The sequence below is a fragment of the Cibotium barometz genome, chromosome 1 (genome assembly GCF_041138505.1).
Source record: "Cibotium barometz isolate CiBa-2024 chromosome 1, ASM4113850v1, whole genome shotgun sequence".
Lineage (NCBI taxonomy): Eukaryota > Viridiplantae > Streptophyta > Polypodiopsida > Cyatheales > Cibotiaceae > Cibotium > Cibotium barometz.
This window is the reverse complement of record NC_141046.1, coordinates 52,602,555-52,674,643: the sequence shown is the minus strand read 5'-3', so window position 1 is coordinate 52,674,643 and position 72,089 is coordinate 52,602,555. Positions and strand designations below refer to the sequence as shown.

The 72,089-nt window shown below is 41.2% G+C and overlaps 1 protein-coding gene across 5 annotated transcripts; it reads left to right on the top strand.

Moving 5' to 3' along the window:
- The first annotated feature begins 22,746 nt into the window (after positions 1–22,746).
- LOC147642164 (uncharacterized) lies at positions 22,747–63,475 on the top strand. 5 transcript variants are annotated; one of them, XR_015266724.1, is made up of 8 exons: positions 22,829–23,386; positions 55,799–56,037; positions 56,154–56,291; positions 56,410–58,062; positions 58,268–58,357; positions 58,436–58,562; positions 59,182–59,383; positions 59,477–59,622. XR_015266724.1 is itself a non-coding variant. In XM_086803343.1 (7 exons), the coding sequence occupies exons 1-7, from the start codon at positions 23,065–23,067 to the stop codon at positions 63,458–63,460; spliced, it is 2,604 nt and encodes an 867-aa protein (XP_086659469.1). In that variant the 5' UTR covers positions 22,829–23,064; the 3' UTR covers positions 63,461–63,475. The 5 variants fall into 5 exon arrangements, 4 of the variants coding, with proteins under 4 accessions (XP_086659471.1, XP_086659469.1, XP_086659465.1 ...); XM_086803343.1 differs by lacking the exons at positions 59,182–59,383; positions 59,477–59,622 and adding an exon at positions 63,426–63,475; XM_086803339.1 differs by having other exon boundaries at positions 59,182–59,621.
- The last annotated feature ends 8,614 nt before the right edge of the window (positions 63,476–72,089 follow it).

The following is a 72,089-nucleotide window of genomic DNA, read 5'->3' as shown; positions in this document are numbered from 1 at the left end:
TATGTAATGTAGACGGAGTGTCTCTAGCACTCCTACGGATAGCCGCTAACTCACGGTCTATCTCCGCGATGAGGTCCGCAATAGATGAGCGGCCCTCCTCGTGGCCCTCCATGCTAAAACCTAAGCCCAATGTGAAGGGTCCAATGTGAAGGGTCTAATGTGAAAGGTCTAATGCTTAGTGCTAAGTAGCACTAATGAAGCTAAAAACAAAGCTAATGGGCTCACTAACACTAATCCAAATCAAGAGAGAGCAAGGGAGTGAAAACGACTTGTGAAAATGAGGCAAAAAAAAAGGTTTTCCGGTTTTATAACCTCGATCGAGGTTCGGAAACATCATGCAATTTAGGGTTTGCAAGATTAACGCTCTGGATATTAGGGTTAGTGCAACATACGGCCAAGATACACACCTAATTCTAGGGTTGGGGAAGGATCGACGGCTGAGATTTGATATTAATATCTCGATCGAGGTAAATGGACGGCCACGATTTAAAGGCATTACCACGACAAGGTATCTCGACGGTCAAGATTCATTATATACCTCGATCGAGATATTTAAACGGCCGAGATCGCATCTTCCAGCGTACGTGAATGGACGGTTTAGATTGCTTTTCCATATCTCGATCGAGATAATTGGACGATGGATATTGCATCTACGTATCTCGATCGAGATATTCGGACGGTGCAGATTGAATCTCTGTATCACGATCGAGATATTTGGACGGCTGAGATTTGAGCTCAGTATCTCGATCGAGATATGGGGACGGTGGAGATTGTATCCGATTACCTCGAACAATGAATGGTCGCGATTGGATGTATATTTCTCGTTCGAGATACGTGGACGATGGAGATGTGCTAGTCAAATATGCCTACGGGGATACAGCGTGGCCCTGATGTGGATCCGAGTGGCATAGATATCTCGATCGAGATATTGTGGTGGCGGTGACATGTATTGGTGACATGGATGACGCCTGGAAAGCCGGACCTGCTAGCGTGGCATTAGTTGGCATCTCGATCGAGATATGTCGATTTAGGCTCGGGAGGCACGTGTCGTCTTTTGATTCGCGGTACTATCACGATCGAGGTACTCCGCCCGAGATGGATGGATGTCCCAATTTTGGAGAGAGTGAACAAAAGTGAGTACCCTCATCTTGCAACCACCCAGTGTTGACGCAGGTCTGCTAGGCTCTAATCCTTGCTTGCTGCCACTCGCTCAATCCATCCATTTTGCATCATCACAGCTACCTCAATAGGTATAATTTCTTCTTCTGAGGCTTGAAGTGGGATCCATGTCCCGTGCTTTTGCATCCATCTTTGGTAGTGCAGACGCATGTACAAAATAAAGTGTGCCTGAAAGACACTGTAGAATCTACTACATTGCACTTGTACACATCACCTTGATGTGACCCTTCATTAACCTCCCAACCCTCTCCTAGTAATTTTTGAATGAGGTCAGACCGTACCTCCTTACAAATATACATTGTTTTTGTTTGGTGCATTGGCATGGAATTAAACATGTGCACGAAAACATGTAAAGGACAAAACCAATTTAGCCCTACTGACCTAGATGCCTTTGAAAACTTGAGTGATGTCTTGATATCACTTACTATCTTAAACTTTAAGCATAAGATGGTCCAAGCATCAGGTTTGTGCCATTCGGGATTGTTAAGAGGGGGGTTGGGGATCTCTTCTAGCTTGCCAAATAAACCTGGTTTTTTATCTACAAAATATGAGTGAGAAAAGAAAAAGATATTGTTCTGTACAAGATCACTTGGGCTTTGAGATACAAACATTGCCTCTCCAATGGATGCATGCATAGCATAGAAAACTCCAGTGAGGCTTTGGAGTGGTTGTTCCTCAACATAATTAGAGGGGGAAATCTCTGCAGAGATATAAGAAAATGGAAAATCATAAGAAAATTTAAAACAAAAAAATCCAATATTAACATGTTGTTAAAGCTGTGTTTATGTTACACTGACAATTTGAAGGAAACCTTGGTCATTGGCCTTGAATGTACAGGTCTCCAAGGGTATACACATGCTGCACTATGGCAACCAGTCCTTCCTTCTTAGTATTCTTGAAGCCTTGTAGCCACCCCTTCCAATATTGTAGCATATTCCCCAGTTGACGCACTTGATGTGGTCCCTTAGAGCTTGGCTGCATGTAGACCCAAGCCCCAACCCTGAATCTTGTTAGAGCCCAAACTCCATTCTCATCTCTTGTGTTATGCAGCACAAGCTCTTCCACCTTCTCCCTAGGTCTTCTCACATTACTGGAAGAGGCCATGGTGGTAAGAAAAGAGAAGAAGGGAAAAGAAAAGCTTGTTTTACAACAGAAGAGTGGAGAGGAGAGAAAGTTCAGGGTTTTCAATGCAGCAAATGGAAAGCTTAAAAGAGGGTTAGAGTTTGAGAATAGGCTTCCTGAACCTAGAGTAGACTAACGAGGGATAGAGTTTCTCAGCAATGGAGAGGGAGGGAGCTTGAAAGAGAGAGAGAGAGAGAGAGAGAGAGAGAGAGAGAGAGAGAGGGAGAGAGAGAGAGAGAGAGAGAGAGAGAGAGGGAGAGAGAGGGAGGGAGATTGAGAGGGAGGGAGATTGAGAAGGAGGGAGAGCTTGAGAGGTATGGAGTTTCTGCAGCAATGGAGAGCTTAGAAAATGAAGAAAGAGGGAGAGCTTGAGAGGTATGGAGTTTTTGTAGCAATGGAGAGCTTAGAAGAGGAAGAAAGAGGTTCAAAATGAGCTTTCCAAACCTAGAGTATGTTGGTGGGGGGAAGTTTGAGAGAGGGAAAACACACTTTTGGGAAAAAATTAAAAATTTTTAATTTTTAGGGTTTTTAATCTGCGTGATTCTAGGTGGGGGGACCTCTAAGTTTGGGCCCAAGAGGTAGGGGGACAAGAGTATTAATTAGGCCCCAACCATTAGCAAACCAAAGCCTAGGCCCCCTAGGGTCAAAGAACTCAAAAATGTACACCCAGCCCTCTTCCTATTGGTCCATTCCTAATCAAAAGTTAATCCAAGAGGCCCTCTTTGGGTCCAAAAAATTCCTAATGTCATCGTACCAATTGCGTTTGTCTTTGTCTATGTGAAAGAGCTATGCATCCAGGAAATCATCTTCCACCCCCTTTAGTTCTTCTCCTAACTCTAGTCTTGTTGACAGGAAGTCTACATGCTTGTTTTTGGGGGTGTGCCTTATGCTGAACTCAAACTCTTGTAACAAAAGCATCCATCTAGCCAATTTTCCTGCCAAGTCTAGTTTATTTATTAATTACAAGAGTGATTTGTTATCTACATGAAATTCAAACATTTTTTCCAGCAAATAATGGAGTAGATCATTCTTCCTAGTGACTCCTTTTCTGTAGTGGAGTAGTTCTTCTCCGGTCTGGACAGCCTCCTACTTGCATAGTAAACGGGTCTATACTAGCCTTCTTGGGCTTCTTGCATCAGAGCACTACCAATGGCAAATCCAGAGGCATCAACAAATACATGAAATACCAAATCATAGTTTGGCTACTGGAGAATGGGTGTTGCTGACAGTATTTGCTTAAGATTCTGGAATGTCTCCTAACAGGATTCAGACTAGACATATTTTGCATCTTTCACCTTCAGATTGTACAAGGGCACTACCACAAGATTACCACATTCAGCAGAAACTTCATGAATCTACTATACCACTTAATTAGCCCCTGGAATCTTGCAATTTCCTTGGCATTCTTAGGCGGCTACAACTTTACAATGATTGCGACCTTGGCCAGATCCACAACTAGCCTTGCAGATACTATGTGCCCTAAGAGGTATCTAATTGTTACAGCAAAGGTGCACTTGGTTGGATGATTCAAGCTCAATATGGCCTTCCTCCTGCACTTCTCCAGGCGCATTATGAGGTGTGTTATGTGGTCTTCTTTCTTTCCGAACACACTAAAATCATCCATAAACACCCTCATGAAGGTGGTGAGATATTCAGAACCATCCTTTGGAATGTAGCAAGAATATTTTTCAGCCCGAATGTCATTACATTGGAGGAAAAATCCCCCCTTCTGTCATCACAAAGGCTATTTTTTCTTTATCTTCCGAGGCCATCCGTACCTGCTTGTACCCGCTGAACCCATCCAGCAAGGAGTATGTCTCGTGCCCAGCTACCACATGCAGCAAGGAATTTATGAACGGTAGCGAGAATGAATCCAATATGGTGGATGCGTTCAGCTTTTCATAGTCAATGTAGACCCGCAACTTCCCATTCTTCATCGAGACGATGAATATTGGTGAAAGCCATTCCACCTTGTCCCCACTAGATAAATGAATCCAACTCTTAGCAGCTTGTCAATCTCCTCCTTTGCTTGTTTGGTGTAATTAGTGTTCAATCTATATCTTCTCTGTCGAATAGGAGTTGCATCCTCTTTTAAGTTGACCTTGTGTTGGTAGAAGCTAGGATCAATTCCCTTCATGTCTGAGTAATTCTAGGCAAACACATCTTTGTAGGAATTGAACAAATCTAGTAGCCTTCCTCTGAATTCCTGCTTCAACTGGGCACTAATTCTCACTGTTTTTTGCTCTTGGTTGTTCCCCTGGTTCACTTCTTCCACTTTGTCTTCCTGGACTCTAAAGTTCTGCTTCCTAAGTTGGGCTTCCTCTTGCTTAAGAGCCATCATGGCTTTTTCCTACTCAGCCTATAGTTCTGCCACAGTGTCCTAAGTGTCCTCCTCCTCTTCCTTTACACTTTCTTCATTTAGTAGCACTTTAGGGTGAGCCACCAAGACTTCTAGATTGTATCTTTGTACAATCCTTTCTATCTCTACCTCAATTAGTGACAGCGGATTTGTATTTTCCTTCGTAATATGCTCCTTTTCGTCATCTTCTACCCCTTCAAGGTAGTTTAGGCCCTCTGCATACATCAGTCAGTTGCCCAAATATAGACCTTCTTTTTCCCTCTCCTGTGTTATGCAGCTTCAGCCTGTATGTGACGGTGTCGCATTGCTTTGTTTAAGCTACCTTCATTCTCCATGCATAATCCATTGTCCTCTTATGACTCTCTCTTGGAAATTCCTAACACCAGTGTGTGCGCACTTTCTTTCCTGATTTATTTCAACTAGCTTCACTCTCCTGACTAACAGTGTAAGCAGAGGCAAGGATAGGACTAACCTCTATCTTCTTACTCCCCTACCTAGTGTACTAGTTCCCCAATAGGATCACCCCAAAAGACAGTGTCTGGTTAGGCTCCGGCACTTATATGGTTCTAGACCACCTAGTTGGCTTTGGAGGAGTAGTGTAGTAGTTCCCCAATAGGATCGCCCCAAAAGTGTCAGTGTCTGGTTAGGCTCCGGCACTTATATGGTTCTAGACCACCTAGTTGGCTTTGGAGGAGTAGTGACTAATGCAGTTTTGCCCAATACAATAAGCCATCACTAGGACGTGCGCTATCGTCTGCCTAAGTGTGGAGAGATTGAGCATGAATGCAAGTGGGTTAGTTCCTATGGCTATCTATATTCGAGATAGTCTTCCACATCCATATAGGAATGACTTAACACAAGATTAAACCCTAAATAGATAGAGATGAATAGATAGAAAGCAACAATAAGACAAGGTCCAATCCATTCTTGAGTATTACAGTACAATGCCTTAGAAGAACTCTACTCATGAATTGATCACTCAACTCTCATGTGTCCCTATTTGATACTGTTCTCCTCCTCAGGGCTTAAGTAAACCTGACATGAATCTCTCTATCCAGGCAGTAATGCCCGTACTCCTATAATCTCAGCCAGTAGACTCAATCCACTCTAACTCTTCTATCCCTTTATCTGACTAATTCCCATTTTCCATTACAATCACGGGTACTATCTATTCATCAAGAAGATGTTACAAGTTTGTTACAAAACAAGAAGGCCCGATTTGTTGCACAATGGTCAATCTAGCAACAATCTAGGCGGTGGCCAAACGGGCTAGTTGGCCGCCAACACCAGCCCAAAATTGGTCGCTTTTTTAATGAACAAGTTATAAAAATTCAATGGCCTTATGGTCATCACATCTGCATGCCAAAGGGAGCATCGAGTATTGGTTTATTTAGAGTTGATTAAGGTTCCGAGAGTGCTAGTAGGAAAATTTGATTAGTTTTCTGAGTTTTTTTATTAAATAGGTTACAAAAATCCAATGGCCTTACAATCTGATACACTGCATCTGCATGCCACCAATATTGGTTTATTTAGAGTTGATTAAGGTGCCAAGAGTGCTAGTAGGAAAATTTGATTAGTTTTTTGAGCTTTTTATTGAATAGGTTACAAAATCCCAATGGCCTTACAATTTGATACACTGCATCTACATGCCACCAGTATTGGTTTATTTAGAGTTGATTAAGGTGACCAATAAAATTTGATTAATTTTTAGAGATTTTACTAGAATTAACCTTCTATTCATCCGAGTAGGGCCGAGATTGGATACAAGATAAGAAAAGGTGTCCTTGCTCATCGGTACAAGACATCTGAATCTAATGTGGTTCAAGCCTTTGAATTTCTAGTCCTAGAAATCCGATGATTTGAGTCCAAATTTTGAGTATCCACATTGGGCCTTATTAGTGAGATCCCTACCCTTAGAATGCTTGATTGATGTGAAACTTGGTAGTAAGGGGCAAGTGTAGGTAGTTATTAGTGTAGCCATGTTAAAATTGAGCCCCTATAGTAGGGCCCTCTTTTAGCCACATGGACAACTGTAAAGAGTTGGTGCCCCTATAGTAGGGCCCTCTTTTAGCCACATGGACAACTGTAAAGAGTTGGTGCCACTCTATGAGATCTTTGCCGAGTGTCCTCTTAAACAACCTGGGAAACATAGTAGGTGTGATTCATGGGATTTCTATGTATATCTAATATGAATATGAATTTAAAGAACATTAGTAATAAAACAATAAGTTCGATCTATGCAAAGTGGTGGGGATTAATGTGTAATGATTTGAATATATGTGTGTATGTGTGCATCCAAAAAATGTTAAGGATAATCAAGGATTAATGTGTATCACCCCTACTATGCATGTGTATGTGTGTATGCATGTATGTATAACATGTTAAGGAGACTAATAGGCATGTGTATATGTGTGTGTATCAGGCCTAATATGCATGTGTAAGTGTGTATGTGTGTATGCATGTACGTATAACATGTTAAGGAGACTAATAATCATAAGACATGTGTATAAGTATCCACTAGGGCTCTAGTCCGAGTAGTAGCGTGTCAAAATGATCTAGGATTTGACTGATAGATAGACTAGGAAATTTCTACACACAAGTTTGGCTAAGAAGTTAATTAAGGCCAGTTTTCCTTGCATTTAACTAAGCATGAAAAACAAAAGCATTAGGCTAGCATCTGAATGTGTCCGGAGAGTGCTCAAAGACCCCGTTTGACCTTCCTATCCTGATGACTAAAATCAATTGAAACTTGATAGGAGGGAATAATGGAGCTTGACGAAGACATGTGTATGTGCATGGGACCAATTGACTTCCATAAGACCCTTTTTCTTCTAGGTGTGGGAAATTGTAGAGATTTAGGCCCAAAATTTGAATTGACCATGCCCACCCTATTAGGTGACTATATGCTCCAAGTGTTAAGGGTGAAATTTGGCATGCCTGTGACCCATAGGGAGATAAAACATTGTGCAAAGTCCAATCTACAATTATACACCATAGAGACACCATAAGACCCCTTTTTACCAAGCATGTAAAGCTAAGCCCCCTTGAACATAGTGAGTACTAGCCAAAAACACAATGAATACTACTAGAACCAAAAACATAGTGAATACTACTAGCCAAAAAACTTCCCCCTTGAACATAGTGAATTCTACCCAAAACCTTCTCTATTTTATTAGGGCCATATCTTGAAATTGGTAGGCTCCAATTGGCATGATCAAGTAGTCTAAATTGATCTTTTTTTATATAAAAAAACTTTCCATATTTGCATTTACTTTACAAAACTAGAAGCTAGTTGTTATCCCAAAAGACCTTGTTGTAGGGTTCAATGGTGTGGGTAGTAGTTTGGGGTTTTTCTTGAACAATGAGGTGTTTTTCATGGAAATTTTATGCTTAAATCATTGAAATCATACCTAGGTTTTTTTATTTTTTCATATTAATTAGCTACCCAAAATTTGAGGGTAGTAATTCTCATATGAGGTCATCCATGACTTTCATTTATTCCTATGATAACATTTGTGCCATGAAGCTTGACTGAACATTTGTTTCCTCCTTACCATTTGGGGAGAGCCAAGTATTTTTATAATGGTTTACCTATGGGAGTTTATTTTTGAGCTTTTAGTTCCTAGTTGTAGTAGCTTCTGGCTACTAGCATTGGCTTTTTCTTGCTATCCCAGTTCTCTATTATTATACTAAATTGAAGAACTTTCTAGGCTATGGTTTTGGCAGTGCAAAATGTCCTCCACCCATGCCACAATATGGGCCTCTTCAAGCACTATCATGTTCTCGTATTCAAGGACACATTTGTGAAGAACATTATCCTTTCCCATGTTGTATAGTTGTCCTAAGCTGGAAATGTGATTCATGCTTAGTATTCCATTATGCTCTCTCTAAAGTCATTTCTTGATCAAGGGGAAACCCATTTTTCAAAAAATTGACAGTGACAAGGCTCCATTCTGAAATAATGTCCAATTGAAAGCACCTAGAAAATCATTCTTTTCCCACTCGGAGGCTCATTGTTTGGAATTCTCGACAAATGGTTCACATGCACATGGGGAGATCCTTTCTCACTATAATTCTAAAATAAAACTCCATTAGAATTAAGTGCCACTAAGTGATGTGACATATTGTAAAAGATTTATTTACCAAGTAAAGAAGAGTTTGATGGTGGTTGACAAAGAACACAGTTTATTGTCCAACAAATAGTGTCCAAGCCTTTTCACATCATAAACCATAGCAAGGCCTTCCCTCTCAATCGTGGTATGTTTCTACTCAACATCATTGAGTTATCTTCTAGAAAAGTTGATTAGAAAATCCATGTGTTCACCATGTTATGTCCATCATTGAGTTGTCTACTAGAAAAGCTCATCAAAAAATCCATGTTGAGTTTTCAATGCCAAAGCATCAAAATGGAAATTAAATATGGAATTCTAATTAACTCTTAGTATCGGTGTGGATGCTAAGGATATCTTCGTTGACACTCCTCCGTGCACACAAATGCAATTAGTAATTTCTATAGGGATGGGTGAATTTTGCATACAAGGAGATAAATCTTCTATAATAGCTGATATGGTCCATAAACCTCTCAGACCCTTAGAATTAGTCAAAGGTGGAAATTACAATATATAACATTGACCTTTGTTGTCATTTATGGATATGCCATTTCTCAAGACCATGTGACTTACCCCATGTTTAATCATAAATTGGCACTTTTATATTTTTAAAAAAAATCGATAAAGCCGACATCTTAAAAAGACCTTCTCAAACAACTCAAATGCTCCTTCCAAAGAGAGGTAACAATCAATTCATCCTTGACAATTTCTAAGAATTCCCTTAGTTAGTCCTTTGAAATCTCCTTGAAAGTTGTCCACGTCAACCTTTGAAAGGTAGCTAGAGCATTGGTTACCAAAGGCATAACCATGAAGGCATACATACCCCACTAGGTAATAAAGGTTTGTCTTGTGCTATTATGATCTATTTGGACTTGATTTACCTAGAAAACCCATCGAAGAAGCTATAAGCTTCTTTACCTACCACTCTTTCCAAGCCTTGCTTTGTGAATTGCAAAGGCTAATAATGTTTCACATTTGTAGCATTACCTGCCTGGCATTGATATACACACTCTAAGTTTATCGTTCTTCTTTGGAACAACAACAATAGGTGAAACTTATTCTATGTGTTCAATTTTGTAAATAAACTTGGCATTAGACAACTTATCAATTTCATCTCGCACAAGTTTTGCATAATTAGGGTTCATGGGTTGTGATTACACTCTTATTGGTCTAGCCTCAGTCCATGATGGGAAATGTGTATCTATGGAGGCACTCCCTTTATATCCATGTATTTCCAAGAAAACGTGTCCTTGAACTCCTTTAAGAGATCAATGAGATCATTCTCTTCTTGCTTAGTTAAGTCTATCTGCTCTAGTGCATACTAGCTACTCATCTCATCAAAGATAACATCTTTGCTTACTCACATCTCATAAAGTAGTAGGATTATAATATCTGTGGCCTTTTTTCTCCAAATCATAACCAATGAAGAGTTGATTTTGCAGCAATGTGATGAGCTATGGTGGATCAAATGCAAAGATCAACATGATTAGCAAGTAATTAGAAGGTGAAATTAGATGAGATTAATGCCACAATTAATCTAATAGCTTAATGTAGGCATGGATACTCAAAAACCAGCAATTTCTTATTAGGCCAATGCCTCAATTTATAGATTTTACATCCACAAGATGCCAAGCATCTAATCCCACTGATTTCTCCTAGATTTGTGCCACCTCCCCTACATCTGGGAGCACCTTTTCCTAGAATCTTTCCATACCCCTATATTCACTCATGCTACCCTTGATTCTCTCATCCAATAGATTCCTCTCACCTTTTCACTGCTACCCACTCAATTTCTGACTCCCTTTTACAATCTCTAGCTAAGGGCTTATTCCCGCACACACCCATTCACCTGCATATTTCAACACCTCCCCTCAAGTGAATAACTCTAGCACACCTGGACCCTATACCAAGTTTCCCTCTTACTTGGTAGCCCGCGAAGACCAGTGCCTCAAGTCCCTAACTCATAGTCCTTGACACTCTCTCTCTATGTGTCCATTGCTACTACGAGTGCCCGTGACCTTGACTAAAGTTCTCACACAAACATCTACCAGATGGCCTACATCATCGGTGGCTCATAGGTGGTTTTACTCTATTGGGGTAGGTTACATTGGGTTGTGGGGTTTCTCTCTCTTTCTCTCTTAGAAAAGATGTCCTGACTCCTCTACCTTAGGAGTCTCCATGAAGTTTTCCAATGTCGATCCTTCTTCATTTGGTTTGCTGTAGCACTCTCTAGCCATGTGTCCTAGAGTTGTGGCAAGTGAAGGTCCTTCCTCCTCCCTTGCCTCTTCCTCATCCTCGTCATTGTGCGAGGCCTTCTCGGGTGTAGAATGCTTTCTCCTCTCCAATTTTTGGTTCCAATCCTTTTTCTCTTGCTCTAGTAGAGCTCATTCTATCTCATGTAGCTTCAAATCTGGTACATTCTTTAAGGTTGCCACAATGTTCTCATACTCTCCCTTGTCCACACTCTTTAGAAGCACTGTTAGTGCCTCATCATCTTCTACTTGCTTGAGTGCCAAATAATTTGTTAAGTTCATCCCATGCATCTTTAGCTTGTTGTATCCCTGCAATGTGGTGAATGATTTCATCATTTAAGCTAAGTGCAATGAGTCCTAATGCCCTCTCATTTCTGTTCTTCCACTCATTCTCCCCACTCTCCACTGGACATTCATCTCTTCCCTCAATTAGCCCCCATAGATTCTTCCTCATGAGCAAATATATGGTCTTTGTTTGCCATGTATGGAACTGCTTCCTGTTGAACTTAGCTATTTCTTGTGCAGCACCGCTCATGATGATGATGTGAAGGGTGTCTTACCTCTTGATCCACATCAAGATTCAAGGGTAATGTCTACCCTTTTACAACTCTATTTTGGTGTTAACTGATGATTACAACAGATTTACAAGCATAAGTACACCAAAAATTGCATAAAGCCAATGATAATTGATTTATACTGGATGGTTGGGATATCAAACCAACTTCAAATTACAATCTAAAGTGATAGAGATCTGTATCAAAAACCCAAAGGTAAGCTTGAACCATCAATTGCACCAAAATTTAGTGATTAATGCTAATTAATTATTGATTAGTTAAATTAATCCAATGTTTTGCATGCAAAAAATAGAGTGTACGAGGAGGCCAGATTTGGTGGCTTGGAGTTCAAATGAGTTCAGTTGTATCAAGATTTTTCCTATCTATTTTCAAGATGAGGACATCTAGATTTCTTAAATGGGAGGGAAGGATATAAAACCCCATCTTTTTAACCTGCATGAGAGAATCTCCCCTTTTATATATATATATATATATATATATATATATATATATATAATAGAGGAGATGGTCTTCTCCATCAACTAGCCTCGACATTCACTTCTTCTCTCTCACTTACGCACACCCCAGTGCCCTCCTCCTCGCCTATTTAAACCCCCCTCTCCTCTCAACAGCAGTGACACGCGCACTCCCCCTTCTCTACGATGCTGCGCTCTCCCTTTATATGGCGCAGAGCTGCCAGAGACCAATGGTGAGTCTCCCATGATTGTTGATGCAAACACGCGCGCGAACTATGTGAGGATCTTAGGCAAATAGCCAGTGCTTCCAGACCAGTGGGATCCTGATGCACCAACATGACGGTCTACCTTTGACATCTGCGGTAGGATGCACCACTTGAAGAGTAATGCCGGAAACGCCCTAAACACCATCCTCACCAACTGCTCAGCCCAACGTTAATGGTGCCAACCCTCTCACTCCCTCTCCCGGCCCGGTGCCTTCTCTCACTTCCTCGCCAGCCAACCCCCTCACCACCCTCTCTCCCACTCCCTTGCCATCGAACCCCCTCACCACCCTCACTCTCTCTCGCACTCGCGTCTGTGTGAATCCAATCATCTACCCCCCTTTGTTGGATTCAACTGAGGTTGACAAAGGTTTTGTTTCCCTTGCAAAGTTTATCAATTTACAAGTGATGCATGTTACAACATTGTAAGGGAGAGAGGTGAGGCCATTGACAAGGGGAGGCCCATGCCAAAGTCAGTGAAGGATTCCTAAGTTGTAAACCCCTTGTATATTCTATTGTCTTCTACTATGTCAAGTCACAGGGAAGAGAGTTCTCTAATTATAGCAGTGAAAGCATGTAGACAAGAGACCAAGCATGTACATGGGGGTGGGAGATGATGTTGAAGGGGATAAGGGAGAGCAACATTGGATGTAATGTACCGTCATAGGCCATTGGAGCAGTGATCTTTAATGGGGCTTAAATGGGGTGGTGCTTCTTCCCTTATTAGATGGGTGATGGATGGTAGTGATCAATGGATAATGGATGGTAGTAGTGATCTTTTGGTGGTGGCTCTGAAAATTAGCCTACGTGCACTATTTCAATTAGGTGGATGAGGTACGAGATGACGATATAAATGTACAAGCAATCTGAAAATGAGGCCAGAGTGATTAGTAATGGAAATCAAGCATCTTGAACACTTGACTATGATCAACTTCATCAACCTCAGAGAGAGTGGCCGTGACCATCCTCCGATGACTATAAGTTTTGGTCAACCTACTCCTCACCATATAAGTGCCTAACCCTAAATAGTAAATTTGCAAATGTGATTGAATAGATTGTCTGATACATCCAGTCATATATTAGAGAGGTAAATGTAGGATCTTATGTATGTAATTTTTGGTTGCATAGATTGTTACGAATGACAATGGAAATAAAAGACTGTGATGAGTATGGAGATCTATTTTTAATTTTTTTCTTTATTAACCAAGGCGTGTTCTATTGGGGAAACCATTCCAATGTGATCTGTTTAGTGATTGGTATGGGGCACCCGGGTACTCCTCACCCAGGACAACCGACTCTAGAAATATTTAGAGATCGGGGCTCGATCAAGGCAACCACCTTCGTTGGGTAACCCACCATGGAGCGAGGTGAGAGTTCTTCTAGTAGTTACAAGCCCGAGCTGGAAAGGTCTTCCATAGCAAGAAGAGGGTGAAGGGGACACTTCTCGTTGTATTGTGTGAGTGATGGTTGTTGTAAGCTCTAGACTGTTTTGTGTCTTAGTGAGCTGATGGATTAGAGATGGATGAAACTCAAGACACCGAGGATTTGAAATTACGGTTGTTCTTATGATAAATTTCTTTCTGTGTGTGGAATTACTTGATTGGAAAAGAATGTATGCATTAAGGGATAAAGGAACTTGTGCACAAGAATAAATAAATAAATCATGCTGTAACTTGCATCAATGAAAACAATGTGTTTAGTAACTATTAAGAAAAATTTAGACTCAAATTGGGTCCTTTAAGGATTTCTACACATTCTCTCTCTACAAAAATGGGCTCATGGTGAAATTTTTGCAAATCAACTCAAAAGTGAGCGGAGTTTGGACATGCGGAATCTACTCTTTGAGAACTTTCCAATGATATATAGCATGATGGACAATTTTGCAAAGTGGGTGGTCGGGTGGACCTGATGAGTCAGGTGTTTAGAAAGCCAAATGAGATCTTTCAAGATATTAGATTGGAGATCGTTTATAAATTGGATCATCCAAAACTGGGACCAATGAGATAGATCTCACAATGGGTTGGGATTGATATTACCAAGTGAGGTGCCTCCCTAGCGCTGGTGATGGCACGGGTAGGTATCTTACATCAATACATACTTGCCAGCCACATTTTCTGAAGTATACATTTTTTTTCTTGAAACAAAGGCCACGAGTATAAAAAGTATAAAATCAAAGATAATGGACATTACACTCTTCAAAAGTTGTTCAAAGTTCTAAGAATCCCAAGTGATGTTTTGAGTGCCATATATTACATCCACTACCATAATGCCAATTACCCAGGGATCATGATAGACATTATAAATAAATTCAATGCCTTCCATGTGAGGTCCCACTAGATAGATGCTCCATGGGCAATTCCTCGAACATTGGCTTTTTCCTCCCATTATCCATCTAAGGTATCCCTTTGTAGTATCTCTAATGGTACTACCTCTTCTTTGTGTAAGTTTTTTCTTTATCCAAACATTACCACATTCAACAATCTTTTCATATAATTCTAGTGTGATGTTGTTCTCATGCAAGTTTCTTCTTTATCCAAACATTACAACATCCAACAATCGTTTCATATAATTTTGGTGTGATGTTGTAATATTCCTCACACTCTTTCCATGATCTTTGAACTCCATCACTTGAATTTGCATTGATAAATGGCTTCAGCTCATCTTTGAGATATCTTGTCTTCTTTCATTTGCTTAGTTTTATCTACCATGCCAAGGTTAGCAATGTATGCTTTGTTCTTCAATAGTAAAGTCTTTTCATCAACAAAGATCTCACTCTTTGATATTTTCTTCTTTTACACCTCTGGTTTTTATCCTTTTGCCTTTTCAAGGGCTGTGGCTTTTGGGGCTTATACCTCAAGCTCTTTAGCTACTACTAGCTTTGAAGTTAAAGCTTGAGCTTTCTATTTATTTACAACCTTGTATATTATCCTTTGTATGTTCTCTTGGTTACTGCTCTCATTAGCTTGGAGTCTTGTGATGGGCATTTAGGGTGTGTTCATACACTCTTCATTAGGGAAAATGTGGACTCATATTTGGGCCCTCTAAGAAATGCCAAGTCATCATTCTATTACGAAAGGGGGATCGTGGATAACTCTATCCATATTACCTCAAAACTATATCATGTAACATATCATTGGAAAGATCTTGAAGAGAGAATTCTAACGCACCAACCTCCGACAAATTTTGAGTTTTTATGCTCAAGTTATGGCCTCCCCACCAAAAAGTAACCTCAAAAGTTCTGTATAACGAAAGCCTCACCCTCATTGGTCCTTATGGAATATTCCCTAGAATCTCAAAGAGCTTAAAAGGCCTGAAAGTGAGTCCAAATTTTCCCTAATGTGATATTTTCTTCTTTTACACCTCTGGATCCTTTTGCCTTTTCAAGGGCTGTGGCTTTTGGGGCTTATACCTCAGGCTCTTTAGCTACTACTAGCTTTGAAGTTAAAGCTTGAGCTTTCTATTTATTTATAACCTTGTATATTATCCTTTGTATGTTCTCTTGGTTACTGCTCTCATTAGCTTGGAGTCTTGTGATGGGCATTTAGGGTGTGAATAAGTCCTCCTTATTGACCTTGATCTCCTTGTAAGCAAACACACGCACACAAGAATAGACAAGCACACAAAAGAGATTGGATGGTTGAATTTTCTTCTATTCTCTTATGTTCTCCATAACCATGAACTAAAGAGATAAGAGTATGTACTGTAAGGGAAATTACTCTCCTGCTGTAACTCTCCTGCTGTAACATACAATGGTCGGTACTGTGAACTCAACTACATAAGCTGGCGCTATAACTATTCCATAACTCTAGTACTAAAGTGGCTTTGTCACATAGCTTGTAAACCATTAGCAGTATATCACCCATACCAACCATGCCAGTGGATGTTGGCATAAGTGTAGATGCTATCACCCAGGTGGGTCATCAATGTTTGCAGCACTAGTTGAGATATCTCGACACTTCTCCTTGAGCTCAACTCCACACATTCCACTCCAAGTAAGCCCCTAAACTTGTGGAGCTTCTCTGTATAATGCATCTTAATGTGCTTCACCCTAGCATGATAGATTGGTTCTTGGATGCTACTCATGCTGTTGCAATAATCATATCCACCACCACGAACTCACCCATATCACCAAGTAGCTTTTGAAACCAAGCTACCATAGCAGTGCCTATGTACTCTACCTCTTTACTCAACAAGGTAAATGTCAAGGCTGTTTCTTGTTGCTTCAACTCACAACAACACTCCCAAAAGAGAACATAAAGCTCTTAGAAACTACCAACCCAATTAGCACATGTATACCCATGTAGTCGTATATCTTTGCTATCCTCATAGAAAAGACCATAATCAATGGTGAACTTTATGTATATGAGAATCCACCTAGCCACATCCAAGTGTGGCTTTGTGGGGGGCTTGCATAAATTGACTCACAAGTCCAATAACATAGCTCAAATCTGGCTCATATAGATCAATCTATCCACACTATGCATCTATACATAGTGGGATCCTCTAAAACCTCACCTATATATTTGTTCTACTTCAATGGCATTGAAATAGGCTTATAGCTTGGCATACCATATTAAACAAAATGTCCAAGCTATACTGCCTCTATAATAGCAAAGTATTGTTAGGTGATCTCCCCACCTATGCCATAGCTTACTATATATACCGTAGCTTAGCATATCATACTTGGACAATATGCCCAAGCCATACTGCCTCTGTTGTAATAGCAAAATATTGTTAGATGATCTCACCACCTATACTACATCTCACCCAAGTCTTTCATCTCAAAAAAATTCTTTAGAAGCATCCCAACATCATCTATGTCAACATCACTATCAGCAATGATAATCAAGTCATCTATATAAATGACTAACAGTATGATGTCTCTATCTATCTTTTTCACATAAAGTGAAAAATCTGTATTGGATATGTGAAATCCAATCGTAACAAGATACTCCCCGATCTTGTTTGGCCATGCTCTAGGGACTTGGGATTCAAGCCATACAAGGCTTTGCATAACTTGCTCATAACTTGCACACAAAATCTAGATGTGCATCGCTCTCATAACCTAGTGGCTGCACTATGTAAACTTCTTCTTGTAAATCACCATGCAAGAACACATTCTTTACATCCATCTAATGTAAAGACCAACCCTTTACTCTGTAGTCATAGTAATGATAGCTCTCATGATTTGTCATTTTTGCAACTTGGCTAAATGTCCCCTTGTAGTCAATGCCATATATCTGCACATAACTCTTGCAACCATTCTTTCCTTACACGTGTTCACAGATTCATCTAAGTTATGCTTGACATTTTACACCCACTTACATCTAATTTTCTTATCCTTATGAAAAGGAACTAATTTCCATGTCATGTTTGTATCCAATGTATACCCACTTACATCTAAGTTCCTTATCCTTACGCTTGACATTGTACACCCACTTGCATATAAGTGCCTTATCCTTACACAAAGGCATTAATTTTCATGTCATGTTTGTATCCAGTGTTGTCATCTCCTCATCTACGACATCTTCTCATTTCGAATTTCCAATTGTATGCTCAAAACAAGTGGGCTCTGTTTCTTGTATTTTTTAAACCATGTAAGCAGAGTGATCTATATACCCATCATATGTCAATCTGTCAATAGGGTATCTAACCCAAGTGGATGCTTGGATCGTAGTCGAGGTCCTCAAAATAGCCCTGGTCCTCTGTGCACCAGGAGTAACCATTGAAGGAATGCCAAGCTCCTCATTAAGGCTCTCCTCAAAGACACTAAAATCATCATCCACATAAGAGCGACTTGCTTACAAATCAGGCATAATAGGTTGATCTACATTTTTCTTTCCTTTGCATGATACATGTGTACCAGCACCTATAATACCATGACTTGATGCATATACATTCCTTGCATCTATCCTCAATCTACCTGACCATGGGTTAACGTTGGATCCACTGCTTCTAAAGGATTCTCCAGGTCCACTAAGCACTTGTGATTGCTACTTTACATGTGGGACAACATCATTACTTCTTACATTTGCATTAGCAGTTCAGCCTAAAAATAATCCGGCATATTATTTTCAGACATCAAGGCACAAGCAACTTCTGAAATGTATGTGTTTTTCCTTTCAGCACCATTTTGTTTCGGAGTGTACTTGCATGTGAATTACCTCTTGATTCCTTGCTTTCCTCAATAAATCATTGAACTCATTGGTGGAGAAATATTCTCCCCCACCATTTGATCTTAGGCATTTGATCACGTATCTTTTTCCTTCTTGACCAAGGCTTTGAAAGTGAGCAAACACCATACTTTCCTAATGTGATCATCAATTAATGTAACATAATACCTACAACCTATAATTGTTACAGTCTTGGCCGGTCTCCATACATCAAAATGTATAACACTTGCACTAACATGTTTTTCATGCGAGAAAGCATGTTTGGCCTGCTTAGCAAGCTAGCAATTATTATAGTCATGGTCGGTCTCCCCATATAGATTAGAATGTGTATCCAATGGCCTTACACTAGCATGCTTTTCATGCAAGAAAGCATGTTTAGCCTACTTACCAAGCTGGTATGCTTCACATACTTTGTGCATACCATCAATCTTAAACTTCGATAAACCTGCAAGAATATTTTGGGCCTGCATATACTTTAGCTATATATTCATATGACCAATGCATTGGTTATTGCAAAAGGTAAGATGCAAAAGGTAAGAACCCATGGAACAAATGATGATGCACAATGATAAGAACCCATGGAACAAATGATGATGCACAATGATCTACAAGGTATAGAAGTGGGATATCATATATAGCATCAAAGAGGATAAACTTAGCACTTTGATTGACGGTTTGAGAATCTTGTAATTAAGGCTAAATCGGTGGAGATGTTTATCATAGAGGCAGAGGATTCTATGCTACTGGTTGAGAAGTGCAAGGTGACTCTTGCAAAAAGAATCCATCATGCACATGCCTAGATTTTCAAATTAGAGTTGGGTTTGGTCGATCATATTATTGTGCATGCACACATCTATACTTTGTATATTTACACATATTTGGCTTAGATACTAATCACAATATGTTCATCTCCACCAGAACACTTACATGATTAGAATGTTTAGCACAAGGAGAACACTTTAGCTACTCATGGTTGCTATTCTATTTGTGTGTATTTATTTTTGTTTTTGTAATTCCTTCATCATTTTGAAAGAAATCGTCTTTTATTTGTATTGTTACTTTTACTCTCACAACATATATGACATCTCTCTAGATCTCAATCACATACCGCATCTTTCACATCTATGCATAATAATATTCATAGTGTAGTAATTTAGCAAAATATGTGTATTTTACAAGATCAAAATCAATGCTCTTGTAATTTATTTTCCTACTCCAATATGCTTTTCAATAGTAGTAGATTAAAAAAGTTAACAACAATGGAAAACACAAGAATTGAGAATAGAAAGACTATAATCGCTTCATTATATTTAAAAACAACTACAATAAGAAAAGCATCCTGTTGAGAAAGAACGGAGCGGGGATTACTATCTATTATGGAGCAAACATCTCATTTATTTATGAAAGACTATAGTCGTCTCATTTCATTAAAAAACAACTACAACAAAAAAACATCATGTTGAGAAAAGAAAGACTATAATCGTTTCATTCCATTAAAAGAACAACTACAACAAAAAAAATCATCCTGTTGAGAAAGACTGGGGACTATTATCTACTATGGAGCAAACAACTCATTTATTTATGAAAGCATCATGCCCTTCTAGGGGCATGGGCACACTAATGCCGTAGGAGCTCCTGTGGACTTAGAGTTAATGAATTCATTGATGTAGGCGAAAGCACAAAGAATATCAATTGCATTATGGATCTTGGTGCTCCATACATAGAGGTCCCCAAGGTTAATAGCTTCTTCACTAATGTAGGCAAAGGCATGAAGAGTACCAATTGTATTATGGATCTTGGGGCTCCATACATAGAGGTCCCCAGGGTCAATAGCTTCTTCATTTGCTATCTTCGTCCGCACTTTTAGTGCTTTAGTTATTGTAGATTGTAGGTTGTGTGGGCATGCATCATAGATTATAGGTTACACGGGCTTCTATTGTTGTAGATTGTAGGTTGCGTGCAACATCATCTTGGTCACTAGCACCCTATTGTACTTGTCATAACCTTGTGGATCACATCATGAAGGGTGTCCTTGAGAGATTGGGAGTTACTATTGGATGAAGACCTTTTAAAATGGGTTGAGAAGGGAGAGAGAGGGTAGGTGGTGACAGTATGGAAATGTGAGGGAGAGAGGATAGGTGGGAGAGAGGATGGGGATGTGAGAGAGAGTGTAGAAGGAGAGAGTGTAATAGATGGAAGGAAGAGTGAGGAAGGGAGACTGTAGAAGCTTAATATATGGTGAGAAAGCACATGCAAAAATATAAAAGTAGAGGCTATATTTAAAAAGTTAGAAGCTATCTATGGAAAAAGTAAAAGCTATCTATAGAAAGCACATGCAATAATAGAAAAGTAGAGGCTATATTTAAAAATGTAGAAGCTATCTATGGAAAAAGTAAAAGCAATCTATAGAAAAGTGAGGCTATATTTAAAAAAGTAGAAGCTATCCATACATGGGTGCCCATCTCAATTATGCGGTCTTCATGGTCAGCCAATGGCCCATGTGACCAAGGATGCTCATTCATAACCAGCACACCCATAAAGCAAATATCCATATAAATTCTTTTGGAAAATAGTACACCCATATCATAGAAACTACTTTGCACAAATATTGCAAGGATCTACTAGCTCCATCTCCAAGATATTAGTACAATAAAAGGCCCACTATGAAAAAATTAAAATAATCAAATGAATACATTCCACACAGTGATGTCAAATTCACAATTGGTACTATGACAAAGATGTCCATGTAATGTAATGTACTATTACAATGTATTGATATTGATATTTTAAAAAAATATAATAATTAAATACATTCCACACAAGTGATGTCAAATTCATAATTCACAATTTGTACTACAACAAAGATGCCGATGTAATGTAATGTACTATTGTAGTATATTGATATTTGTATTTTAGATAGCATCCATTCTTAAACATAAAGCATGAAATTTATAGTTGTTTGAGCCTAATAGTTATGAAAAGGCATTAATTTTACAAAAAGGTTTATAATTTCAAAAAAGAAACAAAAACTAAATTCTTGTGTAAATTGTGCAAAAAATGTGCTACCTAAAAGCTACTAAAAAATGTTTTAAAAAGGAGAATTCAATCCAAGCACTTAAAAGACAATCTAATTTTACTTAATTACCCAAAAAAGATGAAAAAATTAGATAATTTACCCAAAAACATATTGCTTAATTGCTAGGCCACTTGTACACTCACAAGCCTGAATTTTCTAGTTTCTATAGTCTAATAATTATTTAAAAAAACATGAATTTTATAGAAAACGTTTATAACAAAACCAAGAATTTTTTCTTGTGTAAATTGTAAAGAGAATTGATTCGATATCAAAATATGCATCTTATATTTTGATAATAAATGTTTTTCAAAAAAGAGAAATCAACCCAAAAAAAAAATCAAAATTCAATTTAGCTGGCCAAAAGCATATAAAGTTAGGTTATTTATACTAAAAAATATAATGTTTCATGTTTGAAAAGTGTCTATTACATGTCGATATCAAAATGTGCAGCTTATATTGAAGCAAAAAAACATACAAAAAAATAGATATAAAGATTTATTTATACAAAATAACAGATGTCGATAGTATACAGTTTCGATTAGAGTGGCAATGGCAGTGGGAAAAAACCTCCAATTATCCAATCTTGATCTCTTGCTCTACCAACTAGATGTTCACACAATCCCTCAAAACTACATAGTTGTTGCTAGTTGATGTGCCAACTTAGAATGCTCAAGAGCGTAATTCCTTATAACCTCTTAGCGTCGACCACAACAAGCATCTTTGCCACCCATCTGATCACTACACAACATGCTAACAAGGACTTCGACTCTCTACGGAAACACAAATCACAACACCTTGACGACGAGGAAATAATCTAGAATTTAAAATATTAGGAAACGAAAATTAGCAACTAAATTGTATCTAACAGCGTATGTTAGATCACCTTTTAAACATTGCCCTTCTCCTCATTCTCTATCCAATGAGTACACATACTTCTCTACCATGACTTTCTTGGTATCAAAATGGCATGATCATAGGACCATTTGTTGGCATTTGAGTTGTTTTACATAATTTTCTTGGATGGCTTGTATGGGAATATGTTTGCAATTACCCTTACAATGATCATAAAGAATGCCTAGGAAACCCTTAATAATACTTACAACTTTCTTTCTTCACGGTGATTATAAACTTCAGTTTAGCCTTCAGGCATGTAGATGAGTTGGTAGAACCATCGATTCTACACGATGAATGGCACACTTGTTGAACCGTTGAGTTGGTAGAACCATCGATTCTACACACACTTGTTGAACCGTTGATTCTACACTAACATATAAACTTCGGTTTAATAGAGCATTTGTTGTATGCCACGCAAGACCTCCAGGTTGCAAGTCCGGTAAAACTTAACAAAGCTGTGCATTCGCCTGTGCTGCAGAGAGTGCCCAAAACAGTGAGAGAAAGCTATGGTGATGCTTACAGCTTAGTAATCAGTAAAGCCCAATAGAGGGCAGGGAATGCTTGATACCTGATCCAAATTTACAAGGAAACATTTGCCATCGTCCTCATGGCTTCCTCTGCTGGATCCTCCCTCTCAGTAATGACTTGCCCTGATTCACTGCAGAGGCACTCATTTTCTGGTTCAGAGTTCAGACAGGTCGCCCTTTCTCAAACGCATTTGCAGGCGAGGCTGTGTATAAGACAAGGTGCAGCGGTTATGGTGGCATCCTCTGCAGACTCTGTATCGTCATCATCATCATCATCATCACTAGCTGAAGATCAATTGAGCTCCGTTGAGAAGAAAAGGGCCCTTAGCAGAAGGGCTTTTGCGGCCTTTGTTGGCATCCTTACCCCCACATCCATGGTTTCCAAAGCCAGAGCTGATGAGGGTATGGCCTTTTCTTTTGATTTTCCGCCAGTTTTTGATTTTTCTGATATTAAAAAATATTTATATCTTCTCAAAAAAATAAAAATAAAATCTTTCTGGGTTGCTTAGAGCTTATGAGAATATGGGATATTGTATGGCCATTTGAGGCCACTTTGTCCAAGCTTAGTAATTAGTTGATATTCTTCTTCAAAATTCTTATGTTTTGCATTTTAAAGATTAATCCATGACATTGTCTCCCAGCCTTAAACTCATGAGACTATACTTAATGGTACTGGCTATGCCTATGCATTGCTAAGGTTAAGCTAAGTACTGCCAATTTACAATCACGGGCTCCTGATCAGTAGAACACACGGCACCGTCTCTTGACAGTCACAGCCATTCTGGCAGGCTCACTGAAGGAGGTTGAACGGTCACATTCACTATCAGAATCAGCTTTTGCCATGGCTGTCAGTGCTGATGTTGTTCATGACATACAGGAATGTCCCAAGATTGGCCTTCTTCAAAATTCTTATGTTTTGCATTTTAAAGATTAATCCATGACATTGTCTCCCAGCCTTAAACTCATGAGACTATACTTAATGGTACTGGCTATGCCTATGCATTGCTAAGGTTAAGCTAAGTACTGCCAATTTACAATCACGGGCTCCTGATCAGTAGAACACACGGCACCGTCTCTTGACAGTCACAGCCATTCTGGCAGGCTCACTGAAGGAGGTTGAACGGTCACATTCACTATCAGAATCAGCTTTTGCCATGGCTGTCAGTGCTGATGTTGTTCATGACATACAGGAATGTCCCAAGATTGGCCAAATTTGCAGAAAAGGGGCAGAAAACAGGCCGCCTTAGGGCCATTCTCGCACTCAGAATGGCCTTCTAACTCACGTGGGATTGATTCTGGCTTTGATATTGTGATCCTTGTTGGTGTGCAAGGGTCCAATATATACCAACAACAATTCTTATTGGGCAACTGTTTAGCATATACCCGTGGCGAGCATATACTGACATTCAAATGCCAAGTTGAAGAAGGGAAAAATAAATCTTTCAACTTTGTAGAAGTAAAGTGTCGAGAAACCGAAGATCTGTAGTGATGTGAGGGTTGTGGTGCTTTAGCCCTTGTATGGGCTTGTTGACTGTATGAATGCATGTATACATGCACTGGATATGGTAATTCCATGTTGTTTAGAACTTTGGCTTATATATCTTTCATATCAAACTGCCCTGTCTTTATAGGGCTAATTATTTCTTCTCAACTTCAAGGAGAAGCAGCAAAGTTGATGCATTACACATTGATTGGGCACTCGTCAGGTCTGGCGTTTGAGAGGGCGAGGAGTAGAAGTCTTTCAGCAAGTGTTCCTCATAGCAGCTCAAGTTGTAATCAGAAGTGCAAATGTCGGAGCACTTAACCATTATGTAACATGCGGAAGCTTACAGACAGGATCATACTTTGGATAACGAATATTCAGCACCTTTGTTCTAGATGATTGTACAATGTAGCGGAAGTAAGAGAGAGAGAGAGAGAAAGAAAGAAAGAAAGCTGTATTAACGTCTACTAGAGGCCGAACTCGACCTATGAGACAAATCAATGTACAACTGTCAATGTCTTCTGGATGTCCAAAAAAAAAGAGGACAAAATGAACATGAAATAAACTATGAAAGTATTGAGCTAGTGGGGGGGTGTGATGGATGGAGCACTACTGCTAGAGGCTCAGTATGCAACCTATATGCGTAGGGTATACAAGAATGCAATGCAGATCTGTCTAGCTCCAACCAGGACCATAATGGGGGTGTAATATGTGATACATAGGCGATGGCGAGGCAAAAATATCTCGGAGCATGATCTCCGGGTGTGAGTGTAAGTGAGCTAGTAAATCTTCCTGGCGGAGTCGTAAATGTAATCCCCAGGTACACATGAGAGTCTACCACCTCTACCTGTCCTCCTGCTAGTGTGAAGATGGCCTGTCGCGTCGAATTGGCCTTGAGGTGTGGAAAATCATGGCCTTGGTTTTCCCAAGGTTCACTATAAGCCCTTTGTGTGTGCAGAAGTCATCGAGTGCATGGAGATGGTGCTGTAGTCCCATCCGCGACTCAGAGACCAGAATAATATCATCTGCATATAGCATAATGTGGACTGTGGTACCTAAGACGTCTACCCCGTCCCCACCACCGTGACCAATGAAGTCAGCCACCTCATCGATGTATAGCCCAAATAGTGTAGGAGAGAGTGGGCATCCTTGCTTCACACCTATGGTGCTAGCAATAACATCAGATACCCCCCCGGGGCATCGTATGCGCCCGAAGACCTGCTCATATAAAGCATAGATGTCCCAAACCATCTCTGATGGGATCCCCAATGACTGTAGGCGCTGGAAGAGTCTCTCTCGTGGCACCATGTCAAATGCTTTGCGGAAATCCACAAAGCAGCAATATAATCTCTTCTCCCGCGCACTAGCCTGGTCAATCAGACATCTCAGAGTGAATATATGGTCAATAGTGGAGAAAGCTCATCGGAATCCAGCCTGCCCTGGTACTCGCAGTCCCTCCTTCTTTGCATATGAGCTCAACTCTACCTCGAGCACTGCGCCATAAAGTTTGGCCAATGTATGACCAATCATGATAGTCCTGTAGTTGCTGGGTCTAGCATGTCTCCCGCTTTGTGGAGAGGCACGATGGTGTGCATAGTCCACTCAGCTGGTAGGCCCTCCACTAGTGCCCTATTAAAGAGGTGAGCAACAAAGGTCCCAGTGTGTCAGCTGCATAAATAAGATGCTCACTTTGTATACCTGTGTGGTCAGCCGATCTCCCATGCTGAAACCGGCGGATAGCTCTCTCTACCATCAAGGCGGTAAAGAAAGTAGAGGTGGTAGGGCGGGATTCTTGTGGCTGTGGTATGGGCGGCTGCTGAGGGATATGGTAGAGGCTCTTTGCATATGTGTGCCATGTGTGTGGATCCTCAATCGGGGTACGAGGGCGAGGCTCTCTCATCCTGCGCCATGCAGTGGCTCATCTCTGCTCATGAGTAGGTGGTATATATCCCAGTATTGTGCCTCCTCATATGCACGCCTCTTACGGCGTGTGAGGATCCTCATCTGTCGGCTTGCCTGTCTCTGTGTAATGGTCCCCAGTGCTCTCTGGGCACGGAGGTGTCTATATAGCTCTCTGCACTCATCATCATACCACCGATATTCTGGGGCATGCTCCCAGATCTATCTGTGTGTGCAATGTGTGTATGATGGGGGAAGCTGCGGGTGGCGGCTTAGTAGAGATGACAGCTGGGTGGTGAGTGTGTCTAGAGGTGACAGGGGATCCATCTGGAATAGCCCGTCATATACATGATGCTCATATATGTCTGCCAAGTCATGGGTGAAGTAGAAAGTTGTATGCGATGCCTGTGTGGGTGTTGGTGTGGAGCTCGCTAGACAGTAAGAGGTACGTGTGATCCGCACCAATAGGACAGGGGGGGATGGTGAAAGATGTCACTGCTTGTGTGGTGTCCATGGACCCCATGATGTAGTCCACTGTGCCACCCCCACCAAGTGCTCCTCTTCACTTTTGCTATACACCAAGATATCATCGAAAAACATCAACACAAACTTGAAGAGGAATGACTGTAGCACTTTCTTCATCAATGCTTGAAAAGTGGCCGGTGCATTACATAAACCAAACGGCATCACCATGAAATGATAGAGCTCTCTTTTGGTACGAAATGCTGTCTTGTGCTCATCCGCACTTTTCATTCTTATTTGGTGGTAGCCGGACCGTAAGTCAATCTTGGTGAAGAACTTGGTACCCTTAAATTCATCCAAAAGATCATTAATTCTTGGGATTAGGTACCTATTCTTGATGGTAATTTTGTTAACATTCCGATAATCAATGCACATTCTAAAAGTCCCATCCTTCTTCTTCACTAATAAAACGGGTGATGCAAATGGCGATTGACTCGGTTCCATCCAACTAATATCAATGAGCTCTTTAACTTGCTTTGCCACTTCATCCTTTTCCACTTTTGACAACCTATATGGAGGTTTGTTGATTGGCCTTGCATTTGGCTCCAACTCAATTGCATGATCAACCTTCCTCATTGGTGGCAAGCACTTGGGCATATAAAACACATCTTCATACTCTTTAGGTAACTTCTTCATGTCCTCATGTGTAACTTTTCTCTTTTTCATTGTCTTCATTTTTACAAAGCTGTAAAACATACATATAGCCACTCTTCTTCAATTCCCTCTTGAATTGTGTGCTATTGATTAAGGTTAACTTTGAGGTGTGAAAACTATGCAACGTAATGGTCTCCTTTCCATGCATAAACCTCAAAAAGCCTTGCTTCAAATTCATGGAAAAGGTTCCAAGAGTTGATAGCCAATCACACCCCAAAACCATATCAATGGGTCCCATATCGAGCACCAATAATTCAGCTTTGCAAGTGTACTCTTTTGAGAGCATCAATTCCACATTTCTGCAAATCATTGTGCAATCCATGCTATCCCCGTTTGCTACTTTAAATTTTCTTTTCATTGCCAATGCATCCGGATATGATTTCAGATTTTCCGATGACTTGTAGTTCACAAAACTATGTATGCTACCGCTGTCCACCAACACAAATGCATCTCTTCCCTTGACCTTAGCCTTGAATCTCAATGTATGTGTCCCTTTGCAACTGGCATAAGATTCATTGGATATGGAACAAAGAGAAGTATTGTGTTCATATGCATTTGTAGCACCCAAAGTATGAAGTAATCCATCATCATAATCATGAAGATCACCAAGATAGCCACCGCGGTCAAAAGGAAACTCCCCATCCAGATCTAAAGAATAGTCGACATCCACAAACTCACATGGCTCTTCAAATGGTTCCAATTCTTTGTCATTAGTGTCATCTACCACCTCCGAATAAACCATATCGATCTTGACATTGCAGGCTTTGCACTCCTTTCAATGATCCTTGCTATACTTCCCACCACATTTGTAGTATAGGTTTTTGTCCCTCATCTCATTAATGCGATCTTTCTTCACAAATTTGGTCTTGGTGACCCCATCATTAGTTGGCTTTGCACCCGCTTGTGAAGGCTTTTGAGAAGTATTTCCATCTTTGAAAGCACCTGCATTGTATGGTTTTCCACCACTACCATAGACGGTGGGAAATTTGGGTACATTTGGAGTGGTAGGAGATGGCTTTGTGAAAGCATTTGACCCATAATCCGGCCGACGGTTCACCCAAGTATTTGCATACTTTTCTTCATATACTTAAGCCAAGTTCATTGCATCCTTGAGAGTTGTTGGTCTTTGTGCCTTCACATCCGTCCCAATTGCATTCTTTAAGCTCTTGATGTACTTGACTATTTTGAATTCTTCACTAAAACCTTTAACATGAAGCATAAGTTTGAGAAACTTATGCATATACTCCTTCACACTCAGGTATCTTTGTTGTAGATCATCCCATTCACAAACCATTTTATCCTTGTGCATCTTGGAAGTGAATGTGTTCCTCATATCTTCTTTGAAAGCATCCCAACTTGTGGCCTCATAACCTTGTGATTGAAGATGCCTCCACCATGCATGAGCATATCCTTCCAAGTGTAAAGTGGCGAAGTAAACCATAGCTTTTTCACTTCGAGGGTTCATCTCAAAATAGAGATCCAATTTGTTGACCCGCTCCTCAAAGACATCATTATTAGTGCCTTCACCACTAAACTTTGAGAGGACGATCTTATTCTTCACACCCTTGAATTTATCTCTATTGCCATGATGGTCACCACACCTATGCATAGGTCCATCCACATAATTATTGTAATCCTCAAGACTCACCAAAGAAATCTTCCTCAACATGAGGTCTTGATGCACCGCCTCGATGAGTATTCTCTTTGAATGGAACGTGACCATTACTCCTTGGGACTCTTGAACCTTCATTTGGAGATGCATGACCTTTGCCTTTGGCATCACTGGGTGAGTGTGTAAACATTGGGATGCGCATAGCACCATGAGTAGAATGGAAATTTGGGTGATAGTTCTCCTTGTCCTCAACATGAGCTTGTCGAACTTGTGAGACGGTCCACCCTTGTCTTCATGTCTCCATGCATATCCCTAATCTCTTGCACAAGTGTTTTCGTTATGGTGTCCATAATCTCTTGCATCATACTTTCCATCATGTTTCTCATCATTATCATCATTTGTGACATATCATTTGTCATTGCGGGAATTGCTTGTGCATTTGCTCTCCCCATATGATTTGATGCATTGACCACATTTGCAAAACTTGGCCCAATTTGCACATGATTGACCCTATGTGCCGCATTTGCAATGTTGTCATCTTGTAGATTCACACCCTCATCACCAATCTCTTCTACATGATCCTCATTCACCATTTCCCTATCTTCTCTTATCTCATGAAGCTTCATTGCTTGCTTAGACGGACATCCCCTTGGCATAATGGTTGAAAATGGAAAAAGGCTAGTAGAAGGCTTGAATGATGTCGGAATTGAATGATCTAGGACTCTATTGAAAGCTCTTGAGGTATAGAATGCAAATATTCAAGACCATAAAATTTTCAGTAGCCCTAATATTCTCTGTTTTAGGGTTTTTACAGCACCGCTAAAAATCAAAATTAGGCTATAGAGTACTCAAAAGTCATCGGATTTGAAATTTGATGTGTGGGCTTGTGATGACAAGTACTAACTATGCCGAAGAGGGTTTGACCAAAGTCAAAGTCTAGATATCTTGTGTTTTGACTTTTTGGTCGAAGTCAACCATATAGGTTTGACTCCCCAAACGACATCAGATTCGGGTGTACTATGGATTGTTGGGAAGCCCTAATGATGTACATCCATCTTATGATGTCATTTGTCCCAAATAGCTCGCTGTTTCTGACTGGGCACACATTTGACCTCCTATGAAAAATGGTAAGTTGGGGATCCAAATGATGTCAGAATAGAGAGGTTTAAGGCTTGTTGGGAAGGTATAAGGGAGTACTAAGAGCCTATATAATCACCCAAACTCCAGCCCTAATGCAATTTTATTGAATTAGGGTTTTGTGAATTTGCAGATTTTGTTCAAAAGCTCCTTTGGTACCCATTTGCCTTCCACATGTTCCACATGTACCACCCTTTGTTTCCAAGCATCTTTGGCATCCAAAAGCAACTTATATATGTCCACAATTGTCCTCAATCCCAACCATACATGTAAAATTTGAAAAATTTTGGCATGGTCTCCTTTGTATTAGTAACCAAATCTCAAATTTCTGATGTACTCAAAATTCAACCAATGTTCTCTTGGCAATTGGCATAGCATCAAGGCATATCTTCATTGCATAATGCATTGACCAATGGCATAATACATGTGATCTTTGAGCCGATGAAGATTGATTGTTGATGGGAGCTTTGCTTGCTAATCTTTTAGCTAAGCCTTCCCATCCTCGTACTAAAGTTTAGAGTCCGATGGCAAGAGTTGGGGCCATTTCTACACTAAAGAAGATAATGCTAATCTTATGTTTAGCAAAGACACGAAAGAGAAGGAGAGATAGACCTAATCTACTGTATATTGCCAAAACATGCTATATATACAATGATCTTGCTGATTCACAGCTTCATGATGCATACCAAAGATCCTTGCAACCCTCTACTTGCAATCGAACAAGAGAAGCTCCTGCTGATCCACCACTGTGTCCTTGTTGCCTTGCAGACTCTGACAAATGGATCCTCTTGATCTTTGAATGATCATTCTAAGGAATGCCTAATGATCCTATTTATAGGAAAAAGGAATGAATTCATAATCAAGTCGGTTTTGCCTATTTTTCCCACAAAACATTGTCCAAAAAGTCATATTTTGTGTCCAAACTATGCCGAAAAGGTGTCCCAACCATTGGGCTATGTCTTGGGCACTTCCGGGAGCTTGTAGGGCTGCAAAATCTGCTCTAAATTTGCTCTTGAATCTTCCCATATATTTGCTAATGAGAATATACATGTCTATGAGCATTGGGATGAACGGATGCACATGACATCCCCTCTTGCTAAGCTTGGAGCAGTGGGGTAATCCATACACCTTTGCTCCGATTCCGTTCTGGTCCAATTGAAGATTGCACTTCATATCCATTGGCTCAATCGCCAAGCTCTCTGATTTGGTCTTCAAGTTCTCTGGCTTGGTCTTTGGATCTTCTGAAAACTCCTCTGAAATTGTCGAGATGACCTCATCCTTCTCCAAATAGGATTTGGAGAGATCCACCTCCTTGGGAACTATCGGGTTGACCTCATCCTCCTCCAAATAGGATTTGGAAAGATCCACTTGCTCGATCTGTAGTTACGGTTCTGGTTTGGCTTCTGGCTCTAGCTTTGGCTTTGGTTCTGGTTCTGGCCTGTGCATCCCGGGTAATGGCACCTCCTCGGAAACACCTCTTTTTGTGATCACGTCTCCCGAGAACTCTTGTCTTAGAAGCTCTCTTTTTGTTGGGTAAACGCTCTCGGTCATGGGCTGCTTCACAACCCTAGGTGATTCCTTCTTGGCCTTTGTTGATACTGCCATGAATTGTGTCCATGTCTCCTTGAGCTGTGTCCATCTTTGCTTGTATAAAAGTTGGCCTTGACGCGCCTCTTCTTGAAGCTCTTCTATGAGTTGTTGCCTAAACTTGGCTCCAACGATAATTTGTTTATACTGAGCATAGCGTTCTTGTTCCCCTTTGTATCGTTCTTCATCTTCTCGTCCCCGACAACGCTGCAAAGTCTTGAGAAAGTCATCGTCCATTGCCTCTGAACTCATGATATTATTTTGCTGTTTTTTTTTGTTGTAATCAGCCCAAAAACCCTAACTCTAGAGTTCTACATGCTTTCTAAACTCCCTAGGATCATGCTAGGTTGAAAACTAGACTTTCTAGCACTATACTATGCTGAAATGAGCAAAAAGCTGATGCAAAAATGCAAGCCCTAATCTTGCTCGTAAACCCTAAAACGCAAACCCTAATTTCAGAAACTCTAATTCAGCATGCACCAAACATAAGCTAAGGGTTGTCCTAGGATGACCTAAGCTCTAATACCAATGTAACATGCCTTGCGGAAGCGTGTTCATGATTAACGCTAAGCAAAGAAGATAACGCTAATCTTATGTTTAGCAAAGACACAAAAGAGAAGGAGAGAGAGACCTAATCTATTGTATATTGCCAAAACATGCTATATATACAATGATCTTGCTGATTCACAGCTTCATGATGCATACCAAAGATCCTTGCAACCCTCTACTTGCAATCGAACAAGAGAAGTTCCTGCTGATCCACCACTGTGTCCTTGCTGCCTTGCAGACTCTGACAAATGGATCCTCTTGATCTTTGAATGATCATTCTAATGAATGCCTAATGATTCTATTTATAGGAAAAAGAAATGAATTTGTAATCAAGTCGGTTTTGCCTATTTTTCCCAAAAAATATTGTCCAAAAAGTCATATTTTGTGTCCAAACTATGCCGAAAAGGTGTCCCAACCATTGGGCTATGTGTCTTGGGCACTTTCGAGAGTTTGTAGGGTTGCAAAATCTGCCCCTGAATCTTCCTATATATTTGCTAATGAGAATATACATGTCTATGGGCATTGGGATGAACGGATGCACATGACAGAACTGAACAATAAATTTGTGCCGAGTGACTTGAAAAGTGAAGTCCGGAAATGTATTGTAAACTTAGGATCTCGATTTGAAATAATGGACTTTGGCAACCCATGTATCTTGAAAACATATTGAAGAAATAGTGAAGCAATATTCGGAGCTTGAGCTGTCTTCTAGCATGGTATAAAATGTGCCATTTTGGACAATCTATTGACCACCACCATTATCTGAAACGAGACCCAAGCAGGGGTCACCCCTTCCTGGACTCACCTCTCCAGTTAGCACTCTATTATACACTCTTAAAAGACAATAGCACAAGACAAAATAGCAAAAAGTAATTAACAACTCTGAGCATAGATAGATGACACCACACTGAGGCCGGAACGGCCGGCCCCCCCCCAAGGAAATGATATTATTACTTGGGAGAATTTGTTACAAGTACACGGGCCCAAGGCCAGATTTCCAATAAGCAATGCACAATGAAAACAAAGTATCAAACCCAAACATGTTTGTTGATGCCGAGTCTGAAGTCACCAAGGGCTGCCCCGTCCATAGCACCTTCCAGAGTCACACTTCGCGTGCAATCCACCCGTCCCTGGCACTACGGATCACGCCGTGCCAGTCCTAGCGATGGGGCACCCTCACGGAGTTGACTCGGTGAATGGAAGAGGAGTCCAGACATAGGAGAGCAGGAGAATTCCTCATTCTTCGCGATGAAAATCTTCTGGAGCCATCGTACCTGCTGTTGTACCTGCTGTACCTGCTGTACGACCAGAATCAGCAATTAATGAAGGTACTGTACCTGCTGTACCTGCTGCTGTACCTGCTGTACCTGCTGTATGACCAGAATCAGCAATTAATGAAGGCACTGTACTTGCTGTACCTGCTGCTGTACCTGCTGTACCTGCTGTACAACCAGAATCAGCAACTAATGATGGTACTGTACCTGCTGTACCTGTTGTACCTGCTGTTGTACCTGCTGTACCTACTGTACCTGCTGCTGTACCTGCTGTACAACCAGAATCAGCAATTAATGATGTGCTCCAGCCTGTTTTCTCTAAATCCCAGCCAACAGTTGTGTTTTCTTCCTCCAAAATGCAAGGGAGAGGGCTGGAAGTGAGGCGCCTTCCTCCCATGCACATAATTGGGTGTGGTAGGTGGGGTAGGTGGCCAACCCCCACCCCACATGCTAAAAAAGGGTGCCCAGGCCAAAAGAAGGTGCCCACACTTATAAAGTGTCCACCTACTTTTAATGAAGTATGAAACCTGTAAGTTATAAGACTTATAACTTAAAACTCTTATTAAAATAAGGATTTCCCACCTGTTCACACGCCACAAAACCTGTCAGAAGACAAGGCATTCCACGGCTCACGGGAGGGCGTCCCCGACCCCTGAGCTAGACACACATGTCAGGCATGCAAACAAAACCAGTTCACGCGAAAACATTTCAAAGGCAGGCAAACATGAGTGCACAATGCAACATTGTTAAAGGATAATCTCCGTTCATGTACTTGCACAATACTTGACATTTCCGGGCACAAACAGGCCCACCGGAAAGTCAATTCTAGGTACACACACAGTGTACAATCCACCCGTCCCTGGCACTACGAATCACGCCGTGCCAGTCCTAGCGGTGGTAATCCAGAAACATACACCGTGTGCAATCCACCCGTCCCTGGCACTACGAATCACGCCGTGCCAGTCCTAGCGATGGAGCACCACTACGGAGTATGCTCATCCAGAGCCCAAAGCTCACACAAGAAGATAAGAGGACCATTAGATAGCTCAATGGTGACATCTCCCCGTCTTCTAAACAGTTGTCCGCAACTGAAAAGCTTCCAAATAGTCATGGAGAAGCTGCGGATAATCTTTGAAGTAGTCCTCATCAACCCACTTAGCATCAATGGGGAGATAATTCTTGAACTTCACCAAATAGCGTCTTACAAGCTTGCCTGCAGATAGCTTACGCTCTTTATGAAACACAATCTGCTCTGGTTGCAAAATCTCTTCCAACTCATCCACTTCTGGTGGATCCTCAATGATAGGAAGACTTGGTTCCGGACCCACATACTTTCGTAAGAGGCTAACATGGAAAGCATTATGTATCTTCCAATGAGATGGCAATGCTAAACGAAAAGCAACTTCATTGATCTGCTCAATGACCTTGAAAGGCCCATAATACCTGGATGAGAGCTTGGGAAACATCCCCTCCTTACCAGATCTCTTACGGAGTCTAGCTTATTCGAATTTCAGCAATACCCAATCATTTACCTTGACATCCAAATGCTTTCTATGCTTGTCCGCAGCCTTCTTATGCTTCTCTTGAGAACGGGCTATGGCTGTCCGTACCTGTGCAAAGGCAATATCCAAGTCCCTGACAAAGTCATCAGCAGCAAAAATCTCATCCTTAGTACGTAGGATGGGAGGCAATACCACTTTGCCATAAACTATCTCAAAGGGAGCCTTCCCAGTAGAAGCATGCACCGTGTTATTGTATGCAAACTCCACAAGTGGCAAATACTTTTCCCACAAAGTCTTTTGATCAGCTACATAGCATTTGAGAAGGTCCAATACGGCTGAATTGGCTGCTTCACTTTGACCATCGGTTTGAGGATGAAAAGCGGATGAAAAATTCAGCTTTGTGCCCATATTGTCAAAAAGTGCTCTCCAAAAGAGACTGGTAGTTCGAGGATCACGGTCACCCACAATAGATTTAGGCATACCATGATGCTTGAATACCTGTGATAAGAAAACTTTTGCCATATGATCTGCCTTGATCGTTTTCTTGACCGGCAAGAAATGAGCTTGCTTGCTAAACCGGTCAACGATAGTCCATATAGCATCATTACCTTGCTGAGTGCGAGGCAAATCCATGATGAAATCCATAGCTATACTCTCCCATGGCTGCGAGGGAATAGGCAATGGTAGAAGCAATCCAGGAGACTTCTGACGATCAAACTTGACCTTTTGGCAAGTAAGGCAAGCACGTACATAAGCCTCAATGTCCTTCCTCATCCCTGGCCAAAAGAAGTAGCGTTCAACCATATGAGTAGTAGGTAGAATACCTCTATGTCCTGCATACGGTGGAGCATGGCATTCTTCCAACACTTTTTGCCTCAAATCTGTGAGCACACAAAGGCAATTATCTTTAAGGAGATACCCATCTTTGATCACATATGATGCATGAGTATGACCAGCCACCAAATCAGCCCATAAATCTGAAAAATCAGCATCTATATGGTACTTATTTTGCATAGACGACAAGTCTCCATGAGAGGCAATTGAGATAGAGGCTACATACGGCCTTCGAGACAATGCATCGGCCACCACATTCTTCTTTCCCGGTGTATGCACAATCTGAAAATGAAACATAGAGAGGAAATTTGCCATCCGCATATGCTTCTCTGAGAGCTTAGTTTGTGTGAGAAAATACCGTAAGCTTTGGTTGTCGGTCTTCACCATAAACTCTGCACCGAGAAGATAGTGCTTCCAAATGGTCAATGCATGAATCACTGCCAATAGCTCCTTCTCATAGATCCCCAAAGAAAGCTCCGTATCACGCAAACGGCGGCTCTCAAATGCCACGGGGTGTCCTTCCTGGTTTAGGACAGCACCTAAACAATCTCCACATGCATCACATTCCACAAAGAATGGCTTGTGCAAGTCAGGAATGATCAACACGGGCCCAGATATGATTGCATCCTTTAGTGAATAGAAAGCTTTGCTTTCCAATGAAGTCCACTGAAAGGAGACTTTCTTCTTTGTCAACTGATGAAGAGGGGCAGCAATCAAAGCAAAATGCCATATGAACCGTCTATAGTATGAGCATAACCCAAGAAAACTACGAACCTCATGCACTGACTTGAGTTCAGGCCAATTCTTGATAGCCTCAATCTTGGCAGGATCCATTCGTATGCCATCTTGAGAAACAATGTGCCCAAGATAATGAATTTCGGAGAGGAAGAACTCACTCTTCTTAGCATTGATGTGAAGTCTATGCTTTCGGAGTTCTTCAAAGACTATGGCCAAATGCTTTCTGTGCTCTTCTTCACTCTTGGAATAAACCAAGATGTCATCGAAGAAAACTCCAGTGAAAGATCGATGATCTCTAAAAATCCTGTCCATCATACGGTTAAAAGTGGCAGGAGCATTTGTAAGACCGAAAGGCATAACAAGATACTCATACAAACCAAATGCTGTCCTGAAAGCGGTCTTATGCACATCCTCTGGTACTACCCGTACTTGATGATATCCACTCTTCAAATCAATCCGGCTGAAATATGCCGAGCCATCCAATCTATCCAAAATATCATCAATGCGAGGAATAGGAAACCTATTCTTGATGGTTAGCTTATTTAGAGCCCGATAATCCACACACATACGATAAGAGAGATCCTTCTTCTGCACTAGAAGTACGGGAGAGCAATACGGTGAAGAGCTAGGGCGGATCAAACCTTTTTGCATGAGCTCATTGACTTGCTTCATGATCTCCTCCTGCTGTGATGCACTCACACGGTATGCCGGCCTATTTGGTGGAGAACTGCCAGGCACAAGGTCTATACGATGATCCTCCGGCCGTGGTGGTGGTAGCTCCCCTGGAAGTGAATCTGTAAAGCAATCTTCATATTGTTTCAAAAATTCCAGCCTATCACATGTGAGAGAATCAAGAGAATGATCAACATGGTCTACTCTATCACGAACAAAAATCATGTACGAGCAAAGACCCTTTCTCATGGCTTTATTTATTTGTATGTGGGATACAATAGGGATAGAATTCCCTTCCACACCGGCATCAATAACATGCTCTTTGCCCCTATGCATAAATGTGATCCGGTTGGTCTTGTAAGCCTTGCGAGGATCAAGACGGGAGTGCCAAGGCTTTCCAAGCAATACATCACACCCATTTAATGGTGCAATGAGGAAGTTCTCATGGTCCAAATATCCCTGAATATGCATGCGAAGCTTGCCAATAAGGGGTGTGACCTTGACTTGCTTGCCAACAAATGCACTTCCGGCCTCAATCTCCGGTCCCATGTCATCCACACTAATGCCCAATGCTGTAGCCATTTCCAATGATATGAAGTTGTCCGTGGCACAATCATCAAACATAAATAATGCGGGTTGATCTTTGAGCTGTCCCCATGCCTTGCATACCATCCTATCCAAAGCATCATGGGCTGTCCCCCCTTGTACATCGGGCACCATATGCACATTAACCTTGGTTTCCTTTGCATCCTCTTTGCCTGCTTTCTTTGGGCATTGCCGGACCATGTGATCTTTACTACCACAAGAAAAGCACTTACCGTCACGTATATATTGCACCCTTTGTTCCGGAGTAAGTCCATAGTTAGGCCTTTTGTTGGGACGCTTCTTCTCTGAGGTACTTTCAGCTTTTGGAGCTCCCTTAACTTCATTGGAGTCCCTTTTTGGTGGCTGTCCACCCTTATGCAGATTTGGGACAGCCTTGTCCTTCCCCTTTTGAGCATGTCCATCTCTATAATTTTGCTTCAGCTTTTGCTCCAATTGTTCGGTGGCCAAAGCAGCTGAAATGAGCTGTTGTAGAGTGTGGTTTGGGTACAACTCCAAGCCCGATTGATAAACCGGTTGGAGTCCCGATTCAAACTTTCTCTTGCGTTCCTCATCATTTACCTGCATAATAGGGGAAACTTCCAAGAGTGTTTTCCAAAACTTGGATACATAAGCATGAACTGACTCACCTTCATTCTGCTTAACCCAATCCCACTTCTTGCGGATGTTCTTCTTGGCATTAGGGGGTAAGAATTGGACATAGAATCTAGTTTTAAATTCAGCCCAAGTGTCCACGGGAGTGCCTGAGAGCTTTTCTGCAAGCCACCAATGAGCGGCCGTGCCCTTCAAGAACATGCTGGCATGCCTCACCTTGGACTTTTCTGAAAAATCCTCATCACTAAAAGCAATGTCAAATTGGGAAACAAATGACATAACCTTGGAAGCATCAAACTCACCATGATATGTCTCGAACTTGACGGATTTGTCCCCGGCTTTGAATTCCTTTTGCTTATGAACATGATGCTCATAATCCCCATGCGTCCTCTTGATTCCACGTTCATGTGGATCAGCCCTGGCATCCATAGATGCTCCTGCATACTTAGGTGGCATACGTGGACGTGAAGCATGTGCTGTACCTGCATGCATGTGTGTAGCCCCACCACTATCTCTTGCAGCATAAGCATAATCCGGAGAGGATGTGGAGATGGGAGCATGAAGAATTGGCTCTTCATGGGAGAGTTCAACAGGTAAAGTAGTAGTACGGGGATGTCGGTGCTCTCTAAGCCCATGAGAAACCTGCAATGATGAAGAATGAGGCTTGTAACGATCATCTCTAGAAGTAATATTACCTTCATAGGCATGGCTATGCCTCCCATGTAAGGTAGAATCACGTCGGGATGTAATGGAAGGCTCCTCTTTGTGGACAACAGATTTCAGCTTTGGAGAGGCTATCCCAGGCATGTCCACCAATGGAGATCTCTTTATAACAAGCTCCCCATCCTGGCCCTGCAATACATCACCCTTATCCACTAAGAATGAAAGAGCTAGCTCACGAGGTTTCAGCCCTGATCCACGAGCCAAAGCTTCAAAGTCTTGAAAGACGGTAGCCTCCTTTTTCTTTGCATCTAGCACTTGTTGAATGTGTGGGTCCTCACGTAGGCTGGCCAATTCCATCTCCCTGGCATGGAGAAGCTCTCGCATACGCTGAATTTCTGCATTCATGGCACTTGGCTCTTGCTCTTGCTCCTGCATTTTCTCCTTGCCACGGGACGGCTGTCCCAACCATACATGATCACGGGCATAAGGCATCCGTCCACTTGCTTGTGTTCCACTGGAGTGCCCCTTTGAATTTGGCACTTCCCTGCTACTTGCTTGGCTAGCCATAATAAGAGTAAAGTCACTAATGGAGAGTGGTCAGGAAGCCTTTGGATCGTCTCCCAATGTAGAAAAAGGAAGATCCGTGCTCTGATACCACTGAAACGAGACCCAAGCAGGGGTCACCCCTTCCTGGACTCACCTCTCCAGTTAGCACTCTATTATACACTCTTAAAAGACAATAGCACAAGACAAAATAGCAAAAAGTAATTAACAACTCTGAGCATAGATAGATGACACCACACTGAGGCCGGAACGGCCGGCCCCCCCCCAAGGAAATGATATTATTACTTGGGAGAATTGGTTACAAGTACACGGGCCCAAGGCCAGATTTCCAATAAGCAATGCACAATGAAAACAAAGTATCAAACCCAAACATGTTTGTTGATGCCGAGTCTGAAGTCACCAAGGGCTGCCCCGTCCATAGCACCTTCCAGAGTAACACTTCGCGTGCAATCCACCCGTCCCTGGCACTACGGATCACGCCGTGCCAGTCCTAGCGATGGGGCACCCTCACGGAGTTGACTCGGTGAATGGAAGAGGAGTCCAGACATAGGAGAGCAGGAGAATTCCTCATTCTTCGCGATGAAAATCTTCTGGAGCCATCGTACCTGCTGTTGTACCTGCTGTACGACCAGAATCAGCAATTAATGAAGGTACTGTACCTGCTGTACCTGCTGTACCTGCTGGTGTACCTGTTGTACCTGCTGTACGACCAGAATCAGCAATTAATGAAGGTACTGTACCTGCTGTACCTGCTGCACCTGCTGGCTGCACCTGCTGTACCTGCTGTACAACCAGAATCAGCAACTAATGATGGTACTGTACCTGCTGTACTTGCAGTACCTGCTGCTGTACCTGCTGTACCTGCTGTACCTGCTGCTGTACCTGCTGTACAACCAGAATCAGCAATTAATGATGTGCTCCAGCCTGTTTTCTCTAAATCCCAGCCAACAGTTGTGTTTTCTTCCTCCAAAATGCAAGGGAGAGGGCTGGAAGTGAGGCACCTTCCTCCCATGCACATAATTGGGTGTGGTAGGTGGGGTAGGTGGCCAACCCCCACCCCACATGCTAAAAAAGGGTGCCCAGGCCAAAAGAAGGTGCCCACACTTATAAAGTGTCCACCTACTTTTAATGAAGTATGAAACCTGTAAGTTATAAGACTTATAACTTAAAACTCTTATTAAAATAAGGATTTCCCACCTGTTCACATGCCACAAAACCTGTCAGAAGACAAGGCATTCCACGGCTCACGGGAGGGCGTCCCCGACCCCTGAGCTAGACACACATGTCAGGCATGCAAACAAAACCAGTTCACGCGAAAACATTTCAAAGGCAGGCAAACATGAGTGCACAATGCAACATTGTTAAAGGATAATCTCCGTTCATGTACTTGCACAATACTTGACATTTCCGGGCACAAACAGGCCCACCGGAAAGTCAATTCCAGGTACACACACAGTGTACAATCCACCCGTCCCTGGCACTACGAATCACGCCGTGCCAGTCCTAGCGGTGGTAATCCAGAAACATACACCGTGTGCAATCCACCCGTCCCTGGCACTACGAATCACGCCGTGCCAGTCCTAGCGATGGAGCACCACTACGGAGTATGCTCATCCAGAGCCCAAAGCTCACACAAGAAGATAAGAGGACCATTAGATAGCTCAATGGTGACATTATCTGTGTGTTATCTTTCAAAGAAAGAGGTAAAGATGTAATGAAATCCATACTGATACTTTTCCAACGTTCATTTGGTACTAGAAGTGGTTGAAGAAGACCAGCTGGAGCTTGTGCTCGCTGCATCTAGCTCACCAAATGTGCCAGGCTGCTATGCTACTGCAAATCTCCCATCTTTGGCATGAGCCTGGCTGCCAGGCACCTGTAGGTGGGGCTGTGATTGGAATTGCTGCAATACGATGGTGAGAGACCTGAAGGGCTAGCCCTCCCCCATCCTCCTCATAAGCCATGACCTTTCCAGCCTCTTGTGGCCCAAGCAACAGTGCCCCATGTAATGATCTGGGTCGATGCCTTGTCCATAGTGAAGGTTGCGGAGAATTTGTTGCCAAATTTATTGAGCCTCGGGAAATCTCAAAGGCAATGTCTGTGGCCGCACTGCAAGCAAGCTGCTGGCCAACCTCCAACTGCCAGCCAATTACCGACTGCCAAACTCCTGTGTGCCATCAACCAAAGAAAGGGGGTGATCTTTCTAGGCCGAAAGTTGTCCCAAAGCCTCTTCCAGAAATCTGAAAGGAGGCGCTGTGATGAGAGGCTCTGTGATGTCCCGCTGTTGCCAGGGTGCCATCTATCTCTGGCATCTAGATCCTGCGGCCTAGCCGTGCTGTATATGCAAAGAAGGGGGCATCCAGAGTCTCCTCCCGATCCTTGGGGTCATGCCAAGTCTACTCTCCTAGGTCCCATTGTAGGCGCGTGAGAGGTCGGCACTCCCATATCCATAGCCGCTACGATCTCTCCCTGGCCGGCTTGGCCAGTGCTAGGTCTATGTGCCACTCCAGTGCCCGAAAACCAATCACCCATGGCAGACTAGAGAGATCCGAGCTCCCCTTACAGGCTTTCAGTGGTTACACCTTGCAGAGGGTGAGGGTGATGTGCCGCTGTTGCCAGGGTGCCATCTATCTTTGGCATCTAGATCCTACGGCCTAGCCGAGCTGTATATGCAAAGAAGGGGGCATCCAGAGTCTCCTCCCGATCCTTGGGGTCATGCCAAGTCTACTCTCCTGGGTCCCATTGTAGGCGCGTGAGAGGTCGGCACTCCCATATCCATAGCCGCTAGGATCTCTCCCTGGCCAGCTTGGCCAGTGCTAGGTCTATGTGCCACTCCAGTGCCCGAAAACCAATCACCCTCACCCTCACCCTTTGTAAGGTGTAACCACTGAAAGCTTGTAAGGGGAGCTCGGATCTCTCTAGTCTGCCATGGGATCCAATAGAAAAGTGAGCAGATTGCCGTTCTCATCTGCTCCGTGGACCGCTACGAGAATACCGTGTCTAGTAAATGATAGAATGTGCAGGGGAAGAAGGGAAAGTGGAAACACAGGAGAGAGAGTGAGAGAGAAAGATGGAGAGGAAACACAGGTGAGAACCTTCTCTCAATATCATCATCAAAAGGAATACATGTCCCGAGCAAGAGGGGAGAACCTCGTAAGTGAGGGACTGCAGCTAGGCAAGCTAGGCAAGCAATGCAAGCAGTAAAATATGAGGGAGGCATGTCGGCTATATATACCTCTACATGAAGGCAGCCGACTAGTGATAAATACCTCCACGACTGGGGAAAATCCCAAGACCATACAATGGGGAAATATGGGTAAAATATGAGTGAGGGGTGACTAGCCCCTTTGACTAACATGGTCAGTCCTAGAGGCTAAAATAGGACACCAAATAGGAAGCCAGCAAGTAGGAGATAATGTCAGCACTGGATGCTGAGTAAACTCGAAGAAGCCAGAGACGCCGTCCTCGATCAAAGATGAAAGACTGCAGAAACAGGTACCAAGAAAGCTCCACAAGTAATCTCCTCAGCAACTCAGCTACAAAAGCAACAGAACAAGTTGCCAGGTACACCATTCCTTTGGAAGAAAACAACCATATAGGCTGCGACGTGCTGCTCCAAATAATGGTTCCAAACCCAAGTGTAAGAACACTCCCCGAAGTCCTCCAAAAAACTCTGGAAGTACCACTGTGCCCCAGGCACGGTTAGCAACCACAGATCCAAAGCATCCCACCGGGTCCAAAAAACCATCCTCCAAAACAACAAGCCATCAGAACTCGCAGGGGGAGGGGCATCCTCAGAAGCATCACAAAGAGAGGCAGAGGTAGACTCTTCACAATGAGGAAGGGAAGCAGGAATATAAACTGCAGTGGCAACAAAGTCCTCAAAAGTATCACAGATAGCAGAAGATTGTTCCAGAAGTAGAACCAGATCCCAAGAATCAGCAATAGATAAAAGATCCATGTGAAAGGATCACACCGCAAAAGGGCAAAACACTCTCCTTGTTCTGCAAATACTGCAAAGAACACCAGCTCGGACAAAATAAACTCTGCTCAGGATCTCTGAAAAGATCACTGCTCTCCTCCAAATAACTGTAAACTCCTGTCAAAGAAGAATGTCTCCACAGATACAACACAGCTCCCGAAACTGATCCTCAAGTGAAGTAGCTAGAGAAGGGCCCCCTCTTGAGTGTAGAAAACTCTTGTGGGAAGCAAAACGTAGCCAAAACACTGCTATCCAGCAAAAATAGCACTCCACCGCCAACAAAAGGCAAGGAACATGTAGAAACCGGGAAACTGTGTAGGCCAGGAACAAAACACAGGTATAGATGCTTCAAAATCAGCAAAACGCTGACTGAAATCAGAAATTCAGAATCCTCCTCAAGTACCAAACTGCCTCCAAAGCCACAATCCAATCAAGAAACCCCCTCTGCAAGTGATCTGTGTCCACTGGAGAAGAAAACGCAGCCAAACAAGGGCTACAAACCTGAAAATTTAGGCCAACCAGTGTCCACACGTCCTATGAGGAAAAACACTGAAGAGAAGGTACCTTCGGGTCCAATAGATGAAGCCCAGTTGTTGAAGGTAGAGCTACCAGCAAGATCGGTTCAGAAAAAACGCAGCAACCATGGCTGCAAATCTGAAAACGCAGAGGTATAAGGGGCTGAATATTGAAACGCTGAAGAAATAGGTACACCCAAGCCTCAGATCAACAAATCAGCATCAGAAATCTGTAGAAGAAAAAAAACAGCAAAAATGCTCCTGCTGGCCTGTACAAAACAGGCGACCAGCACTAAGGGGGGGGGGGAGGGGAGGGGAGGGGAGGGGGGGGGTATGAATGCCGAGAACTGCTGTAGACAGCCACCTGAAGAAAAACGCAGCAACCTATGTGCTGCTGCCCTTGCTGAAAACGCAAAAACGCAGGTCTGTCCAGGGGCGGAAAAAACGCAGATATCAAGAGGTATAGGAGGGAGCATCCAACGCTGAAAATCACCGGCGCTCTGATACCATGACAGGTGAGAACCTGCTCTCAATATCATCATCAAAAGGAATACATGTCCCGAGCAAGAGAGGAGAACCTCGTAAGTGAGGGACTGCAGCTAGACAAGCTAGGCAAGCAATGCAAGCAGTAAAATATGAGGGAGGCATGCCGGCTATATATACCTCTACATGAAGGCAGCCGACTAGTGATAAATACCTCCACGACTGGGGAAAATCCCAAGACCATAAAATGGGGAATAAATATGGGTAAAATATGAGTGAGGGGTGACCAGTCCCTCTGACTAACATGGTCAGCCCTAGAGGCTAAAATAGGACACCAAATAGGAAGCCAGCAAGTAGGGGATGATGTCTAACAGTAAACACACCTAGTCACACTTGGGGGGGGGGGATGTGGGATAGGTGTCAGCCACTTTTGAGGGATAGCTGAGTCGATGTCGATGCTGAGCCTGTCTCTACCTCGGACCCTTGTCAAGCCTCTCTCCTGTACCTCGGGGGGTAACTGCCTGTGTGCTATCCAATCTCCAAGAGACCTGGCACGTCTTGTGCTCAAGGCGCCCCATGATACAAGTGGTCGGGTCCCCAACATGTGGCCATTGGTTAGACGGATCACAGGGTTCTAGACCAAAGGCTGCTAGAGCCGCTCCTGTGAAACATCCCCCCCCACCAAACCTCGAAGAGGGAGATATTTCATCACCGCCGCCACTGGAGCGTGAGGAGGTCGACCCTCCACTCAATCCTCTTAACTGGCGGGACCCCCTTGACCGTACGGAGTTTGAGCAAGAAATTGCCATCCTACTCGGTTGACAACTTCAGGCAGATCCCATCACCCACATCACGGACTGCATGGACATCCATGTCCTACGTCCTTACCTTGAAGCCAAGCATCACTAGTGGTGCGGCGAGAACACCCCCCAAGGGGGCACGGAGGATACGACCGACCACCCGCTCGCTGCTCGCTCCATCACGTTCGAACTCATGGTTGAGTAGCTGGCCTGGAGGTGCTGGAGCTATCTCATGCACCACCTTATGTAGGGCATAGAGGAATTTTGCCAATCACTCAATTTATTGAGAGGTATTTCTTTTGGCCTGCTATGCGCAAGGATATTGAGGCATATGTACATCAATGTATTGCTTGCCAAAAAGTAAAGTTCAGTAGGCAAAAGACCCCACGGTTACTTCATCCCTTACCTGTGCCAAACGAACCTTGGGAAAGCATAGCCATGGATTTCATCATGGATTTGCCTCGTACACAGCATGATGCCATATGGACTATTGTGAACATATTTAGCAAACAGGCTCACTTCATACCAGTAAAGAAGACCATGAAACTAGACCATATGGTTAAACTTTTTCTCTCACAGATCTTTAAGCATCATGGAATGCCTAAGTCCATTGTAGGTGATAGAGATCCCAAGACTACTAGCCGATTTTGGAGGGCTCTCTCCGACAATATGGGCACAAAACTTAACTTCTCGTCAGCTTTCCACCCCGAGACAGATGGACAGAGTGAAGCTGCAAACTCAGCTATACTTGATTTGCTTAAATGTTATGTTGCCGAGCAAAAGAGCATGTGGGAGAAGTTTTTACCATTGGTAGAATTTGCCTACAACAATACCGTACACTCTTCTATCGCAAAGCACCATTTGAGGTTATTTATGGCAGAGTAGTCTTGCCTCCCATTTTGCGTACAAAAGATGAAATCTTTGCAGTAGATGAATATGTACGTGATTTGCAGGATGCTTTTGCAAAAGTACAGACATCCATTTAAAAGTTCCAAAAAAAGCATAAAAAGGCTGCAGATAAGCATAGACTACACATTTATCTCAAAGAAGGAGATAGGGTATTGCTGAAATTTGATAAGGCCAGACTTCGTAAAAGACCTGGCAAGGAGGGTGCTACTCCTCAGCTTGCCAATAGGTATTATGGCCCTTTCAAAGTCACCCAAAAGATTAATGAAGTTGCATTCAGATTGGCTCTCCTAGATCATTGGAAGATTCATAATGCTTTTTATATGAGCCTACTTCGAAAGTATATGGGACCACAGCCTAGTCAACCTATGGAGGAGGACCCTCTTGAAGTTGAGGAAATGCAATAGATTCTCCAATCTGAGCAACTTCTTTTTCATAAGGCAAACAGACTCCTTGGAGGCCGTTTACAACGGCGGTATCTAGTGAAGTTTCACAACTATTCCGCTATGGATGCTAAATGGTTGGATGAACAAACATTAAAAGATTATTCTTAGATTTTGGATGCCTACTTGGAAGCTTTTCAGTCGTGGTCAACTATTTAGAAGAGGGAGGAGATGTCACCATTTGGCTCCTTGAACAACAAGGTATCCTTAAATAAATGTATAGATAGATTCTCATTGGATCTTTCTATGTATTTGGGCACGAGTTTGTTGGTGAATCACCCTCGGGATGTCCAGCGTTTGGACTTTGCTGATATGATTGTTGGGTTTTATGCTGTGTATGCACCTAGAGGAGTGCTAGTGATCATCAGTAGGTTACTGGGGCACTTTTTACTTCAGTTAGTGGAGGTTTTTTCCCCCAGTTTAGTTCAGTTTCACTTATATGCAGTTTATAAGTGTTTTGGTCCACCCGGCACATTTATGGCCGGACATGTGAACACTTATCTTTTAGGGTCACTATCATGTGGCCATTGTACTTGATTTTTCTTATCATTGAAGCATATTGGAAGTCGTGTTCTCTCATCTTGGTTTCCACGCTTGCTTGCTTGAACCTGTGTAAACCCTAACCCTAACCCTAACCCTTGAGTGCCTTCAATTGGTATCAGAGCTTTGAAGCTCTGCATTGTTGCTGCCCGTACAGCATACGTACACACCATTGTGCGCCGCCATCAGCTCAACGTGCGCATTAGCTGCCCATACGTACAGTCAAGCGCCGCCTACAACCTCAGTACCTGGTCGCCTTCAGTCGGGTACTGTACCTGCCCGTGCCAGGTCGCCTTCAGTCGGCCTTCAGCCCGTACACCTGTGCGCCGCCTGCATCGCCTTCAGCGTACGTGTACCAGCCCGTACAGTCAAGCGCAGCCATACAGCTGTGCGCCGCCTTCTGTAACTTGGTCGCCTTCAGTCGGGTACTGCAACAGTCAAGCGCCGCCTACTGTACCTGATTCGAAGACTGCGCCAGGACAGTACTGTGGAACTGGTAGTACACGACTGCATTAGTACAGTCAAAGTACATGAACAGTACAGCACCTCGACTGAGTTGCTGAGTACCTGCACAATACAGAAGTGGTAAGCATTACATATTTTGAATATTGGGCATTTTTATTTTCTCTGTGAAAATATATAGGCACAACAAGCAGATTTTCTAGCAAGAAAATATACAGGTTTTTTGCACAGTTTGGGTGCAGCAAATTTGGGCATTTTTGGGGCATTTTGGCATTGTGTACGCCATTTGCTGCTCTACTCAGTCATTGGTGCATTGAGCTGCACATTCAGAGGATTGAGAGTGCAGGCAGATTTGGGTGAACTGTATTCAGTGGAGTACAGTTGTTATCAGGGTTTCTGCTATCGGGTTTTTTGGTAAACAGGTACAACATTGTGCGTAAAGCATAATGACAAATCAACAGCAAAGTGATGTATTCACATATTTGTCTAAGGAAGACAAATTGGATGGCACGAACTACTCCTTGTGGAGTTTTATGCTGAAAAATGTGCTTGTGGCAAAAGGTCTTTGGGATTTTGTTAGTGGTGATGAACCACGTCCAGGTCCATTGGCTCCAGAGACTCCTCCCCAAGGGGGTGCTCGTGGACGAGGACAACAGGTACAGGACAGCCATTGCCTGTTCAGAGAACAAATGCTCAAAAGACATGGGATGCCAGGGATGCACAAGCTTTGTCACTCATTGCATTGTCAGTTCAGAGGTCCATTATACCTCATATTCGTTCAGCTGGCTCTTCACAGAATGCATGGGTGACTTTGGAGCAGATGTATGCTGCTCGTAATGAGGCTACGATCTCATTTTTGAAAAGAGAGCTGGAAAATCAGAAGATGAATGAAGGAGATGATATGTCTAGCCACTTAAACAAGCTGCAGGATTTCAGAGAGAGCAACTCATCAATGTGGATGAGATTATTCCTGAGACACAGCTTGTGTCCACCATCTTGCACTCTTTGCCAAGATCTTACTTGGCTTTCCATACCTCTTTGAACCTCAGCATGAGGAATGCTGTTGAACCCCTCAAGTATCAGGAACTTGTTGCTCTCTTACTACAAGAGGAGCAAATGAGGAAGAATATGAATATGAACACAAATGCTGAACAAGCATTTACTACAGGTCAAAAGGGGAAAGGAAAAACTCAGCCAAAGAGTGCAAATCAAAATTCAGGTGATGGTGGTTCTTCACAGGATACCAAGAAAGGTGATGGACAGCCCAAGAAGAAGGGCAAATGTCATTACTGTAAGAAGCCAGGTCACTACATCACGGAATGTAGGAAGAGGATTGCCAAAGAGAAGGCAAAGGAAGCTGGGATGTCAGTTAATGATGCTTCTAAAGCTCCTCCAGAGACTGCTTCTTTTGTTGAGGACAGGGATTACTGTTTTTATACATGCAGCTATGATGCCTCATGGTCTTCACAGGCACTCAGTTTGACAGAGCATGCATGTACTTGGTATTTTGATAGTGGTGCCTCAAAGCATATCACATCTCGCAGGGATTTGTTTAGTCATGTTGGCCCTGCCCCTGTTGGCAAAACTGTTCAGTGTGCCAACAATGCTTCATATCCAGTTCGTGGCATTGGGGAGATTCAGCTCACAGCCATTGATGGCTCCATTCTCCGCCTTACAGATGCTTTATATGTACCAGGGATAAAGAAGAATTTGTTGTCCATTTCTTCTTTAGCACATTGTGGAATGCAAGTCCACTTTGATGATGATAAATGCATGGTCAGAGACAAAGCAACAATGCCTTGACCTTGATGCTTACTGGTACATTATGTCATGGACTTTATCAGTTGGATGCATTTCAGCCAGTGGATCAGTCTGCTTATCATGCATTCACTCTTACTCCAGCTATGGTTGATGCGGAGTTATGGCATGCTCGCATGGGGCATGTAAATTTTGGTAGTCTTATGCTTATGCAGCGACATAATATGTTTACAGATCTACCTCTCATGGAGAAGCCTCCAGATCACATTTGTGAAGGATGTATTTTGGGAAAAATGCACAGGTTTTCCTTCCCACGTGATCAGGCTCTAAGAGCAACTGCAAAGTTGCAACTTATACACAGTGATCTTTGTGGTCCCATGCAGACGAAATCATTAGGTGGTTGCTTTTATTTTGCAACATTTATTGATGACTTCTCTCGTATATGCTGGGTCTATCCTTTGACACAGAAATCACAGGTATATGATGCATTTTTGGCCTTTGTAGCACTTGCTGAGACAGAGTCAGGATGCAAGGTGAAGACTCTCCGTTCTGACCGAGGGGGGGAATATATGTCACATGTGCTGAATTCCTTTCTTGGGAGTAGAGGTATAAAACATCAGTATACTACTCCTTACACTCCACAGCAGAATGGGGTTGCAGAAAGGAAAAATCGGTCACTCATGGAGATGGCCAGATGTATGCTAAAGGCAAAAAGACTACCACATATCTTTTGGGTGGAAGCAGTAATGTGTGCTTGTCATATTTTGAATCGATGTCCCACAAAGGCATTGGTTTCTATTACTCCTTTTGAGGCTTGGCATGGCCGCAAGCCTTCTGTATCGCATTTTCGTATCTTTGGGTGTCTTGCATATGCACACATACCCAAAGAGTTGAGGAGGAAGCTTGATGATAAAGCCACAAAATGCATTTTTGTTGGGTATAGCCGTGAGAGCAAGGGCTACAGGTTATATGACCCGCTATCCAGGAAGATATTCATCAGTCGGGATGTGTTTTTTGATGAAAAATCAGAATTATCCATGGCTGGTTATGAGGCAAATCAGGCTGAAAATGATGTGTTTGAAGGTCTACTACCCATGGAGTTTCATTCCACAGTTGGTGATCCAACTCATGAGGGTACTGGACAGCCAGCAAATGATGTAGGTGGTGCAGAAATTCAGCAGCCAAATGAGCCAGAAGCTGAACCAAATATGGGACAGCAGGCACCACAGGTCAGACATATACCTAGATGGTATTTGAGGACATTACAGGACAGCCATTTAGAGGGTCCTCTTGCTGGTCGTACTCGTAGGGAGACAAGGACCAATGAGCATGCACACATCATGGATTTGAATCTGGTTATGGCAGCCAGTTTACAGGATGATGATGAGCCTGATTCATTTGTGGATGCACGAGATAATGTGCATTGGAACAAAGCCATGCAGGATGAGATTGATTCTATTAAAAAGAATCAAACATGGGATTTGGTTGATCTGCCCAAAGGCAAGAAAGCCATTGGTACTAAATGGGTCTATAAGTTGAAAAGACATGCAGATGGATCCATTGACAGGTACAAAGCCCGTCTAGTTGCAAAGGGCTATGCACAGAAGAAGGGCATTGATTATGAGGAGACATTTGCTCCTACATCCCGTATGTCGACACTTAGGTGTGTCATTGCATTGGCTGCACATCGTGGTTGGGTTCTTCACCAGTTGGACATAAAGACTGCATTCCTACATGGGGACCTCGAGGAGGAAGTTTATGTATTTCAGCCCATGGGATTTGCAGAACATGGTCATGAGGGGAAAGTATGCAGGCTGAAAAAGGCATTGTATGGTTTGAAACAAGCTCCACGAGCTTGGTATGCAAAAATAGATGCTTTTCTACTCACTCAGGGATTTGTGAACAGTCCATCAGAGGCCACTTTGTATGTGAAGAAAGAAGAGACAGATCTGTTGGTCATCAGTCTTTATGTGGATGATCTCTTGCTCATGGGATCAAATGATGACAAAATTGCAGCTTTTAAGGAGATACTGCAACAGACATTTGACATGTCTGACTTGGGCCTTGTACATTACTATTTGGGCATACAGTTTGTGCAGGATAACAGAGGCATTGGGTTGTTGCAATCACGCTATGTTGCTAAACTTCTAGAGAAGTTTAAATTTCAGGATTGCAAGCCTATTAGTACTCCTATGGAGCCTGGGATGAAACTGTCACTACAAGATGACAGTGTTTCCTTTGATGCCACTACATATGCTCAGGCTGTTGGGTGCCTCATTTACTTGTGTAATACAAGGCCAGATATTCAGTATGCAGTCTCTCAGTTGAGCAGATTCATGCACAGCCCACGGTTGTCACATTGGCAAGCTGTGAAGCGTGTATTCCGTTATTTGCAGGGTACCTTGTCTCTTGGGTTGCTTTATCCTGAGGGGGGTGACATGCAGTTACACGCTTACAGTGATTCAGATTGGGCTGGTGACTTTGATACCAGACATTCCACTAGTGGAAATTGTTTCTTCCTTGGCGCTTCATGCATTTCTTGGCTAAGCAAGAAACAGACCACAGTGGCCACTTCGTCTTGTGAGGCAGAGTACAGAGCAGCCTACACTACTACTGTTGAGTGTGTTTGGCTGCGTCGTCTCATGACTGATATGGATATTTCAGTGGAGGAGCCTACACCTATCTATACTGATAGTCAGAGTGCCATTGCTGTGGCCAGGAATCCTGTGTTTCATGCTCGCACGAAACACATTGAGATTCACTATCATTTTGTTCGGGAGAGACTCCAGGCAGGAGATATCAGTCTGATCTACTGTCCTATAGATCAGAATGTGGCAGACATCTTCACCAAGGCATTACCACGTCCGAAATTTGAAGCATTCCGCAATGCTTTGAATTTGTTTCCTTTTGGTGGATGATGTACAGTGATCACATATCACTCCAGGGGGGTTTGTTGGGTTTTATGTTGTGTATGCACCCAGAGGAGTGCTAGTGATCATCAGTAGGTTACTGGGGCACTTTTTACTTCAGTTAGTGGAGGTTTTTTCCCCCCAGTTTAGTTCAGTTTCACTTATATGCAGTTTATAAGTGTTTTGGTCCACCCGGCACATTTATGGCCGGACATGTGAACACTTATCTTTTAGGGTCACTATCATGTGGCCATTGTACTTGATTTTTCTTATCATTGAAGCATATTGGAAGTCGTGTTCTCTCATCTTGGTTTCCAAGCTTGCTTGCTTGAACCTGTGTAAACCCTAACCCTAACCCTTGAGTGCCTTCAATGATTAGTAGTCCTATGACATGGACTGGTATTTCTAGAGGGATGGGAACTTTGTTGATATGATCAGTAGCACTTCTGGCACTGCTAGTGTGACTAGTAGGCATGGAGGCGTGACCAATATGACTGGGAACACTGGTGCTTGGGGTCATCTAGTATGACTAGATCCCTGGGTGAGATACATGGCTTGAGAAAGGGGGATTTCCAATGTATATTTGCATATGCATTTCATTTTGTGTATGTGTGGAGATAAAAGATTTATTAGAAGCATGACCTGTTTTTGTGTCCTGCATGCTTGCTTTTGTCCGGTCTCGTAGCGCTCACATTAAAAATGCGTGTGAGCACCCCAATGGGCACACAAACATTTAATCCATTTGTAAGAGAACTTGATGGACACAATATCATATACGAGGGCTTGTGATAAAATTCAAGATGGTAAACAAAGCAATGATGGCCATGTAGGAAATTTTTGGAGCCTTCGCTTGCATATAGCAAGGTGGCCAACATGGGGGGAGGAGGCTTGCTGGCTGGCGATGGACTCGGTCATCTTCGAAGGCCAATGTCTTGCTCTCTCATGCACTGATGGGCTAGAAGCATTGGAAGTACTCCCTCTCTCTCACAGGCCAGCCGATTGAAATGATCGAATTTCTTTTTCTCTCACACAGGTGGCCAAAACAAGCGATGCTTTTCTCACAGGTGGCTTGAATCCTTCGAAGTTCTTTTTCTCTCACAGGCAGCCAGAAGCATTCGACGTTCTTTTTTTCTTTCACACTGGTGAACTGAAGCGAAACAATGCTCTCTATATCTCTCTGAAGAACTGAAGCGAGGAGATCCCCTCTCCCTCTTTCTCTTTCTCACCCAGTGGACTGAATCGAAGGAATTTCCTGTCTCTCTCCCACTGGTGGACTGAATCGGCTGCACCATAGGGAAAGGGGAATAGCTGGACATAAACTTTGTTTTTCCCTCAAGGCAGTTTGCTGCATCTTGGCTTCATTCAGAATCTTCTTTTGTCCATTAGTACCAGGCTGCATCAAGGGTAATACAGCAGCAGGCCATCTTTTTCAACTCCTTTCTCATACACACAGGATCTGCATACAGGGAAGGGCAGCTATTTGTCATTAACATCTTGTCATACACACACAAGTGGTTGGTTAACCCATAAGTAATATATGAGGGACCTGCTGAAGCTCTTCCACGAATTCTTTTCTTGATACAAGTGCCTTGAAGGAGTATCCAAGACAAGGTATGTGCTAGAAAATATGTTGCACACATATGTTATAGAAGACTAGATGAGCAAGGCTCTCTGGATGCATTCAGTCTAATGTGAGATTGGGAGGGTTTGTGAGATCCACATAGCCGGCTATGTGAGACTGGGCCTGTCCTGCGAGATCCACACTAGACTGGTGTGAAGCCGGAAACACCTCTTGCCTTGGTCTTGGACGGAGGACTTGTTTTTTTTTTTGTTTTTATCTTTGATATTCTAGTGCAAGAGTACCCTCTACATGTATCTATAAATACTCCTTGTAATAAAGTTTTATTTATGGGGGGGGGGGGGGGGGGGGGGGGGGGGGGGGGGGGGGGGTGTGTGTGTGTGCACGTTCCGGACCCATTGTCTGTCAAGTTCTCCAAATCTTTTATACTCATTAAATCGAGTGTGGGTGAGTGTGGTTGTAAGTGGTAAAGCTATCTGTACTTAGTGTCTTTAATGTGAGATTTAATATTCCTAGAAATTTTGATTGTACCATCCACCTGGGTTTCAATAACATATCATTTGGAGTTTCTAGCCTCCAAAATTTATGATGTGTTCCACGTGTCATTGCTGAAACCACGTGTTGGTTAGAATGTTTAAGTTCTTTTGGAGCTGCCAACTATGGATGAGGAAGGCCACATCCTCTATATCCTTTAGTGCATTGTAGGTTTCAAAGACAGGGTTCTTCGCAATAGGGCTTACATGGATTACCTCATCAAGTGAATGGAATTAGGGGAAGATGAACAATGATGGCAGCGAGAGAGCATTGTGCAGGAGCACCCCCGTATTTTGACATAAGCAGTTGACACGTTCATGGTGCATCACTCACCACCCCTTTGCACCATATGGGACAGCAACTGGGTGAAATTTTGAGGGCAAAATTCAGTGGGAAGGGATGGTTGTGGTAAAGGTGGAAAGACAGGCTAAGTTAAGGTAGGCTGTAAACTCCCCCACTTGCCCATTAATGTATTCACGTTTTTTGACGTTGACACCTATGATTGACTTAGTTCCCTCCTGCTTCCTACTATTCCCCTGTGTACTCTGTGTGCGCGCGAGCGCGTGCTAAATCTGCACTGCCTCTTAATCTGCCCTGTCCGTTTGTTTCAAATTCTCCATTTTTCTGAGTATCCAAATGGTGTGAAGTCCAAGTGAAGTTTCTGTGTGTTAGATGTTTAGCATGCCCACGATGCAACCATGACAGATGTATACAATGTCTAGAAGGCTCAGAAGATCCCAGAGGATGCAAAAAGGTGTTTTGAACTTGTAATGCTTCAATTCTGGTGTGCAGTTATATTTCTTATTATAGTTGAATCAAATTCTTGCAACTTTATTCTTGCTCTATTTTCTGGTGATTTTATATCAGTCATGCCCCCTGCTGGGCAGCATGGTGTGATAGCCACTTGGGGCAAGGATATGTGGACATTTCTCTCTACTCTTTACCTACAGCCTATGAACATATGGTATAACCTCGGTAGTATATGACACAATACTACTTTCTTTTTATAATGGCAGAATATGACCAATTGAGGCGGGAGATGATTCAGAAGCTGAAGGCAAGGCTGAAGGCTTCACCGGTACAGGCTTCAAATCAAACAGTCGAGCCAGATGTTATGACCAAGGGACCTGAAATTATTCCTGATAAACCGGAGCCAGATGCTCAGTTGAAGCAACCATCTTTACCTCTAGGTAATCTTGTTACCCCTGCTAGTGAAGCTGTCAACAACCAAGGGGACATGCAAGTGCAAGGAGAGGCAAGATCTCTAGACTCACCCCTTCATATGTGCAAAGTTGCAAACTGTTTGGAATCGAAATGATAGTTTGCCTTACTAGAGGCTATGGTTCTTCACTTGCAATATGATGTTAGCAGACACTACCTCAGCAGGAGAAAGCTGGTGATTTTTTAGCTTATCTTGGAACCCTCAGCTTGCTTGGATTAGGAGTATTGGGGGGTTTGTATTGGTTAGAACGCCAGGCAAAAACGTCTTCTCTTTCAGCTCTGCAACAAGTGAGTGATTGCTCTATTTACATGATATATCTTTGTCTAATTGGTGCAATATTAGTAGTGAGAGCTTTCTGTGAACTATACGAAGACCTTGATCTTACTTTTCTTTTTATAACTTCAGATGACATCCAAGTTAAAGGCAACAGAAGATGCCATGAGCTCCTTGAAGGAGCAGATGGAGGATAAATTATTGGATGCAAAGGAACAGGCTTCACAGAAGCTCAGAAAGGTGAAAGAAGAAATTGAAGTCTCATCTAATGAGCTTTCAACTGCTAAAAAACTTGTGGACAAACTACACAAGGAGCTGGCCGACAAAAAGTATCTGTTCGAGAATCTTGGTAAACAAATTAAAGGTTTACAAGCTGCCCTTGAGGAGGTCCAGAAACATAAGGCAACACTTGAACACAAGCTTTCTGATGAGCAAAGTAAGGGAATACAATTAGAAGAGCAGATTAGAAAACTCATACCTGAGTCAGAGAGGAAGGGAGTGGAGATAGACACTTTGCAGTTGGTCCTGAAGGAAAAGGAACAGGCTTCCAAAGATCTTTCGTCTCGGTTGGAAGAAAAAGTGGAAGCCCTATCGCAAGCACAACACAAGATTGAGGAGCTGGAAAACGGTTGGTCTTCAGTTAATGCAAAACTTAGCCTAAGTGAAGCTGACATGCAATATCTACAGGGTAAACTGGCCTCAGCTAACACACATGGCGAAGAAATGGAGAAGAAACTGGTCAGTGTGATGGGAGAAGTGGACAATTTCAGAAAGGCATCTGCACAGGAATTACAAGCACTGCAGCAGAATCTAAACGCAAAGGTGGCAGAAGCCGAAGACATAACAGGAAAGCTGGATGTTGCTTCAAGAGAGTCATCGAGCTTTAGAAAGACTATCAGTGATCTGCATTGCGAAATCAATGCTTTGAAGCAGAAAGTGAATGAAGGCAACATGTTCATAGAGCAGCTCAAAGGGGATCTGGACTCCAGCTCCCAGGACCTCAATGTAGCGAAAGCCCAGATCGAGTCTTTGTCTCAGGACCTGAAAGATACCAGGGACCTCAACGAGAAACTGGACGAGAGAATTTCAGATGTCCGGAAGGAAGCAGAGTCAAACCTGACCTCTCTGAAGCAAGCTTTGGATCTAGAGCAGTGTGTCTCCAGTAAGTTGAGTGAAGAGCTGAAGAATGTGAAAAATGACTTAGATTTCTGGAGGAGAGAAGCCACTTCATTCAATGATCAGCTGAAGAAGTTTGAGGCTTCCTATGAAAAGCTGAAGAGAGAGTTTGCTGAGTCTGAAGGTGCTGTCAAAGCTGTGGGTGTGGCCCTGGAAAAGGAGAAGGAAGTGTCCTCCTTGAACAAGAAACAGCTGGAGTCAGCTGGAAAGGCTATTGAGGAAGCAAAAGAGAACATCAAAATCTTGCGGCAGGATGTTGAGAAAGCCAAGTTGGAGTCAGAGAATCTGATAAAAAATGTTGAGAAGCTTGGAAAGAAGCTGGAAACTTCAAATACCAAAGCTGCGGGTCTGGAAGCTGAGAAGGCCGCTCTGAGCAGTTTGTTGCATGAAGAGAGAAATGTATCAGTCAGTTTGAAGGATAAGGTGAAGCAAGTGGATGTGGCCTTAGGGGAGCTTTCTAAGGAGAAGGAGACTTCAGCCCATCGAGCCAAGAAACTGGAGGAAGAACTGGCTTCTACCAAAGGCGAAATGCTTTGTCTGAAGAAACAAGCAACAGTCATGGACATGGCACTGAAAGAAGCCAAGTCGCGAGTACAGAGCATGGCAGAGGTAATCATAATCAAGGCTTCCTTACCGTGCACTTAGCTCAAGATGTTTTGAATAATTGTGTGCCAAGCCCATGGTATCAGGAATTGTTCTTTTGGATGCGAACAAGCCTTTGGCCTTCGAATGCTGCAATGGTAGCAGTGTGTCATGTCTTTCTACCTGCTGAAATATCTTGTTTCGACATGGGCTTCTTTTGTGTGTATTGTAGATCAAACAATCACAGAAACAGACATCAAATGCTGCTCAAATATCATTAGAGATAAATAGCCTGCAAGATGAGCTTTCAAACATGCAGAAGGTAAGCTTATGTTAGTTTTGCATTGGTTTTGAAATAATGAGTTAAGGATTAGCCTATTTTTGATGATGCTGCTCACAGAGCTTGGAGGAGGCTGGAAGAAGACAGGAAGAGGCTGAGGCAGCAGTAGGATCTCTTTGTGAGGTAATGAGAGAAAACGGGTCTGCTGAAGACGCAGTTTTAGTGTCTCCTACATCAAAGCAAGAAGGTAAGGCATGAACTTACAGCATCATACAACAGAAACTGTTAAAATTACAAGTTCAGTTTTGTTTCTTGTCATGCTGTAAAATGTAACTTTCTGGATGCTTGTATGAAAACAAGCCCTTTTCTTTAATATAAATATTTGATTTTGGTTACAATTGAGTTAGGTTAGATTTTACGGAGGTGCCTGCAGTCAGTGCAAGGTTATGTCATTTCGACAGTGACCAGTCCTATCTTGATGTAAGGGAAAGAGGCAAGGGCATGGAAAATTGATGTGGTTTTTAATAATACAATGTTGCCAAGGAAAAGCAGGATTAAAGTTCTATTTAGGGACTATAACATTTTAAGGCCATACACTGCTATTTGAGACATAAAAAATCTAGGAAAATTTATAATATTTTTGGCCAAGCAGGGCCTATCAAGGAGATTGTTTGGATTTGTTCAACTATATGATCAGATATTGAGTGTGCAGCATGTGTTGTGGTTGAAACACACGAGAATGTGCAGAATGTGTTGTGTTTGGAAATTGTCTTCCATTTTGCAGCCTCTCCCACTAAGAAGTTTTTCCAATCAAGATATGCTCTCCATGGCATCAACCATCTGAGATCGTGGCCAACTTTGATCAGGTAGAAATGGTACCAATAGTTGTCAAGATGAAACTTTGTTCCTGCAATGAGGGGCCTGAACCATACACATCTCTAGCCATAATGCTCAAGTGAGGCAGAGGCAGAGACTGTCGAGAATGAATTTTAGCTGGAATCTGTGGGGTTCTGGTACAAGCTGGATTTCTACAAGCCATCCTCGAACTGGGATTCAGCCTGGGACGTGGTGAGATATGTGCAGCTGGCTTGGGCAATGAGCTATTGATTTACTAATTGTGATTTTCTATTTGATATTCGATATTGGGGGGTATTGTAGCAGAGTTGTGCAAGAGGGTATGGATGCTAGCATGCACGTTTGCCACTAACTATATCGAGTGCTCTGCAAAACCTCGAGGGGTTGGGCAGCCATGGAAGGTCTTAATCACAGCTGAGTGTGAGCTTCGACATCGATTACCCCTTGTTGTCCCCTTGTTGTCTTCATATTGTCTGGTTTTGTTGAAACATGAGATAGCCTCTGGGAGAATGGCTGGGGGAAGGGACCAGTCAAATTTGGTCCCTGGTAGCCTTAGGAGTGTGACATATCTTCATAACATCATGGATTTCACATTGAATTCTTACCCTACTTGCTCTCATGAGCTCACAATTGGGTGGTTAGTCAAGATCTCTCAAGAGGGTCCAGCTTCAAGCTTGGGCTTTGTGTAAAAACTGTTGACAGGCCGAGTGCAGCCAGGAAACAAAATTGGAGGAATCTTTGAAGTCTTTGCGGAGATGAACCTAAGCTTTGCCATTGAGTGTTGATCTGAGCTATGGATGAGTATGTTGATTGGTGCAGGCTTGGTTGAGGGCTGTGGTCATGTACAAAGAGCTCGAAGCTGCAACCAACTGATGCAACTAACCTCCTTCCCTCCCCCCTATCTTGTAGATATGAACAGAAGCTTTGGCACTGATTGTTGATCTAAGCTCTGGATGAGTAGGGAGTGCAGGCTGCTGTGTGAGGGTTGTGGTTATGTACAAAGAGCTCAAAGCTGCAACCAATCAATCACTGCCTCCCTGTTTCATAGTATATGCTTCACTTCAGCTTATGCATAGCCTTAGAAATGAATGTGTTGTGGTGTATGGAGGGTTGATGTATCAAAGCATTGATTCCGTATGGGTTGTCACAATTTGTCATTATACCTCATGCAGCTCTCTAAGCAACCTCCAGCTTATCTTCAAGATGTAGGATACATCCATGAGAACAATAACAACTGAAGTCTGAAACCTACACCAATAGACAGTCAAGTGCATGCTAAGATGATGCCTCACTCAAAAGAGCGAAACACGAAACAGGTTCCGCCCAGAAACCACCCAACCGAGTGCTTTATAGGTATTAGCAAGCTACTGTGGTGTACATTTTATGGCAAGCAAGTAGCAATAGCAATGTAGTGTGCTAAATTTTAGCTTCACAAATCCACTACACATATATACATACATACATACATATGCATGTATGTATGTATATATATGTGTGTGTATATACATGTATGTATATATGTATATATATATATGTGTGTGTGTGTGTATATATGTATATACACACATATATGTATATGTATATACATATATATATATATACATATACATATATATGTATATGTATATACATGTAATACATATACATATATGTATATATGTATATACATATATGTATATATATATATACATATCTACGTATGTATATACATACGTAGATATGTATATATATATATACATATATACATACGTATATATATATATATATATATATATATATTCTTTCTATCTTTAGCGGTGCATTTGCCCTATCAACTACTTATTTGCTGTACTAATTCTTTCTATTTGCTATTTCCCTTAGTGTTAGGCTTCATTATGGCTGAGTTTGCCCTGCATCTCTGGAGGTTTGACAAAAACTCAGTACGAAGGGCTTTGTGTGAATATATGCTCTTATGTGTGTGTGTGTGTGTGTGTGGAGTGTGTGTGTGAGAGCATATCTTCATACAGAGTTTTACACCCACTATTGGGCACTGATGACGTTAGTGGGGATGTCGTGGTATCTAGTCCATACTATGCATAATGGAGTTGATAGTTATATAGTCTTGTGGGTTAACTACCATGAGTATATAACATGCACGTTCCTAAAAGGTGAATTTGGGCATGTTCATGGATTCATCTAGGTATGTATGTATATATATATATATACATATCTACATATGTATATATGTATACATACACACACACACACACACACACACGCACATATATATATGTATATATGTAGATATATATATACATATATACATATGTAGATATGTATATACATATATGTATATATACATATATACATATCTATATATATATACATATATACATAGATATATATGTATATATACATATATACATATCTATATATATATCTATGTATATATGTATATATGTATATATACATATATGTATATACATATATGTATATATACATATATACATATCTATGTATATATGTATATATGTATATATGTATATATATACATATATACATATCTATATATCTATGTATATATGTATATATGTATATATACATATATGTAGATATGTGTATGTACGTATGTATATCTACATATGTATATATGTAATTTTTTGGCTAGAGTTATAAGCTAGAATGCACAGGGTAACGAGGATACACTTTTGCGTCACAATGAAGAAACATGACACTTAGTATTAGAATGCTTGGACTCTTTGTGTATATTTAAAATGTACAATAAAATTAAGGAGATGCACATATTTGAAAGCATGCATATTCAGCAATGCCTTAGCTAGCCTAGTCAATGCAACACATGTATTATATTAGAAAATTGCACAAGTCTTTGCTAATCAATCTATATTCACATGACATGTTAATAAATCATTCTCAATGTTGCTATGTAGAAATAAGACAACTTTTGAAACGACCAAAGACTATAGCAAGATAAAGTAATTCCAATTACTCGCCAACATGAGAACAAGAATGCCATTATAAGTGTTTACCTATTAGAATTTTAAACTAATTGTCAAGAACAAGGCAGATGGTCGAATTGTTAAATATAGAAAGATGCCTTTGGCAATATTGTTAGTCCTTGATTAAGCTTATTATTTTTAATAATATAATGTTTCTTCAATGCATGTGTGTGTGAGTTAGAGGAAAAAAAAGCCATACACAAGGTATAACAGAGGGGTGGCACAATTCTCTCCAAAATTTATAATCATAGGGAAACATACCCTTCCTCCATTTAAAGAAAACACTTCCAAACTTGAAAGTGCATATAGTGAGTTATTTTTTCAGTGCTACATAAGATGATGCATTGAACTTACATTGTTGTAAGTTCTATGGTTACATTGTCATAAGGATAAATTTCTTGAAGTTTTTTTATGTCGACCTTGTTCTCCTTGGTTGTGGTTTTTGTCGTAATCTTTCTTCAAAACTTGACAACATAAGTGCTTGAGCAAATTCGTAAAGATCTATTTTTCTTCAAGAAGCCTCTAGTCAAAGACATATGTAATTTAGAATCTTATACGCTAAGGTTTTTGAAACCTCTTCTACATGTGACTATCTTGTAGTGAAGGACTTATGTAAAAGTAACTCTTTAGAACCTTATAAGCTAATGTTTTCGAAACCTCTTCTACATGTGACCATCCTCTAGCGAAGGACTTACTACATGTGACCATCCTCTATTGAAGGACTTATGTACATTAACTCTTCAAAACCTCTTCTACATGTGACCATCGTCTAGTGAAGGACTTATGTAAAAGTAACTCTTCAAAACCTTATAAGCTAAGGTTTCTGGAACCTTGAAACATTATAAAGACCTCTCTAGCCTTGTGAAGGTTCGATGTTATGAATAGATTATGCTAATTATTGTACTAACCATCACTGTGGTCTTGTAGCTAGTCAAGGTAACTTGGGCTTAGATGAGATAAGCCACCTACATAAGGTATGTAATATGCCTGCACAGATGAGGTTCAATGCCTAAGCCACTCTAGTCTTTATGCTTTGTCTTCAATCAATCGTCCATAGCTAGCTAACGACCAAAATAACAATCATGATGCCTCCCTACGTACCAAAATAGTGTTGTCTCGCACTAAGTACTATTTCGATCGGCTATTGTTTGTAGCAATTGTCATGGTTATGGGTTGTTGTAGCAATTGTGATGACTATGGACGCGACAACATGGGAACCTCTTCTGCTCACGAGAATAATGTCGATCGACTTTGTGCAGAGCATCAATGTTCGCCTAGCTTTGGAGGCTCCTAAGTAGCTCAAAGGTCTCCCTATCCGCGGAGCAGTGAAGCCGAAGAGCAAGAGGTAGGATGGATCTTTATGATTCCTTAGCCCCATCACTCTCTAAGATTTTATTGCCACATACTTGTTCATTTTGGGACATTGAAGTCACTCACTCTATGAGCTTTTATTGCCACATACTTGTCCATTTTGGGCCATTGTAGGTGACTTCATTGATAGTTTCCATGGTTCATGAGAGACAATCCTATTCCCATTTACTCAATTCTCCTCTATATCTAGGAAATATGGGTCATTCTCTAGGTAATTACCAACTTCCTATACAAGGGAGAGTTGCAAAACCAATTAAACATTCAATTTCCTATGTAGAGAATGGATTGTCTATGTAGAGAATTGACCCATAAATGGTTAATTGGTCATTACGAAAATGTGTTACATCAATAAATTTTAAACCTAATATTTATGAATCAATATTATCACAAGCTAAAATATTACTTAAATTAGGACTCTCTCTTGCTTCATGGAGTATATTAGTTAGGGAAACCCCATCCTCATGTTATTAATGATGCTTTAATTGTAAATAATTAGCTTAGCGATTGTGATTAGGAGTAGAATCCACTATGAAAACATGAATTCTCCATTAGAGTGAATTAGATTGGGATAGTCAATTGTGTTTATGTATTTCATTATTTTTTAATTGCGAGTAGTTAAGTGTTTTCATGCATTTTATATTTTTTCATACATTGTTTTAATTGGTAGCTTAAAAGCATGCATCTCTAATAAAAAACAGTAAAAGATACTTAATATGTATAACAACAATGAACTAAGATTAGTACCATTAATAATCTCTGGTCAACTCCAAAAAACTCAAAAACCCCCAAAAACTAGGCCAAACTAGCTCTTGGGTTGGGGATGTGAGCAAACAGTCTCGCATAAAAAGATGAGAGCTTGGACACGCGAGCCATAAGTCTGGACACATGAGACATGTCAAGTGAGCTTAGACACGTGAGCCATGAGTTTAGACACATAACTGTGCAGAGATGTCAGTCTAAAGTTAGGTATCATCGCCAGAAAAAAATTGTCTTACAGAGTATTTTTCAAAGCTCTTTTTGGAAAAAAAAGACCAATTGATTTGCTAAGGTTTTTTTTCAAAGAGTATTTGGTTAAAAATTATTGAAAATAAAGATTAACAATAATATAGCCTTGTGTATAAGTTTTCATATTTTAAACAAAATTTAATTTATATGATTTATTTATATATTAATTAAAAATATAGATAATACATAGATTTATTATCATATTATTAACAATTAAGCCCTTATAAATTAACTTAATTATAATTGGTTTTTTAAGGCTAAGTCGTATTATATAAGGGTAGCCTTTAGGGCTCAAAACTTTAGGATTCTCATTGCTCAACTTTAGGCAGCTTCCGTGCTCTCTAGAGAGTCTGCTTAGTGCTCACTGCTCAATGACTCCTTATCTACGGCCGTCATCGACATCGTACGCTTTCATTTCAGTCAGGACTCAAAATCACTCCCGCAGAGCCATAAGCGCACGTTGCCTTTGCCGTCTGGCCGCTTCAACGCTTGGAAGATTGAACTTTGGTGAAGTACCTCTCATTATGAAAAATCGGAGCTCATTTTGGGGCCTACTTCCTAGAATGAAAAATTCATCTCCTCCAATGAGAGAAAGACCAACATAACATTAGGAAACTTATAAATCAAATTCTAATTTGCAAAAATGACAGACTAAAACTATTCTTTATTCTGAATGTTAAGGTCATGCATTCAATGTAGGTGTCTTTTTTATTTTCGATCGGTTTTTAAGGTTATCAGAGCAATTAATGCACTTGGGAGGAAATCAAAGAGGAGTGAAAAAACTTCCCTTCGAACAACTTTTCCCGCTCATTGTTGAGATCTTTTGTTTTCTATCGTTGTTCTTTTTCCACTCTCTTTGACAGGCATTGCTCGATTTTTTTCACTTTCTATCATCTATTGATCCTCTATTCATAAAAATGTTGACAGAAAAATATCATCGTGCATATGCAGAACGTGATTTAGAACAAAACATGGAGTATCAAATAATATGTAAAGAGGTAACTTCTAAACAACGGAGATCTTCTTCTATTGGTTTAATAGTAGTGGCAAATACAATTTCTTCAATGAGTCAATGGGAGCAACTTGTCATATCAAAAGGAAATTGGATACTTATGCAACCAAACAGGAGAAGAAGAGTAAGATCTAATAATGTGTTCTTAGCAACATGGAAAGGCAGAGTGAAAGACTTCATGTTTGTTGATGGGAAGAATAATGTTAAGAAAATATTGATCCAACATGTTTATATACACAAAGAGCTTATTGTCTATAACTATCCAAACTATCTTCCACAACATAGACCAAAGTGTAAGTGCCTAAAAATGATAGAGAAACATGTTATCTTTATTATTTTAATCTTGAAAATTATCTAACTACAAGTTTGTTTTTGTTTCTACTGACACTCATGTTTATCCATCAACTTATGAAGAATGGAAGCCTATACAATGCATATTGGGATTATTTGATGTTTTGCATGGGACAATAAGAGAACTGCAGTAGTACAGAGATAGATCTACAATACAATTGGCACAATTCAGCATTTTCTTTTATGATCATTTTTATAAGCTGATGGATAATCAACACACATGGTATTCTAGAAAGACAACAATTGCCATCATGGAATATCTAGACTGGCTAGTTACAAATGCTTCTATTAGTGAATCCTGTAGAGCCAAACTCTTGCGAAAGTTTAACGTTCATTACGGCCAAGTATTGTAACAAGAATTGCTGAGTGAACATATGCATGCCTATCTCAATGTTTGTACTTTTTCAGCAAGTACCCAATAAAGGTTAGCAAGACAATGCTCACGTATAGAGTTAATGATGCAAAAAAAGGTCTTGATTTTCTTGATTATGCTTGGGATAAGAAATTTTTCAATACGGTGCATTGTGAAGTTCTTCCAAAAACAATTCTAATAAAATACATGATTGGGTCTCAAAATTTTATGATGTCCTATTATAAATGCAGTTGGTTCATTGGTGACAAAATTTTATGATGTCCTTCTATTATAAATGTAGTCAGTTCATTGATGACAAAATTTTATGATGTCCTTCTATTATAAATGCATTTGGTTCATTGGTGATAAAATTGTCCCAATGGATCAAGATTTGGATACATCTGGTGAAGGAAACCAATTTATTGACATAGAGGTATATGAAGGGGGAATATTATCGGGTGTTATATCTCTAAGGCAATGTTGTACACTCACTCAATTGCGCCATGATATTCTTACAAAAAACCGAAGCCTATTTTTCAAAGAGCTTTACATTCATGATTAATAACAGAAAGGCAATTTCAGTGTAATGCTTCTTATTTCACTTTACGTTGAATCGGTCATTTTAATTCATATTAATAATATAACATGACAACAGGTATTACAAAGAAGAGAGAGAACTATACACTGCAAAGATATACCAAATGGCATTCTTAATATCTTTCATGATTAACTAAATACAGGTAAGGTGTCAAATTTTATCTTTTAATGTACAAAAGTAATAAAGATGACATTTTGTCATCATCAAAATATACAATTGCATTGTACTGCTAAGTAGGTTTTGACTTCAGCATTATACTACTAAGTAGTACAATTGCATTGTACTACTAAGTAGGTTTGACCTTAGCATGCTCTCATGTTTTGTCCATGGGCTTATCTTCTATGGTTTTGACTTCATTAGAAGTATCTATTGTTGGAACTTCAGTTTTGATATCCTCCTTTGTACTGGCAGATTTGGAGGCCTCCCCTATATCTTTTACTTCAAATGGGGATTCTTATGTAGGTTTAACTTCAGCGGATGGAGATTGTTATATAACCTTTACTTTAGTATGCTCTTGTGTTTTATCCATGGGCTCATCTTCTATGGTTTTGATTTCACCAAAAGTATCTGTACTTGGAATTTCAATTTTCATATCCTCCTTTGTAGTGGTAGATTTCGAGGTTTCGCATATCTTTTATTGATTGAGGCATTCTATCTCATATTTTTGAGGGTGTTTCTTGTACATAAAGGGGCATGATCAAGTATTGTACTTGTCATTCTAGCTCTAAAGTTATCCACATATACATAATTGTGACTCAAATAATAATGATTACATTTTGTTATATCTTTCGCTTTTGCATCACATTATTGGTTTTGAGGGTTCTATATTTAGCAGTCTTGGAGGGTTCACCTAAAAATATGTAAGTATATCACGTGAGTTCAAATAAAGTGGTTTTTAATTCAAAAATTTAAGGTAAATTTATCGAAGTACATTTACAGAAGGGTTTTTTAAAATCATTTTTGAAAAACGGGTCATTTTATTCATGAAAAATTCACAAGTAAGGGGTTTTTAAATACCCCTTGAATGCATGTGATACTTAGGGTTTCTTAGTAGTGCATCCCCCGAGTTACTAGTTCTAGTCTATCTATTTTAAAATACATATCAAACATATACTTTGCATGGATTAGAGTCCTCTATTCACATGAGAAACTATCATGTTGAGGTGGAACTTATATACCAAAAAATATAAACCTTAGGCTATTTTCATTCAAGAGAAAATGTTTTGAAACATAGAAAAGAGGAAGAGGTACTTACAGGAATCATAAGTGGAGTTACAGACCCAAGAAGATCAATATTTGGAGGCAAATGATCCAGCACAAAGAAAAGCCTATTCGAACATCTAAAACACATGATATTTTAGTAACTTAAAATCAAAACAAATTATTTGAACATAGAAGAACTAATAGTACATACAATCCAAGTTTGTTGTGAGTTCCACTGATAGAATTGTAAAGCCAGCATTGTTTGTCAACAGCAACATCAATTACCACAAGACTCTAATGGGAGCTACTACAACATAAGAATAGGATAATCAGTCTTCTTTCATAGTTCTTAATTGAAGACAAACTCTAGAATCTCACTTACTCTGCATGGTAGGGAAAGAAGATTTAGCTGATATATTCGAAATTACAATGTGTGAACCACTTTGCTAGTTTTTTACCTTAAAAAGATTGAAAAGTGTGGATCCAAGATGAATCTCATGATTGCATATTTGGAGGTAATTTTGACCTAAAAATCTTGCAATAGAAAATTTAATTTGAGAATGCTCCCAAAGATATTAAGAAAATTACCCTGAACCCACAAGAGTTATTGTGTCAGATATTTTAGTTGTACTCTTTCTCAAGATCCTCAAACAATCTTTGCTAAGTGCAATCATCCTTTCAGCATCAATCTCATCTAAAACAATACTCACACTATCCCCCGAACATCTACTAATCTTTGTAATTTTTGATATCTTGAAGGGCAGTCTCGAGCTAGATTATCACCTTCAAGATCTCTTTTTTTCTTGATAAGTTCTTCATAAAGTGCTTTCTCCCTTGTGTTTTTATCATGTGTCACTTCCACCACCTTCCTTCTTTGACTTTCTTGATGGTGGTATTAGGAGAATATCTCTCATCTTAATGCCCACCCATTCCAGAGGATGAAGAATCTTGTCATACTCCAACGAGCCCTCTTCAATGTCTATATGTCCTTGTGTATCATTGTTAACCTATGTGCATGTGCACCTACTAACATAGTGTCTTGAAAGAATTCTATGATGAGGAAATCCTCTACTGCTTCCTAGAGGGTGTAGACTGCACTTCTCTGCCACCTTAATCCAAGTGACAATAGATCAAAAATCTCTCGTAGAAGTCTTTGAAATGGTGCCTTAGGGATTGCAAACCCTATGGCCTTATGCGCTCGTCTTATTAAACTTAGAACACTTACGTTTTAAGTTAATCTTCTTTTCTTTACTTGGTTCAATATGTGCATTGACTTTCCCTTCCTTGGATGTGAAGCTCTAGGTGTAGCATGTTTTTTAATAGGAAGACCTTCTCCACCCTTCTTGGGAGTTGAGTTTGTTCTTGCCATGAACAAACTCCAGAAACAACAAACTCCAGGAACTCCATGAACAAACTCCAGAGGAAAAAATGACTCTAAAACGTAATAGCCCTCAAAAATCATTTGGGGGGATGGCAAGACTGAGGAGGTGATGAAATCACATTTCAAGGCTACTCACTTCAAACAAAATCATAAATCTGACAATAGCCATCTAAAGTGAAAAGGCTATGCCAGTGGTTTCTTGAAACACGCTAATCGCATTTGGAGGCTTCTCCTTTAGGAAATACTTAAGAAGAAAACGAGTGATAAAGAGAAGTCTGGTTACCTTTTTTCTGCTAAGCAAAACCTTAGCTTGGAAGGGTAAGCTAGCACAGAGAGCATGCTAAAGATGGAGAGCCTAGTGAAGAAGTAGAGCCTGTTGTTTAAGAAGGAGCACAGGGGGCCAACAATGTTTATGTGGTGTCAAAAACTCACACACTATGTGTATACAAGTCCTGACCGTAATGGGCTGTCTCAAAAATCATGCCCAAAAGGTACGTGCATATCTTGGAAACCGTGATGACTTGTCCTAAGAAGTGCGGCAAAAATCGCATAGTAAAGTATCATTTTTGAATGTTTTCTTTACATCTCTGAGAATAGAGCCCGTCCCTCCATGTCTTCTTCTTCATCTGCTACTAGTTCCATTTCTTTCTTTGGAATCTCATCTGCCACTAGCCCCAAAGCTTCGGAGGTTGTTTCCTTCTCCAACCAGTCTCTTTCTCCCTGCAGCCACGTGGAGGTCATCACAGTAGGAGTTATTTTTTCTCTATTTTTTTCCTCAAGTTGTGACCACATCTCTTGCGTGCATAGCTAGAATCTTCCCTTTCTTCATAGTAAAGCAGTATCCTTGTTTGCAATGGATCCAGAGAAAAAAGGTACTCCGTTTTGCATTGAAATTTTCAGGGATACTGAGAGCCCCCAAACCTGATTTGGGGGCATGGAATGTAACTGAGGGCTCGAAATCGCATTTAGGGGCTATCACTAAGCCCCAAATGCGATTGCGGGCCTCAGTTTCATTCCATACCCCTAAATCGCATTTGGGGGGCTAGCAGCATTATGTGCATGTATTGGGGCTATCAACATTCCTTAAGCTCTAGATTTAATTGACAGGGAGGATGGGGCTCAAAAGAAAAATTTTCCTTAGTGGGGGTGAGGTTTTCCACGTCCAGGTATATTTTCTTCTCATCCATGTTATGCTAAGTCTTGTGAGGGTTATTTTTTTGCATAGCATTTTAGCTTTTGAATTTTTATTGGTAATAGGAAAAGGAAAAAAAGTTGGAAAAGAAAAGGAATTCCTTGAAAATCCAAGTCCTACAAAACTAAAACAAGGTAACTAACATCTATTATAGCACTCGTTTGTATTGTTAATTTATAGATATGGAACCAAGAAAAGCTTTTAAAAGATCTCTTAATCTCCAAGGAATTGAACTTTAAGAAGGTATAAACCATCACTTTTTTCTTACTATTTTTCTTTAATTAGTGAATTGTATTACTTAATAGACAGTGCATTTCCTTGTCCAAATAAAAAGTTCAGTGATATGCTATTGTTTGAGATTTTGCAAAGAAGTAAAGCTGATCAGGAGTTCCATATTCTTTATGAGGTGTTCAATAAGCCATTGGATTATGCAAAGATAATTAGTCAGCATAATGATTTTCTAGAGGAATATCTTCATGTTTTCAAGAACCATATGTGTGAAGGAAGGATATGCATTGGAGATAGAGGTTATGTGCATATCACATATATCTGTATGGTAGATAAGGGAGTTAAAAATATGGTAGATAAGAAGTATGATATTTTTTCAGAGATAGTCAAAGTAAAATGTGGCATTCATCCAAGGAGGTGCAGACTTTTAGAAGAAGACCTTGATTTTGGAAATTTTCTTTGGTGCCAGTAGGAAGATCATGAAGAGGAGAAGGAATCTAGTGCTCACATCTTCCAAAATAGATTGATGATAATAGAAGAGGAATTCAATCATGAAGAAGAAGAGAAGGAGGTTGCTTCTGTGGATCTAAGTTGTTTTAAGTTAGAAACATTGAAGATGGCTTAGGACATTGGGTCATTGGATATTCACAGTTGCAATCATGCTATTCCTTTGTTTCCATCTTTTAGGATTGAAGATTTAGAGTATGTTCTTCTCAATGATATACAACAAATCTTTAACTTAAGAGAAGATTATGAAATAGCAATAATTGCTCAATCATGTACTCTTGACTCTGAGTTCATTGCTGAGATGATCCCTTCATTCCACTGGAAGATAATTTCAATCCACATGCATCTCTCGCACTTTGTCTTGATAAGGCTACCAAGTTAGAAGAGATGGATGATGCAACATTTCACCAAGTCCAACAATAATTTGGATTTGAACAACTTGGCAAGAGCAAGGAAAAGAAGGAAGATAAACATGATAATATCATCATTTTGTGGACTAACAAACAATAACTATTGAATGAAAATATACAGGTGATGCTTTTGTATTGATATGATCTTTTTCTTGTGAATCTGTATTTTCATACGTTTTTTTTTGTTTTAGTTGCTTGTTGAAGAGGATGACTTCTTGCTTAGAGCATTTTAGAAAAAGAGAAAGAGGACACGGGAGAGATGCACCTTTATTTCATTATATTAACAAATCGACTGTAAAGCTTTTAGTCTATC

Excerpts from the sequence above, each read along its gene's own strand:
- LOC147642164 (XM_086803333.1), top strand. The coding sequence starts at position 23,065 with ATGGCTTCCTCTGCTGGATCCTCCCTCTCAGTAATGACTTGCCCTGAT. Across the intron at positions 56,038-56,153 it reads ACATGCAAGTGCAAGGAGAG|ACACTACCTCAGCAGGAGAA; the intron begins GCAAGATCTCTA and ends TGATGTTAGCAG. Across the intron at positions 56,292-56,409 it reads CTCTTTCAGCTCTGCAACAA|ATGACATCCAAGTTAAAGGC; the intron begins GTGAGTGATTGC and ends TTATAACTTCAG.